This window comes from Trachemys scripta, chromosome 7 (assembly GCF_013100865.1).
Source record: "Trachemys scripta elegans isolate TJP31775 chromosome 7, CAS_Tse_1.0, whole genome shotgun sequence".
In the NCBI taxonomy this organism is placed as follows: domain Eukaryota; kingdom Metazoa; phylum Chordata; order Testudines; family Emydidae; genus Trachemys; species Trachemys scripta.
Window position 1 is genome coordinate 83,015,216 of NC_048304.1, and position 72,089 is coordinate 83,087,304.

At 42.1% G+C, this 72,089-nt stretch overlaps 1 protein-coding gene across 1 annotated transcript; it reads left to right on the top strand.

Moving 5' to 3' along the window:
* The first annotated feature begins 2,438 nt into the window (after positions 1 to 2,438).
* On the top strand, positions 2,439 to 46,383 carry HKDC1 (hexokinase domain containing 1). Its single transcript, XM_034777319.1, has 18 exons — positions 2,439 to 2,683; positions 12,834 to 12,996; positions 18,176 to 18,324; positions 18,415 to 18,534; positions 19,764 to 19,859; positions 20,788 to 20,887; positions 24,018 to 24,201; positions 28,411 to 28,566; positions 29,770 to 30,003; positions 30,885 to 31,189; positions 31,837 to 31,985; positions 32,072 to 32,191; positions 33,644 to 33,739; positions 33,818 to 33,917; positions 35,698 to 35,881; positions 36,716 to 36,871; positions 41,944 to 42,177; positions 45,617 to 46,383. Exons 1-18 carry the CDS (start codon positions 2,546 to 2,548, stop codon positions 45,759 to 45,761), a joined length of 2,829 nt encoding a protein of 942 aa, XP_034633210.1. The 5' UTR covers positions 2,439 to 2,545; the 3' UTR covers positions 45,762 to 46,383.
* Positions 46,384 to 72,089: the final 25,706 nt, after the last annotated feature.

A 72,089-nucleotide genomic window follows, 5' to 3' on the forward strand; every position in this document is an offset into this window, starting at 1 on the left:
GTGTCTTGCACCCTGATTGGGTAATACTAGCCGTGACTGCAGTAGAAATAATAAATAATAAGTAATAATTATAATGGATACTGAATGACTGGGGAGACCTAGGCTTTCATTTGTATAGAGCTTTCTTTGGTCTTAAATGTAAAATGTATGCTAGTGAGACTGCGTGTCCTTACCTCAGGTACTCGACAGCTACACTCTTCCTCTCCAGTAGCCTGAGCTCCTACCTCAACTACCTATTCCTGGCATTTTACCACCTTTTCTCTATACTCTACCAAAGAGAGAGAGAGCACTGGAATCCACATTCTCCATGCTATGGTTTACATCAGCATTGCCACCAGGGGAAACTGGGTTAATACGTACCCTTAGCGCATGTTTAAACTTTCCCATGATTCCCTGGGGAAATGACATCCCACTGAAGGGAGAGTCTCACGGAAGGCATTTGAGTGCTGAGATGACACTGTGGGATGAACCCACTCCACCACATTTGAGGGAAGAGGAAGTGGCTATCCCCTACCCTAGCACCAGGCCTCTCCTTCCACCAGAAGCTTTGTCCCAAGGGGGTCTGCTCAGAGGCAGCAGGCTGTAGATGCTGCTGAACATCTCCAGTGAGAAAATCTTAGTCAGCTCCCCACCACAGCAGGGAGTGTGTAGCCTTTAGCACTCTGAGTAAAAGAGGCTGGCAGGCAGCAGAACCATCACCAGCATCTCCTGCCTGTGGAAGGTTGGTGTTAACAGGTGTTTCCCTTGCTGTAGGGGCAGGTGTTGGAATGTTTTCGAGGCATGCACACCGTTGTTAAACGCTCTCCATCCTGGTTATGAGGATCTTATCTGATGGTCTTTGACTGTAAGGTAATTGCATGCTGGATTGGAGATAATCATCCGCTTTAGAACATTCCATAATTCCTCAGGATGTGGCTGCAAAGGGAGTATTACAAAGATATAAAAGTCATGTTGTGATGCTTTACGATCTGAAAGTGGGAGGGAGGGGTTGTAACTGGCTTGTTGGATAAAACACTGCTATATTTAATATGTATGAACAAGCAACAAACCATGATACAGGTAATTGAAGCTGGTATATTCATTTGGGCCTCAGTTGTCATTTGCACTAATGTTACTACACCACTCTGGCCAGAGTAGTGCCGATTTGTCTTATTTTTAATGGCTGTTAGTATGTTGAAAAATCAATTGAATTGAAACAGTAATTTTCCTTCTTTCCTCACCCTCCTACTTATCCAAAGCAAGGATGCACTGAAAGCCTGTGATTGATTGAACTCACTATCAGAATGAAACTGACAAATACCACTTGATTAACAAAATTTGTCTGTTTGGTAATTAAATTCTTTGAGACCCTTTTCATGTGACATTTATTTATATTCCTAATGAGAGAGTGAAAATTAAACCTGTATTAGACACACAATGAGCTTTGGAACAAAGAGGAATGGAGTTTAAAAGGTGATGCTCTCAATTTAATTGGCCAGCCAGGAATGTGACTCAAATGAGAAAAGTACATAATGAGTAAAGAGACAGGTCATCTGTGTGTTGTTAGTACTTACTAAAAGATGAATCTGAGAGAAATGAACCATGATCTCAGGCTGGCAAGGTGTTTAAATTTTATTTTTTTAAGTGAAAGGTCTAGTTTAAAAATACTCTTATTTACAGCATGCTCATCTTTGCATTTCAGTTAGCTTTTCTCTTTTCATCTTGTTTCTAGTATTTATTTGACAAAAACGTTAAAAGTTAGAGATACGGTTAAATTCAGCCCTGACGTCAACAGGTGCCTCTCTCAATGAGAGCTGCACACCTTAAATTATGATTGAATTTGTCTCTGAGTAAGACTGAGTCTAATATTAAAATTGTCCAGCTGCCAAATGGGCCAAATTTTTCCCTTGCATATGCAGTTCTGAGGACATACGTCTTAAATTTTGTCACCACAAGCAGCCAGAGACAACACATAACTGTTGATTGCAGGGGGAGGGGTACAATTTAAAGGTTCTGGTGGTATGGAGCGGGGTTAAGGACAGGGCATATAAGCCCTGGCAGAAATGTGGGGGCAATATACATCTGATTAAGAAACACCGGTTTGTCTCAACAACTGGAATGCTAACCAGATGAAAGAAACATCCTGAATTCCAACAGCTCTGCATAACTTTCTAAGTGATCTAAAGTTCATTGAAGCAGCTTGTGTTTGTCACATTCTTGTGGAAGTCTGTCAAATGCTGCACAAGATGGTGCTGGGTTAAGCAAAGAACATTGCATAGTAACTGGATTGTTAAGTGGTAAAAATTCCTGAATGGGCCAATACACATCATTTTCCCCCCTTCACCTTGGCGGCTAGCCAGATGCTTACTATTAGACAATAAAGTGTGTACCAGGGGAAGGGAGGGACTGGCTGGGGGGGGGTGGGGGGGAGAGAGAGAGACAGAAGTTTAATCATTGAACCAACCAAACTGAATAGATTAAGTCCTGGACTTGATTTCACAGGAGCTCTAATATCTCACTCTGGGAAAATGGCTTTGTTGAAGTATTTTTAACACTTAGCTCGTGAATGAGATCTGCTACTTTGGAATTACTTATTCACAGCAGCTCTGTCACCACTGAGACACCAATAAGCTTCAAGAAAATGTTTGCTGTGCATTTACTAGCTTTTTATTTTACAAAACTAAAAGAAGATCAAATCAAAAAGGTAAGGTCCAAATTTATTTGTTGGTAAGATTGATGTGGGTTACAGGAGAGCAGAGACTATTTTACTGTATGAGCAAAAAAGTGTGGATGCGTTGTAGTATGCTCCTGGCAAAGAGGTGGAGATCAAAGGGTTGGTAAATCTTTGGACTTTAAAACAGTCCTATTTTCCTTTAGTCTTCAGATCTGATAAACTTAGAATAGCTCTAGGAAACAAAACTCTCTACATAGTGAATGTGTAAATAATCTTCAATAAGGGAAGACTACAATGTTAACTCTGAGGCTATTTTTTAAAAATGTGCAAAAACAAAGTGCTTTCCGGCATACTGCTGTAGTGAAGCATAGTATGAGAAACTTGCACTCTTGTTTGGTTGCATTATCACTTTGATTTAGACAATGAGATTGAGGTTTTCAAAACTGAGGAGGGGTCTGAGTCAAAGTTCACTGAAACCAATGAAAAAACACCCATTGTCCTCAGCGGGCTTTGGATTGGGCCCCAGGGCATTTGGCCACACAACTCCTGTTCATTTTAATGGGAAAGATTTTATGTCCAGATCTTCTATCTGGCTTTGAAAATCTCAGCCAAGATGTTTGATTATTGTTAATTAAAACTCAGATTTGTAAACACTGAAGTCCTAGACAGACCAGACTTTAAGCTTTTGATGTGCGAACAAACTAGCTGATGGTGCCCTGCCTTAGGCACACAGCAGATAGCGAAGTCAAGTCTCTTGGCAAAGCGCTGGTATGTGGGCTAATGGCACTGCAGCATAAAACCCTCACACTCTGCACGCTCCTTGAGTTAATCTTCTGCATCTCTGTTAAACCCCTGATTTCCCACCTCCTGACCTAACACCACCTCACCCTCTTGTAGTTGCCACCTGTCTCTGGTGAAGAGGGATCTACACTACACTGCCTTTGGGCCCTGTCATTGTCACTCTCTCTAATGAGCTGGAAGAATGGCTGTTAAGATACATGAGCAAACCAGAAGCAAAAGTAGGCTGTTAAGCAAAGGAGCAAGAGGAAATGAGCCAAGATCCCCATGAGTGACATGAGCCCCACCACTGGGCTAGTCCAGCAATAGAACAAGTTGGATTTCCCTCCCTCCCCCCCTCCAGAAAAATAGAGTGCCTTCTGCTGGTAGGCTTGCTGGGTGCTCTCTCAATGTCCTTCCTTTTAGAAAGAGAGGATGAGTGGACATTGCAATGGGTAACATGCTGCCCCTATCTTAACAAGCAGCCCTAACTCTCAGGTTTTCCCCTCGGTCTGTGATAAACCTCAGTTTGTGTTCCAGCGTTTTTTCATGATCATAACTAAGGAAGCAAGCAACGGCACTTGGAACAGCATGTTTCCTGGAATTGTGTTTAATTTTTTTTCCTGAAAAATACTCTGAGTTTATTGATGTACAATTTTAATGGAAGAGTCAAGCCATTGTTGGGTTTCTGGGAGGGACATTTAAAAAAAAAAAAAGGCAGCCTGCCACTTGCTGCAATCAAAGCCAACCACTTGGAAGTATTTTTATGGAGTCCAGATATAAGCTGTCTCTGGTACGGCTGATTTTTCATTAACCAAAGAAGTGGGGAGACTCCAGAGCCCTCCTCAGCTCATCACTGCTTCAATGACACTTTCACAGGAAAGGCAAGACAATGAACACAAGGGTTGTGTTGGTCCAATGGGATGAGAGGGAGCTGGTTTGATAGAATTTTACTTTCTATAGAGATTTTCCTGATCTTATGAAGGTCCCTATCTTTATAATCAAACCACTTAATGGTATGACCTTTCTTTGGTTGTAAAGCAGTTTAAAGATCACAGGAGGCTTTGCTTGGTCTTTCTGGAATGTTTTGTTTTGAAGGACTCCCTTATCTTAAGTGCAGATGCTCCTAAAGGGTTTATACTTGCCCACAGTCTGCTGCTAAACAAGGGGATTGTCCAAACTGAGCCTGAGAATGCAACTAGAATACACATTAAGCCTAACGAGCACGTACACACACACCTTAATTTGTTTTTTCTAGAGACAGCTGATGATCAGGGGGTGACCTCTGCAAAAGGAGAGATGTAATAACTTTGTGATCACTATTCAGATAGTTCTGTCACAGACTTATCAGCCTCTCTGGAGAAAATTGTGTGTGTGTGTGTGTGTGTGAGAGAGAGGGAGAGAGAGAGAGAGATGGGAGTGCCTTAGAGCCCTTTCCCTTTATCTTAAAATATATTTCAAAAATATAATGCTTTCAGCAATCTCTTGTTTAGATGATAAATTTCTAAATTTATTCCCAGGGTCGTGGCTGCACCTGATAGATTTGCCTGTTTCTTATCTGGGTTTTCATCTATGTGCTTTGGATAATTTTGGCTCATTGGTTTTAAATGGGACTGTGAATGAGTCATTTAGTTTCCAGAAATGATCCATGCAAATATCGATATCTGGCGGTAGAACAGGCCAATCTATCCCCACTCCCATTTAAATGAAACTGCCTCTTGGTGGCTCACCATTACTTTATCACGACTTCCTGTACAAGCACTCCCCAATCTCCACTGTTGAACCCCTTTCATGGCCAATGGCCAGGAAACACCTCAGACACCTAAAGTAGGGCTGCAGTTTAAAAGAGACAGCTCCAAAGATGGAAAAGAAATTAGCCTATGGTTTCCTACTGACCTGCTCCTCTGAGGAGTGGAGCACACTCAGCTCCCATTGGGCCAGTGCTCACAATTCCAGGCATCATTCAGCACCTCACAGCACTAGGTCCTATTTAAATCATATGGTTATGCTGCCGTAGGCAAGGCTGAGATGGCCTTTGGGTACAACCCACCTGTGCTGTAATCAGTGACTTACCTCTGTGGTACAAAAATATGTAACTTAGCAAGGTAAGTTGGAAATGAATTTTAGAAGCTGGAGAGGGTTGGGGGAAGGCTTAGCACACTTGTTGATTGACTGTTCAGAAAAGCCTGGATTTGACTGGGCAAGGAGAGTGAACCTTCACCCTGAAAATGGTGCCTCCCACTGAGAGCCGAGGAACGGTGGAAGTGTCAGCGTGGGAGTGGGCTTGATCCTCTACAGCTTTGCCAAGCCCTTTCTGTGTATAAACAGACTTCTGCTTGTAATACTGTGCCATCACTCTGACAGCTCTGCACAAGTACAGAAACGTGGTGCCAGCACCAGCTTAGCTTACAAACCATCAACCCTGGTAGAACTGGAAGGGACACTACAAAAGAAGGGAATCTATTTAAACAAATGACAGATTCTTCCTTTGCTGTCAGGTTTCAGAGTGGTAGCCGTGTTAGTCTGTATCAGCAAAAAGAACTAGGAGTACTTGTGGCACCTTAGAGACTAACACATTTATTTGAGCATAAGCTTTCGTGGGCTAAAACCCACTTCATCGGATGCATGCAGTAGAAAATACAGTAGGAAGATATATATTACACAGAGAACATGAAAAAATGGGTGTTGCCATACCAACTCTAACAAGACTAATCAATTAACATGGGCTATTATCAGCAGGAGAAAAAAACTTTTGTAGTGATAATCAGGATAGCCCATTTCCAACAGTTGACGAGAAGGTGTGAGTAACAGTAGGAGAAAAATTAGCAAGAGAAATAGTTTTTACTTTGTGTAATGACTCATCCACTCCCAGTCTTTTTATTCAAGCCTAATTTAATGGTGTCCAGTTCGCAAATTAATTCCAATTCTGCAGTTTCTCGTTGGAGTCTGTCTACAACCTATCCTGAATAGGGCCGGCTCCAGCTTTTCTGCCACCTCGAGCGGCAAAAAAAAAAAAAAAAAAAAGACGAGCAGCGGCACTTCGGCAGCAGCTCAATCGTGCCACTTCTTCGGTGGGAACTCGGCAGTGGGTCCCTCATTCCCTCTCTTCCTCTTTCAGCTGCCACCGAAGTGCTGCTGAAGAGGAAGAGAGGGAGCGAAGGACCCGCTGCCGAGTTCCCACCGAAGACCCGGATGTGCTGCCCCAATACCAGACGGAGTGCCGCCCCTTTATATTGGCCGCCCCAAGCACCTGCTGGTGCCTGGAGCCGGCCCTGATCCTGAAGAACGATCTCTCACTCTCACAGATCTTGGGAGACAGGCCAATCCTTGCTTACAGACAGCCCCCCAACCTGAAGCAAATACTCACCAGCAACCACTCACCACACACAAAAAACTACTAACCCAGGAACCTATCCTTGCAACAAAGCCAGTTGCCAACACTGTCCACATATTGATTCAAGGGACACCATCATAGGACCTAATCACATCAGGGACACCATCAGAGGCTCGTTCACCTGCACATCTACCAATGTGATATATGCCATCATGTGCCAGCAATGCCCCTCTTCCATGTACATTGGCCAAACCGGACAGTCTCTACACAAATGAATAAATGGACACAAATCAGACGTCAAGAATTATAACATTTAAAAAAACAGTAGGAGAACATTTCAACCTCCCTGGTCACTTAATTACAGACCTAAAAGTCGCAATTCTCCAACAAAAAAACTTCAAAAACAGACTCCAACAAGAAACTGCAGAACTGGAATTAATTTGCAAACTGGACACCATTAAATTAGGCTTGAATAAAGACTGCGAGTGGATGAGTCATTACACAAAGTAAAAACTATTTCCCCATGCTAATTTTTCCCCTACTGTTACTCACACCTTCTCATCAACTGTTGAAAATGGGCCATCCTGATTACACTGCTCTACAGCCAAAATGTTTCTGAAATAAATGTAGTCAAACTTTACTAATTCTGGGTCATTGAGAATGAAAATGATGCTTAAAATTGTTGATTGGCTCTAGTTTTCAAGATATGCTATTGGGTCAGTATATACGACCCTTGACTTGGGAATGGCGGAGGATAAGCGAGTTATAAAGGGAAGGGATCTCAGTTTAAACCAGAAATGACTAAAATACATCTTTGACTGGATCTATGAATAAATCTATGCCTGGGTTTGGACAGTACTTGCTTTTTAGGCAAAACAATGAATGATGCAATCTGAAGCTGGTATTGCGTCATACATGATATGAATTGCATCATGTTATTCCTAGAAGTCATGGATGATGCAATCATAACGAAGCTTACATCACTCTGCTGAACAAATTGCCCTATATCAGCTCTAGAAATCATACAGTGTCGTGCTCTTTTATTTGTCAGTGTTTGATTTTGCAAAGGGACACATTTCTGTTTAGCCAAAGTGAGCAGAGATGCCTCGTACTTGTGTGAACAGTGCAGATAACTTCTGCTATGTTTGTGGTGAAGTGACTTTTGCATCACAAAAGCGCAGTATAACCACTATGGTTAAGAAAGCCTATCACCTTTATTTTGGCTGCAAAATTGGAGATCAGGACAAGAGGTGGGCCCCACACATATGCTGCAACACTTGTGCAACAGGAAAAGGAAAATCTATGCCTTTTGCAGTGCCAATGATTTGGAGAGCGCCAACAGATCATACCAGCAATTGTTACTTTTGCATGGTGCCTCCAGTTGGGAAAGGTATGTCAAAGAAGAAAACGTGGACTGTGCATTGTTCAAACATTACATCAGCTATACGCCCAGTACCCCACGGAGAAGGACTGCCGGTTCCTGATGCACCAGAATCATTCTCACTTGAGTCAGACGAGGAAGAGGATGAAACTTCTGTTCCTGAACCATCAATGTCACAGGACCCACATTTTCTCCCATCCTCCTCCTCTGAACCACACCTCATAACACAAGGTGAACTGAATGACCTTGTCAGGGATTAGGAACCACCCAAGAGTAAGGCAGGGCTGTTGGGCTCCAGACTACAGCAGTGGAATCTCCTGGCAGGTGATGTTAGGGTTTCCAAACAGAATAGTTTTTTGCCTTTTGTTTCATCATAAATTTTATTTATATAACCCTTTTGCTGATTTTTAAAGTGTTAAATGAACAGGACAGGTGAAATATTATCATGTAAAGCAACCATAAACACATGAAAAGACCTAGGTTTACAATTTATGATTAAAACTCTACTATCTACACAATATACATAGACATAAAATGTAAAATCTTAAATATCTTAGAAATAGTAGCCAATCAGTTGTTTTAATTGTCATATTTGAATTCAGCACATCAAAATACATAATAAATAGCACATTTTATCTCTGAAGCAGACGACGTCTCAAAAATTGTAGACCAGTGTTATCGCTACAAAAGTTTTTTTTCCTCCTGCTGATAATAGCCCACGTTAATTGATTAGTCTTGTTAGAGTTGGTATGGCAACACCCATTTTTTCATGTTCTCTGTGTAATATATATCTTCCTACTGTATTTTCTACTGCATGCATCCCATGAAGTGGGTTTTAGCCCACGAAAGCTTATGCCCAAATAAATTTGTTAGTCTCTAACGTGCCACAAGTACTCCTCATTCTTTTTCCTTTTCTGTGTTAGTCAAACCAGGGTGAGCACCTGGGTAGATACTCATATTTTGATTTGTGTGACTTATTTTAGTTTCTCTTAAGCTGATTCCTAATCAATACAAGTTGATTGGAATGCAGAGGGATGGGGTGCCTAGTCTGGAGGCATGGTGGACATGGGAGTGGGCACTGTGATGAGCAACCGAGGGGGATGAGTGGTATGTAGAGTGAAGGAGGGGAACTGGAATAGGGAGCTGAGTGGTGTTGGAACACTAACTGGGGCTAGAGTGGCCAGATGTGGGGTGGGGCAGAGGGATGAGGGCAAATGGAGCAGGAGAGGGGCATAAGCACCTGTAACCACTAGAACACACTCCCGTCAGAATCTGGAATAGTATCAAGGGTTTGTGAGTCAGCATTCTTCTGCAGTCAGCAAAAATCTATGAACTCCACTGGCGAAGCGTGTGGCTCATCTTCTAGTGAGTTGCCCACACAAAGGATGCCAACCTACTACTGCTTTCAGTTACTCTGTTAGGACAGGTGGTAGAGATCTGTGCAGTGGTTCTAATGATTCTAACCCTGCTAAAGATCCATGTGGGTGTCAATATGATGTATAGAGTTTTAATTGTGTTCACATACTATTTTTTCCACAGGATCCTGTTCTCATTCAGTGAACAGGATGGCTGGGGCTCTGGGAGTGAATTAGCGATGTGTAGTGAATGAAGCTGTTGTCTGTAGGACCCCTGCCTCATTTGTTGCAGAAATTGCAAAAGGTGTCTAGTGGATGAGACAGAACAGTGGAGGGAGACAGGGGCCTGTGTCATGGTTAAGGCTGTTGAATGCCACACCAGAAAATAGAATTCTATCCCTGTCTGTGCCACCGAGTTCCTGTGTTATGCTGGGCAAGTTATTTAAACCAAGCTCTTCACAGATGGCCAATAACTGCGTATGCACCTCGTTTTCTGGGTGCCTGACTTGAGACAATCAGGTCTGATTTGCTGAACATTCACAGCTGAAACTGAAGTCAATGGGAGCTGTGCTCCGAACATAGTACTATAAAATTCTTAAAGTCAGGCCATAGGCATCTCCTATTGGGGCACCTGAAATTAGTATACTCTTGACCTTAATCTCACCTGAGTTTCCCATCTGTAAAATAGGGACTGGTAATGCTTCCCCACACAAGAGTTAAGTGAAGATAGATTTATTAATATTTGCGAGACAAGGTGGGTGAGGTAATATATTTTATTGGACCAACTTCTGTTGGTGAGAGAGACAAGCTTTCAGGCCACGCAGAGCTCCTCTTCATGTCTGGGAAAGGTACTCCGAAGGTCAGAGCGGAATGCAAGGTGGAACAGGTTGTTTAGCATAAGTAGTTAGCCACATTTTATGGGACCTTTCAAGGTAGAGTGGCCTCTTAACACCTCTGCAGTCTTGGGACAAGAAGAAGGGGTTAGTGGGTTATGGATTGTTGTAATAACCCATAATTCCAGTGTCTCTGCTCAGTCCATGATTTTTAGTGTCTAGCAGTTATGAATTTAAGCTCCCAGGCTCATCTTTTGAAAGTGAAATGTTTTCACAAAGTGATCACTCTGTCTGAACTATCAGTCCTTGTTCTGAAAGGAAACCTGCACAACACTGTAGCATTTCAAGTGTAGACACGCTATAAGTGAGTAGCGTCGATTCTTTGCACTGAATGAAGCAGGGGACCATGGGGAATGAATAAAGTATGTGATCATGTAATTAAAGATGGCTGAATTAAAGTCACACGGACAATCTTAATTTTACCATTTCCTAATTTCTGAGTGCTTGACTTTGCAGCCTGAATGTTCTGTTTATGTATTACATAGAAAGAACTACATTAAGTGTACAAGGAAAGTCAATAGAAGGATGGATTGAGATGACATTTATAGATGCATCCTTTCAAATGATCAAAGGATAATCTTCCTTCTCTGAAAACTGAGATATGTAAAATGGTATAAATGTGAAAGTAAGAACAATTACAGTTGTAACATTCACAACTGCAAATGTGTGTGTGTGTGTGTGTGTGTGTGTGTACACACAAACATCAGATGGATTACCTATATTTGGCCTTCTTGAACTCTAAACCTTGCTCTAAACAATGTAGAAATATTTTAATGTGGTCAAAACAATAAATGTGATGACTAAACAACACAAAGGCCATCAGTACAGCACACATAAGAAAATATGTATTATAATTCAGCAGACCAGAGATAAATTAAAATACACATAGTAAAAATTTCTCCTAATTTTTAAAGTCCTATGTTAATTAAAATTTAAGGCTGATTTTTTTAAAAGCCACAAACTTTCCCCTTACATACTTGGTAAGGATTTGATCACACCACTCAAGTAGCAAATATAGGCAAAAGATATAGGTGTGCTTGGCTTGATGTGAGCAGCTACAGGAGACCAGGTAAGCATTTAAAAAGGGTGGTGCTGGTGATAGGGAGAGATGGGGATTTTGCAAAGTTGGGTACAGAGGACTAGCTAATAGCACCAGTAACACCTAATTTTTCTGAAAGATTCACAAATCTATTCAAGTGTAAGTAATTTTTGACTACTGTTTGTGACTCATGAATTGGTGAATCAATTGGTCCTGGGTGGGGAGAGTTAAGTTCTCACAAAGTCCTGGTCTCCGCTTAAAATGTAGGTCAACCTAACTACGGTGCTCAGTGAAAAATCCATACCCATGAGCTTCTGGTGTAGGGGCAACTAGGTCAATGGGAAGAATGCTTCCATCAATCTAGTTGTTGTTGTTCAGGGAGGTGGTGTTCCTGCAGCAACAGAAAAACGTCTTCTGTTGCTGCAGATGGCGTCTACGATACAGTGTTATGCCAGCATTGCTATAACGCTGTAGCTATGCCTCTGTAGTCCCTGTAATGTAGACATGGCTAAAGTCTTTATTCCTGTTCAGTTCTTTGATGCCCAAACACATGTATATAGGAGGACAAAAATTGCACAAAACACCTGATTTCTGGTTAGAGCAGTGTAACTCCAAGACTTGGGATCTTCCATTGAACAGGCCAGACCTTTTCTGATGGACAAATAACTAATATTTTTTCTGACGGTATTTTACTAATACTGCGTTAAACTTCTTTACAAATAGATTTTATAGGTTGAAGCATTTCTTATATAGGCCATCCTCCTTCTGACACTGAAGTCAATGGAAATTTAGCTATTGGTTTCAATGGGGCAGGACCAGGCTAACCCTATGTCATATGACTATAGCTAATGTCACAGAAAATCGAATCAGAGGATCAGGGTAAATAACCATTTTACATGTATGTCGGGTGCTTAACTTCAAAGCACTTTATAAACATTTAACTATTTCTCTGACCTCTGAAAGTTAGGTACATACAATCATCTCCATTTTACAGATGTACATTGAGGCAGAGTAGTGAAGTGAGTTGCCCAAGGTCATTCAGAAGTCAGTGGCAGATTTGGGATTAGAATGTAAGAGTTCCTAGTCCTAAACTCTGTGCTCAAGACACTGCACCAAACCCTTGTGATTAGTGGTTGTATATAGGAAGCATTTTCTGTGTAACTGGACACTAATGATGGTGGGAGCATCGGAGAAATCCTGCTCTAGTGACTTCTAGTAGAGATAAATCATCCCTTATGTACTTTATTGTAAACTCTTTGGGGCAGGGACTATCGTGTGTGTGTGTGTGTGTGTGTGTGTGTGTGTGTGTGTAAAATACCTAGCACAATAGGGTCCTGATCCGAGGCCAGGGTCCCTAGGTGTTATCTCATCATAAATAATATTCTGAATGTCCTGATTCAGGTTGACAGGTTCCTTTATCACATGCGTCTTTCTGATGATGTATTACTTGACGTGATGACGCGCTTCCAAGCAGAGATGGTGAAGGGCCTGGAAAGAGATGCACACCCAACAGCTGCCGTAAAAATGCTGCCAACATTTGTACGGTCGATTCCTGATGGGTCTGGTGAGTGATCCTGGTGCATTATTACTTTTTCTTTGGTTTAAGGAATTCATGGATTACAACAAAGTATGTCCAGGGATCTTAAATTTGGAATTTGGAGATCTGTAACAGTCTCAACTTGTGTGGATGGGTGGGAGCCATTCCAGAGTATCCCCTTGTGCCCTAGGGTGGCCCTGCAGGTTCTATGTCCTCAGTTCCCTCTTGGTTCTTTGCAATGGTTAATAACTCTTGACTCTTAAGACCAGAATCTTTACAATAAGATTCCCTTCTGTGGGATCTTATTTATTCAGTCTTTTATCAACTACAGCTCCTTTGGCCCACAGTCCTAGCCCTTTGTCTCACTAGTTTGGAGTCCCACATCCCTCCTCCCAGGGGCATTTGTGATATTCCAAGAGAGATTCCACTCCTTGACACAGGAGTCCTGGGGCCCAGTGGCTTTCGGTCCTTCTCAAGCTCTCTCCAGTCTTTCCTGGGCTCCTTTCTGGGTGCTCCTGCTCTCCAGTGAGCATCAGTTCTCAGAGCTTGCTTCCTCATCTGGTGTCTTCTCTCTCCCACCAGCCAGGCCTCTTCCTTTTTATCTCAGAGGCCTAATTGGGCCCATTTTCTCTACCTTGGGAGGTGATTTAACTGTCACAGTTGGGGCTGAAGTCTCTCTCCCCTTGAAGGGTCAACTACGCTGTGACAAGCTGCTCCTTGCTCCAAGCACAACTCAGCTCAGCTGTTGAGTGAGCTGTGCAGGTACAGTCCAACAGTCCCTTGGTTTCCAGGGGATGTTAACGCTCAGTTGCAGCACAGCAGGGAGAGTAGAAGATTGGGGATTAATATTAACTTGCTAAATGGCCTTCTACAGTAGTTGTCATTCATGGAGAAGATAATTGTGTCTCATTAACAAAAATGTTAAACACACCTAATATTTTTCTGGTACAATGTGCCATCAGATGACATGAATATATACAATGCCTTTGTGAGGGTGTGTTTTGCTTTTATCAGGACAACACTCAGCTAGCTCTAAAAACCTTCATCTTACTGAATACAAAAATACTAATCTAGTCTTAGCCACTGACATGAAGCAATGCTCAAACCAACATCGGACCTGTGATTAAATAGGATGAGGGGACCCTCTACAGTCCAGTAACATCAATGCAATTTGGAGACAATATGAAGTTTTCATTTTTAGGATGTGTATAACTTTAGGCAAATGGATGTTTTTCCTCTTGAGTTGGATATACAAGAGGAAAAATATTTAAATTCATGGAAGCCAGAATGGTGCAGTATGATGAGGCCCGGACCCTGTGAGGGGCTACATGCAGAACTCAATAGAGCTCAGAGTGGACACAGGAGATGGAGTGAACCCCATTGCAGGACTGGAGCCTTCATCTTAAACCCCAGCTATTGTATTGAAGTTCTAATAACTCCCTCTCCCCCCTGGATCCATGATTTCTTGACATAGCTACTTAGCCCTTCTGCAGTTTGGTTCCCGACAGTGACTTCTGTACCTCTGTTTATCTCTAAAATTACATGTTTCCACAATGTGAAAATTACAGAACACAGAAGGAGCATTCCCCTACACAGTCTATATAATCTGTCAGGAAAGTGCTCATTAGATTTGATGGAATTAATCTTCATTTCCAACAACAGTAATAAATCAACCATGCTCTTGCAAACAAATTGACTGAAGAGGTAAGCTGTGCTTCAGTCCCTAATGAAACATGCAGAATGATGATTGAACTGACCAGGCAAAGGAGACTGAACACACCAAAGCAGCTCTGTTAGTTTGCAGAAGCCAGCCATAGCAGGTTCCCTTTAGCAGACATTGGCTTTGTGATGCTCATGTGGCAGGAGAGGGCTAGCTGCTGCCTTGTGGAGCAGGAGAGCATAGGTTTGGGTTCACTCAACTTCATGGTGATCTACCAAACCCTTAGCTTCTGTGTACCCCCTGCCACACACAATATTTAAAGGGCTGCATCTTCAAATCAGAGTTTATTATGGAAAATTTCAAACTCTACCTAAATTTCTGAGAGCTGATTTTCAGTTTTCTACACAGTTTCAGCTGCCTGCTACCTATTAATACTAATTGGATTTGGGTAGCTAAAGCCCTACCCAATCAGTTAAATGTCTCCCTCTCGCACATCCTGATGAGACTCCTGGTGGTTTGTGTCATGATTGGCTGCTATTTGTTTTATCCAGCATGCATATTAAAGCTTTTTATTTTCCAATAAGTACTGTAATGGGCTTAACGAAAGGCGAAGTCTCTCCCCTGAACAAGCATACTTCTCAGCCTGCCAAGGCCCAAATGCAGCACTCCAGGTCTGACATAGTCCCTCGTGGCCAGGGGTGCCTCTGTGGCATCTGCTAATAATTTCTCCCTCAAAGGACTCCTGACATAGACTCCCCATACTTTTTCTGAGGTCAAAATACCCCTCCCTGGGGTCTGGGTTTATTAGTTATTTACGCAGAAATTCAAATCCCACAAACAAACAGTTCTATTCCTACTCCCAGGCCTCCCTGGCTGGAAAGCTTTCACACTCTTCCTTGCCAGCTCAGGGTCTCTCCTGAATTAGCAGGTGACTTCCAGCTCTTTCCTGGTTGGAGTCTTAGGGTATGTCTAACCTGCGGCTGGTCCAGGTCAGCTGACTCGGGCTACACGGGGCATGGGCTGTGGGGTTGTTTAATTGTGGTGTAGATGTTTAGGCTTGAGCTGGAGCTCTGGGACCCTGTGGGGGAGGGGGAGAGGAGTCCCAGAACCCTGGTGCCAGTCTGTGACTGAATGGCTGCCCCGAGAGCCTGAGGCAGCTGACCTGGGCCAGCCACAGGTGTTTAATTGCTGTGTAGACATACCCTTAGTCCGGAATCCCAGGACTCCGCTGGAACCTGCTCACTCCTAGCAAAGTCTGTTCTCTCTGAGCATGTCCCTCTATGCAGCTTCCAGTTGCTCTTTATAATGGAATTCCCTGAGCCCTCTCATGTGGGGCTCACCCTTGAATCAGGACTGGCTTAGCCCAGGCTCTCTAACCCGAGAGTAAGCCACCCAGTTACAGATCCAAAATGGGGGACACAAATTATTCATGCAAGAAATTTAAAATGATGTGGGGCTGTATCCCTTTCATGTGAATAACCCTTCTTCCTGTCTCCTCAGTTCCATGGCTCTTTGTTTCTGATGATTGATGATTTTCAACAATAAAAGTGGAGATAGCAAATTTGTAGGGAACATAGATAACTGTGGGATTAAGATCAGTGCTGCTCCTTGAAATGAGGGACATTTGAGGGGTCTTGTACACTAGTGTATGTACATAACCCTTTGAGGTCACCCTGCTGGAAATTAGAGCTCGCTCTGTATCCCAACACCAAAACAGAAAAATAAATCATGGAGTAAGTCCTGTTATCCCTTGGCCTTTCATAGCTTTAAAATGACACTCAGCCCATCCTGAAATTCTGAAGTCGCTTCAGAGGATATCTGATTTCAGCAATTGTCTCATTTACTGTTTCAAAACTTCTCTTGTCTCAAGGCCAACTCTAGGCAGTTTCTCCTGGCAGATAACAGTCCCTCTCTCTCTGGTGTCAAGGACTTGTTGATATGTCACATTGTGAGGTACCTTACTGTTAAATTATGTCTTGCGTAACGCCATTTTTGCACTCTCCCCGAATTCTCCATTGAGTACTGGAAAAGAGCAGTTTTCTCTGCAGACCAAACTTCCGGCAGATTTTGAGTAACTGGAATTTGTTTAAATTTTCACTTGTGCTGTTATAATTAACTTTCAGAATATCTGCACCTTGAGCTTCACTCTTTGAAATAGTTCTCATTTAATAGCACGCCATTCATTTTAGTCATTCAGCTCTTAATTTTCTGAGTAGTGTCATAGTTTACTGACAAATCCAGTTTATCTCCTTTCCTTCATTATATCAGCCCATAGAATTACTGAGGTATATTTCTGACTTGCTTTTCAAGGTCAGAGCCAATAAAATCTCAGTCTGGCATGGAGTTTAGGTCACATATGACTACACAAACTCCTGTGGATAAGGGTGTGAGAGTGAGAGAAGGGGGGACAAATAGGGTTTTTTAATTTTAAATTTAAATTTTTGATGAAAAATGTCTACGGTGTGAATTTTGACAAGCTCTAGCTGTATGATGGTTTCATGATAAGGCCAAACTCCTCCAAAACAACTTACTTTAAAATAAATAATACTTTAAAAATTCATTTTTTGTTGAAGTTTCATATGTGAAGGTTCTGGGCAGAGGGGAATTCTTGGAGAAAATTTGTTAGTGGGATAGAGTGGTGCAGGCAATGCTGTTTGGGGAAGATGACTCCCCTTTAGTGGGTATGTCTACACTGCAGCTGGGAGCAAGCCTCCAGCCCTGGTAGATAGACTCATACTGGTGGGACCTGAGCTAGTGCACTAAAAACAGCAGCTCAGGCTCTGAAGCCAAGGGGGTCGAGTGAGCTTGAAAGTCTGAGCTGCAGCCTTCACTGCAACGTCCAGACTGTTATTTTTAGTGCTCTAGCTTGAGCCCCCCCTAACAGGAGTCTGTCTGCCTGGGCTGGGAGGTTTGCTCCCAGCTGCAGAGTAGACATATCCAATATGACCTATGCAGTTTCAGTCTGCTAGGGGAGGGACTGCACTGGCCCCTCACCTACCTGATCAGGTCTTTCTGCTGCTATCCAGAACAATGGAGCTAAGGAAGGGAAAGGAGAATAAACAAAAGCAAGGGAGACAGTTAATATATAACAACATTAAATGCTGAATGTCAAACTATTACACAAGCAATTTTTCCTCAATCCCCTTTGTGGAATATATCAGCTTGCATCAAATTCAAGGAGAGAACATTATCCCACCCCTACACTCGACATGAGGGCCCCAATTCAGGAAGGTACTTAACCATGTGTCCAAGTTGAAGCACGTGTGTAGTTCTGTTGATTTTTTTCAATAGGACTACATTTCCAGTATGACCTACAACTATTCATACCACACAGTACAATAGTCCTTATTTTCATTGCAGAGTCTAGTGAAGTGCTAAAGAATTCACCACTCCGATTCCTTTAACTACTGGCAACAATTCTGCTCCAAATGATTGATGATGTACATTCGTTATCCCAAGCACTTACCTTAAATATGTCTTCAGGTCATGCTTCACATTACTGTGTACTGCTGTAGTAGGAAGTAACCTTTATTGTTTTTATTGCAGAAAAGGGGGATTTTCTTGCTCTAGATCTTGGTGGCTCCAAGTTTCGAGTCTTAAAAGTGAAAGTGTCTGAAGATGGGAAGCAGAATGTTCAAATGGAGAGCCAGTTCTACCCAACCCCAAAGGAGATCACACATGGGAATGGAACAGAAGTATGTGGTGCATTTTCGTCTATGGAATGGCTTTCTGTGTTGAATATAATTGATGCTATTGACCTGTCCTGTTCTTTCTCTATTATACAGCTGTTCGATTATGTCGCTGACTGTCTGGCAGATTTCATGGAGACCAAAAATATAAAACATAAGAAATTCCCTCTTGGGTTTACATTTTCTTTTCCTTGCATACAGACTAAATTAGACGAGGTGAGATTTAAAAAATATTACTGGTAGCTATGTCGTAGTAATAGTAGAACTCAGAGAGAATTTTTGAAAGGATTATTAACATATGGCAGTGTAGGAAAAAGTAATCTTTGTGTGGCTTTCTGAGGAAGAAAAATATTCATAAGTTTCATATTACTCTTCACACTCTGCATAGTGTTATAAACCTACAAGAGGAAGAGGTGGGAATCACAATTATGTGCTGAAGTAGATCTCAAGGATGAGTTATCATATTTCAGTGCAACTGAAGCAATAAACTAAAACTCTTCTTTTATATGTCAATACAGGATTTAAATAATGATCGACTCAGCTGATAGAAAATACTATATGGATTTCAAAAAATTTATTTCTGTGCTATAAAGCAGGTTTATATTTTAATCCCTCTTGTTTGGGATATTTATAGTAGATTTGAAAAACCGGGGGCACATGATTGAAATAATCAGATAGCATACGGGGGATGGGAACAGAAGCTGCACTGACTGCCTTATTTGATTGCCTGTTTTTTGCTACCTCTCTTAAAATAATAAGTTAGTGTATTAGGCCCTGACATTGCAAAGGCTATGCACATGTTTCACTTTAAGTATGTGAGTAGGCCCATTGAGGTCTATAGGACTACCCATGCTTAAAGCAAAGCACGTGCATAATTGTAAACAGTATTAGGGTCTTATTTTGACCACTTCTGTAGTATTTTTGGTGGTGGCTATAGCTGACAAGGCTGCTTGTATGAAAAGACCTTTACTCCACATCCCAGTGGATTGCCAATGGATGATTCCGCTACTTCTGCTCAAATTCTTAGGCCTTGGCTACACTTGCGGATTCACAGCGCTGCCGCGGCAGAGCTGTGAAGCGCAAGTGTAGTCGCGCCGCCAGCGCTGCGAGAGCTCTCTCGCAGCGCTGCAAGTACTCCACCTCTCCGAGGGGAATAGCTTGCAGTGCTGCGAGCGAGCGTGCAGCGCTGCAGGCGCTGATTACACTGGCGCTTTACAGCGCTGCACTCGCTGCGCTTGGGGGGGGGGTGTGTTTTTTCACACCCCTGAGCGCAGCAAGTGCAGCGCTGTGAATTGCCAGTGTAGCCAAGGCCTTACACATGTAGTAGTGGCAGTGAAATTCTCCAAAAGCCAATGATAGAATATACTCTATTCTCTACTGCCTCTGTAGTTATCAGTGCTAAACTTTATTTTTAAATTTGTAACATAGATTGAATATTTTTAAAGGGTGTGCTGCTTTCCTGGACAAAGTACTTTAAGGTACGAGGAGTGCAGGAGACAGATGTGATCAGCTCTCTGCGCCATGCCCTCAGGAAGCATAAGGCAAGTTTTATAGTGAAGAAGACTTAATAATAAATAGAATAAAATCATTTAATCATATAGAAATAAATAGCCTATTTTTGATAATGAAGGATAGCTTTTATAGTCTTAAAGGATAGTTTATTTGTGCTTGACTTTGCTGTGCTTGCAATAAAAAGTATTAACTATTGGATGATTGATTACATTTTAAAATTAGTAATGAAATATAATTAAAACTTAATTTTTAGCATTATCCTTTACGTATTCAGTGGCACTTTAAAAAGCTAGTTTCCTTTACACCTTCTCTATCCCTTGTAACATTTACAAAATATGAAAAAAAAAAAATTGTGTGTTTGACCTCCTTTTAGCATATACTATATTTCACTGTTTCTAACATGGCAAAAAACCCAGTTCTGCTTTTCATTTGTTCTCTGTCTATGTATTGGTGTCACTGACATCAGCAAGAATCTGTGCAGCTCTGACGCAAATGTTTGTTACTTAGGGCCTGAGTCTGGTGCACTTACTTAGGTTGAGTAGCTCTTTACTCCCTCAAATTCCCTTTGGCTTCAGTGCAGCTATGCAAGAAATAAGGTGCTACTTCACATGAGTAAGGATATCTGAATCTGGCTCTTAGTGGCTTGCATGGTGATCTTTGGTGCCATCGCATCAAAATTGGAGCTTTTGTTTTTCTTTAATTTCTTGACTAAGGACTGGTGGATTGGAGGGAATGGGAGAACAACTGAAGATTCTAGCCTTGATTCAGCATAGCACTTATTCATGTGCTTAAGTCCATCTTTACTAGGCAGATGCTTAAATCCCATTGAAGTAAATTAATCTTAGTCACATAGACTAACTTTTAGAGGGCCCAATTTAACAATGTTGTCTCTAAACACTTAACTATAAGGAAGGGTGTAAATATTTTTCTATTCACTAGCGGTCTTTATTTTCTTAGGATGTGGATGTAGATGTTTTAGCACTGGTAAATGATACAGTGGGAACAATGATGACCTGTGGATATGATGATCAGCGCTGTGAAGTTGGCATCATAATAGGTAATTTTATTTTATTAAAGCAGGGTTGAAAAAGCAGGCTTATGATTTTAGCAAATCTAGGGGATGGAGGCATTTTCAACTTCACAATTCAAAAATAAACTATTTGAAAATGAAAAACATAAAAGATTGGATTTTCAAGCACTTGTCCCTCACTTTTGGATATAAAGTGGAATGTAAACATTTAAGTGACCTGCACATCCAAAAAATTGCAAATGCAAAAATAGTGGCTTGGTTAAAGTTGGCTTGAAAAAATTTAGTTCCAAATCAGTAAAATCTTGCAGGGGCAAGATTAGAAAGGCAAAGGCACAAAATGAGCTCAAACTAGCTATGGGAATAAAAGGAAACAAGAAGACTTTTTATCAATACATTAGAAGCAAGAGGAAGACCAAAGACAGGGTAGGCCCACTGCTTAGTGAAGAGGGAGAAACAGTAACAGGAAACTTGGAAATGGCAGAGATGCTTAATGACTTCTTTGTTTCGGTCTTCACCGAGAAGTCTGAAGGAATGCCTAACATAGTGAATACTAATGGGAAGGGGGTAGGTTTAGCGGATAAAATAAAAAAAGAACAAGTTAAAAATCACTTAGAAAAGTTAGATGCCTGCAAGTCACCCGGGCCTGATGAAATGCATCCTAGAATACTCAAGGAGCTAATAGAGGAGGTATCTGAGCCTCTAGCTATTATCTTTGGAAAGTCATGGGAGACGGGAGAGATTCCAGAAGACTGGAAAAGGGCAAATATAGTACCCATCTATAAAAAGGGAAATAAAAACAACCCAGGAAACTACAGACCAGTTAGTTTAACTTCTGTGCCAGGGAAGATAATGGAGCAAGTAATTAAGGAAATCATCTGCAAACACTTGGAAGGTGGTAAGGTGATAGGGAACAGCCAGCATGGATTTGTGAAAAACAAATCATGTCAAACCAATCTGATAGCTTTCTTTGATAGGATAACGAGCCTTGTGGATAAGGGTGAAGCGGTGGATGTGGTATACCTAGACTTTAGTAAGGCATTTGATACGGTCTCGCATGATATTCTTATCGATAAACTAGGCAAATACAATTTAGATGGGGCTACTATAAGGTGGGTGCATAACTGGCTGGATAACCGTACTCAGAGAGTTGTTATTAATGGTTCCCAATCCTGCTGGAAAGGCGTAACGAGTGGGGTACCGCAGGGGTCTGTTTTGGGACCGGCTCTGTTCAATATCTTCATCAACGACTTAGATATTGGCATAGAAAGTACGCTTATTAAGTTTGCGGATGATACCAAACTGGGAGGGATTGCAACTACTTTGGAGGACAGGGTCATAATTCAAAATGATCTGGACAAATTGGAGAAATGGTCTGAGTTAAATAGGATGAAGTTTAACAAAGACAAATGCAAAGTGCTCCACTTAGGAAGGAAAAATCAATTTCACACATACAGAATGGGAAAAGACTGTCTAGGAAGGAGTACGGCAGAAAGGGATCTAGGGGTTATAGTGGACCACAAGCTAAATATGAGTCAACAGTGTGATGCTGTTGCAAAAAAAGTAAACATGATTCTGGGATGCATTAACAGGTGTGTTGTGAGCAAGACACGAGAAGTCATTCTTCCGCTCTACTCTGCTCTGGTTAGGCCTCAGCTGGAGTATTGTGTCCAGTTCTGGGCGCCGCATTTTAAAAAAGATGTGGAGAAATTGGAAAGGGTCCAAAGAAGAGCAACAAGAATGATTAAAGGTCTTGAGAACATGACCTATGAAGGAAGGCTGAAAGAACTGGGTTTGTTTAGTTTGGAAAAGAGAAGACTGAGAGGGGACATGATAGCAGTTTTCAGGTATCTAAAAGGGTGTCATAAGGAGGAGGGAGAGAACTTGTTCACCTTAGCCTCTAAGGATAGAACCAGAAACAATGGGTTTAAACTGCAGCAAGGGAGGTCTAGGTTGGACATTAGGAAAACGTTCCTAACTGTCAGGGTGGTTAAACACTGGAACAAATTGCCTAGGGAGGTTGTGGAATCTCCGTCTCTGGAGATATTTAAGAGTAGGTTAGATAAATGTCTATTAGGGATGGTCTAGGCAGTATTTGGTCCTGCCATGCGGGCAGGGGACTGGACTCGATGACCTCTCGAGGTCCCTTCCAGTCCTATAATCTATGAATCTATGAATCTATGAAAAATGAGTGTTGTCATCTTATATACAAATTTATATTTTAAAAAGAAGTTACTTGTCTTGTTTTATTTTACCTGGGACCTTTTACAAATGATCACTTCCTGAATGCTTCTACTTACTCTTATTCTTACACAGATGCCTGTCTGTCTGTCTTTCTCCCTTCCTGGTCTTTCTTCTAGTGACTTCTGCCTAACCTTGGGACAATTCAATAAATCCTAAAATTTTACCTCTGTATGTACATATTTAGTTCTGTTAAGAAAAAATAAAGACAAGAAGACATTGGCAAGTCCTGAGACATTTGAGAGCTCTTGGGGTCAGACCCACAGTGAACAGCTGTTATTATTATTATTTTTTTTTTTTGCCAGCTGTTCGCAAAATATTTCACTACAGTTAGTATTTTCAAGCCTTTTGATGACTGCAACAATCATGCTTAAAAATGACATTGTTTATAGTTTATACTGTCAGGAAGTGAGAGGTCCATAATGGTTAAGGAATTTCCTGTTCATATACAGATATATCATCAAATAATAAAGGAGGCTATTGTTTTGTTTCTATCCAATTCTTTCAAGAGATTCTGACCTACAAAATAAATGTTTCTGCTAATGCTGTAGAAGATCCAGGTATTTTTGTCCAGAGAAGGAAAATCTCCTCTCACCGTTCCCAACAAGAATCATATACTCTCTTCATAACATGTCCGCTTCACATTTTCCCAATTTTAAAGTGTCATATATGAGTGAATATGAAATAGCACAAATATTTTGAATGACTCAACCCTTGTATTCATTTCATTTCATTCATTCACTATTTCCTTGATATTCAATGGTTATTTAACAGGTTTCAGATACAGAAGGTTTTGTATAGCTTAACATGTGACTTAATGAAAGTACATTTTCCGGTAAAGAAAATATTGAATCTAATTCTAAAATGTATTTTCAATTAATTCTTCATGTGTAAATTTTTTTCTTTCTGATACACTCAGGAACTGGCACGAATGCCTGCTACATGGAAGAAATGAGTAACATTGATCTGGTGGAAGGTGATGAGGGGAGGATGTGCATTAACACTGAGTGGGGAGCCTTTGGAGACGATGGGTCACTGGATGATCTCAGGACTGAGTTTGACAGGGAGATTGACTTGGGATCTATCAATCCTGGAAAACAACTGTAAGTATTGTTCCTCCTTCACTTACTAACATGAGGCTTTCTGTGACAGTCTCCACATTTTGAGTCTGTTTACCGAGCGTACATTGAGCTATAGAGCCCTTGGGAATGGAAGTAGGGTTAGGTGAACTAGTTCAGCCATGATGGAAGCTGGTTCAAGCCTCCATCCATCCACACCCAAAGTGTTCCTGGGACTGGTTCAGTTAAGATCCCCTTCCTGTCTGTAACCTACCGGTTGATGGTGGGATCTCTTACATGGCTGTGCCTCACTGCTGCTGTAAGCCTTCATTGGCCGGGGCACCCCAAACTGCACAGTGTGACCTGGAAGCCACAGACCTCATGCATTCTGGATCATTTTCTGCAACTCCGTTTTCTTTTATTTCAGATGGAAGGGTCCTGTTGGAGACTCTGGGTGAAATCCTGGCCCCACCGAAGTCAATAGGAATTTTGCCATTGACTTGACTTCAGTGGAGTCAGGATTTCACCTTCTATCCCCACAAAGCAACCAGTAATGGTACATTATTATTAGTCAGTAATTCTGTTGTCATTTTGTGATGGAGTAAAATGAGGAAGTGAGGCTGATTTGTTATCATTTTTCTTCATGAGAGTATCTGTCATGTGTTCTTAAATTACTTGCATGTTAATGAGGGACCACAGGATCGAGGTGGGGATAGCTCCTCAGCAGTGACAGAATTTGGAATATTAGTGTAACCTCAGCCCACTCATTCACTATGAATGCCAAGAGTTCCTATGCAAGGTCAGTCATTGAAAACTGCTTCTCTGTGACACAATATCTTCTAAAGTGTTCTCTGCATACCACCCTGTAGGTGCTCAAAAGAGGAGTCCCCAATGCATATAGATGAAACCTGTGTTAAAAGTGTATTTCATCCAAGCTCCTCCCAATGGCTGGGTTGCAGGCAAATATATTAATACATTGCTTAAGAAGCATTAACATAGGCATACCTGCTTTGTCCTTGTGTCACAGAAAGTAAATGCACACCCAGGTTTAACTGCTACTATTTGAAAGGCTGGTAATCTGATGTTTTTCCCTCACATTATTCTTTTAATTACAGAAATGTATCATTTTATCACAGTGAGATTCCTGCAGTATTACTTGTTAGAGCCTTTGGAATGAAATGCATCATGTTTAATATGGCTTCAATGACTGTTAATAATCAGTTTAAAATGTTATACCAATAGAATAAAAACCAGCAGGATCTTATTAAGAGGGATAAGGCAAAGTTGCCACATTTATTGTAAATATAATGGTAAAGCAAAAGATAAAAGTAAACAATGTTGTTTGACTACTTATTCCTATCACTACTTATTCCTCTCACACACACACACACACACACACACACACACACACACACACACACACACACACACACACACATATTCATTTACACAATCATTCATTTAAGTTCTGTATAGGTGTTATAGTTACCAGCCTAGAAGTTGCTCATGCCAAGTTACTGGCCAGGTATCTTGGTCATGAGGATGGAGCCGAGTCTGTGTCAGGTGCACCTGATGCTTCTGGAGGCTGGCAGCAGAACCAGAGACTCAAAGTCCTCAGGCTTGAGAGCCCATTCTTATAGGAATTAATTCCTATGTTAGTCTATGGGAGCTGTTTCATTCTGCTGTTGCTGACTCAATCAGCAGATGGCACATTCCTGGGCACATTCCTGGTGGCTCCAAGCTGTCCAAAGTTTGTGTTTCTCATCCTTCCAGGTGATGGGGTGGATCCCAGTTTACCCTCTGGGGGTTGTCTGGTCATCCACTTGACACATTCTTCGGCCGATGGGTACTCCCTTTCTAGGCTGGCACCTCCCTAACCATTCATGTATATCAAGCATTCATCAGCATACATTCCATATCTTAACCATATTTTAATTTACTGTCTCCACCACTTTCGGGGTGTGTGCTAATTCATTTGAGATTCCCGGCCCTTTAATCACAGAGGGTGGGGGGGTCTGTCCTAGGAGCTGTTGCTATTACAATGAAGTGAAAGTCACTTAACGGCTTATAGTGTTTGTTTACATTGTATCAATTACTTCAAGAACAAAGTCAATTAACTTGTTTGTAAGTTTTACATAGTAATAAAGTATCTTTCACAGGATAGATACAATCAATGGTTTCTACAGACAGTAGCTTACAAGTTTTAACAGAAGACCCAAGAGATTTTTGTACTTGGTGAAACTGTTGGATTTTAAAGTGTGGGAGACAAATTATGAGGGGGTCACTGTCACTTGGGGGAATCACTGTTAGTATCTTCTTTAATATCCCTACAAAAATACAGAGAGTTGCTGGTACCTACTTTTATGTAGGCTTAATTACATTTTACTTTTTAAACATATAGCAATTCTGGTGATCTGTAGAAAGAATTAGATTCACTTAGGTACCTTGGTGTTTTTGTCTATATAAGAATATAAGAACATAAGAATGGCCACACTGGGTCAGACCAATGATCCATCTAGCCCAGTATCCTGTCTTCTTACAATGGCCAGTGCCAGATGCTTCAGAGGGAATGAACAGAACAGGGCAATTACTGAGTGATCCATTCTCTGTTGTCCAGTATGAGCTTCTGGTAAGTGGAGATTTAGGGACACCTTGAGCATGGGGTTCCATCCCTGGCCATCTTGGGTAATAGCTTTGGATGGACTTTATTTTTCATTAACATATCTAATGCAGATTTGAACTCAGTTACAGTTTTGTCAACAAATTCCCCAGGTTGACTGTGTGTTGTTTAAAGAAGTACTTCCTTATGTCTGTTTTAAACCTGCTGCCTATTAATGTCATCAGGTGTTTCTTAGTTCTTGCGTTATGTAAAGGAGTAAATAGCACTTACCTATTCACTTTGTTCACACAATTCATGATTTCATAGACCTCTATCATAGAATTGTAGGACTGGAAGGGACCTTGAGATGTCATCTAATCCAGTCCCTGCACTCATGGCAGGACTAAGTATTATCATATTCTCCCCCTTCTTCTATTTTTAAGCTGAACGGTCCCAGACTTTTTAATCTCTCCTCATATGGAAGCTTTTCCAGACTCCAAATCATTTTTGTTTCCCTTCTCTGTATTATTTACAATTCTAATATATCTTTTTGAGATGGGGTGACCAGAACTGCACACCGTATTCAAGGCAGAGCTGAAAGTAAGCCGGTACGCTGTACCGGACCAGCTTCTCCAGGCGGCAATTTAAAGGGCCTGGGGCTCCTAGCAGTGGCTGGAGCCCCAGGCCCTTTAAATTGCTGCCGGAGCCCCGCGGCCAGAGCCCCTGGGTAGCAGAGGTGGCTGGGACCCTTGGGGCTCCTTCGGCAATTTAAAGGGCCCGGGGCTCCGGCCGCTGCTACCACCCCAGGGCTCTGGCAGTGGGGCTCAGGTGGTGATTTAAAGGGTTTGGGGCTCTGGCTGCCGCTACCATCCCGGGCCCTTTAAATTGCAGCCAGAGCCCTGCTGCCGGAGTCGGCAGAGATTTAAAGGGCCCGGGGTGGTAGCGGCGGCTGGAGCCCCAGGCCCTTTAAATCGCTGCCTGAGCCCTGCTGCTGGAGCCCCGGGGTAGCGGTGGCAGCCGGGACCCCTGGGGCTCTTTCGGCAATTTAAAGGGCCCAGGACTCTGCTACCGTAGCCACCTCTGCAGCTGGTAGCTCCAGCAGTGATTTAAAGGGCCCAGGGCTCCCAGCCGCCACTACTGCAGCCAGAGCTTGGGGCCCTTTAAATCTCGATTTAAAGAGCCAGGGGCTCTAAAGGTCCCACACCTTCTGGTTGAGGCCACTCTCCTTCCAGTTTAGATCCTGCCCCCTGCTCAGGACTCTGGCGTACTGGTAAGTCTTTTAAATTACCTTCATGCCTGATTCAAGGTGTGAGTGTACCATGGATTTATATAGTGGGGGAGGGCATTGGCTTGCTAAACCCAGCGTTGTGAGTTCAATCCTTGAGGGGGCCATTTAGGGAACTGGGGTAAAAATCTGTCTGGGGATTGGTTCTGCTTTGAGCAAGGGGTTGGACTAGATGACCTCCTGAGGTCCCTTCCAACCCTGATATTCTATCATTATATTTTCTGTTATCTATCCCTTTCCTAATGGTTCCTAATGTTCTGTTAGCTTTTTTGACTGCCACTGCACACTGAGCAGATATCTTGAGAGACCTATCCATGATGACGCCTAGGTATCTTTCTTGAGTGTAACCATTGCTTGTATTCACTAACAGGTTTGAGAAGATGATTAGTGGATTGTATTTAGGAGAACTTGTAAGACTCATTCTTCTAAAAATGGCAAAGAAAGGGCTGCTCTTCAATGGCAAGATATCAACAGCTCTCCGTACTAAGGACAAGATTGAGACAAAACATGTAGCTGCTATGGAAAAGTAAGAGCTTTAAAAACACTCCTCAGTAATCACTTTTTAGCCTTTCCATAAGTGCAACTAGTCATCTTCCATGCTATTATAATATGTAAATATTTGAAATTGATTGTTGAGATTAATCCTGTATTGATGATCAAATTTCTGCTCAAATCAATTCAGTGCTAGAATCAATGGGAGAATCTAGTAGACCAAACTGGTCTTTTAATAGGTAATAAAGTAATACAGAGGCAAACACACACTGAACTATTAAAATGTATTATCGTATGTAACAAATGGAGAGACCTGACCATGTGTAGGGTGACCAGATGTCCCAATTTTATAGGGACAGTCCTGATTTTTGGATCTTTTTCTTATATAGGCTCCTATTACCCCATATCCCCTGTCCCGATTTTTCACACTTGCTGTCTGGTCACCCTAACCATGTGTGTAGATCCACCGAGTTGTTTTCAGTGTTTCAGAAGAGTGGAAGGCTTTATGTATTCATACTTGTTATTATGTTTGGGTTTATAAGGCTGGATAAAAGCATTATGGATCTGCAGACAGCCCATGTTATTGATGACTGTCTGTAGTGTTTGAAAACTCTGTTTCTGGTGCTTTGGTTTTAAACATGGGCCATATTCCAGCCACAAAATGGACCCTGACTTTATTATGTTCTTTAAGGGAAAAGCAAGAAATGCACACTTATCTTTAAAACAGCATTTTGTCTTGAATATTAGCATGTAGTGCTCCAGTTCTACTTCTAATAATAATCTAAAACCTGAGAAAGCGGACAAGGGTGAAAATGATACAGAAAAGGAGCAGCCTGTTTAACATTTGTTAAACATAACTCGTCCTCCCCTGTTTATTCAAGGGTCAAGTCAACTCTGATTAAACTTAATGGGAATCTTTTCATTGACTTTCATTGGAGCTGTATCAGGCCTTCTGAGACTTTCTAATTCTATTTGGTTGGACAACCTGATTCATGGCAAGAAACCTTAAAAAATGAAAAATGAACAGGAGAAGCTATCAACCTGTAATCAGCCAGCTCACTGCAGATTGGAAGCAAATCATCTGTGGACAACTGGTAATCTATGAAGCACGTAGAACCAGTGCTCTCAGGAAATTGCCTAATCTCTTGTGACCTAAATCTGTGTTGCTTTCTGTTAGTCACATCCAGACACAATTATTCTAGTATAGGTTAATGTATGTTTCTTTGTTTGGTGTTAGACATAAAAAAGGTCTCCAAAACACTAAGGAGATACTGATGGAACTGGGCCTGACTCCTTCTGAAGAAGATTGCATTGCTGTTCAGCATGTCTGCACCATCATTTCATTTCGCTCCGCAAATCTCTGTGCTGCTGCCTTAGCAGCAATACTGACCCGTCTGAGAGAAAATAAAAAACTTATACGACTGAGAACTACTGTTGGAATAGATGGAACTCTGTATAAAACACACCCTCAGTAAGTAAGCTGCCTAGGTGCTATATTATTTTGTCTGGGTTATTTAGCAAAGGTTATGAACATTAGATCGGGGGAGGGGACAGACATTCACCCATGTCTTGTGTACCATTCACCTTTCTAAGACCATACTTGAATGTGAACTCTATAAAGATAAAAGATTTTTTTGGAAAATAAACAAATAAAAACAGCTCCTTTAGCAAACAATCAACACAATACATTTTATTATGATCTATCACATGGAATTTTCAAATTAATTTTTTTTCCTAATTCATTTCTCTATTTTGAACCCTTGGTTTATTAGCTGTAGCACCATTCCTTCTTAACTAGAGGTGTACCTGAGTTGAGAAGTTTGGTTCCAGAATCTAATCTAAATCAAGCTTACCCAAATTCTAGAGTGTTCAGAGTCGGCACATTATGGAAAGAGGGGCCTGAATTCAAAGCTTGGATCTGAATCTACACCTACCTTCCACAAAATTGAGAAGGTGGCAAGTTGTAACTGGTCTGGTTAAGGCCTATCTTTACACCCTCCCCAATATGTCATATAGGGGCCTCCCTTCTCCCCAGGATCTTCTTTCCACTTGAATTCGCCAATGTAGCAAGACTTTAAGGTGTAATTTCATTATAGCCTATTTGTATGGATTTGATCATGGGAGATGTTGCCAATAATTCCTTCTCACCTACAGTAATAACTGAAGCTGCCAATAACCAGAAAAGAAGAGTTGCACACTCATTCCCCCTCTTAATTTCTGAGGTTGCATTTGGTAATTCTCCTTTTGTACTTATGAAGTTTTGTGTGTTTATTACAGATGTGTATGGTTTTGTACATGTATATTATACACACAATATTTTGCAAGGGTCTAAGGCAATGATTTTTCTTCCAGATATCCTAAACGCCTGCATAAGGTTGTGAGAAGGCTGGTCCCAAACTGTGATGTCCGATTTCTTCTCTCTGAAAGTGGCAGTGCGAAGGGAGCAGCCATGGTAACTGCAGTTGCATGCAGACTGGTATCTCAGCGCAAACAAATTGATGATATTCTAGCATCATTTGAACTTTCCAAGGAGAATCTTATAGAAGTGAAAAATAAAATGAGGGAAGAATTGGAATATGGACTGAAGAAAGAAACACATGCGACTGCCACAGTGAAAATGTTACCAACTTATGTTTGTGGAACACCGGATGGAACAGGTAAGGGTCTTTGCAAGGCACACAAAAATGTAAGGTTACATAGTAGATATGGTTGGAAATTTTCCTCCAGAATTTTCTGTTGGAAATTGCCAGTTCGTCAGTTTCAATGTCTCGTGAAATGCTCCTGACTCCTTGGCAGTTCAGTCTCCCAGGGCTTCCAAGCTCCCGGCTACTTAACAGCCTTGACAGAGTCCCTGGTTCTGTGGCAGGCTACCAGGCAGGCTGCCTTGCAGGTGGGTTTCCAGGCTCTCCTAGCTCTTTGGCAGCCTGGTAGCCCTCAGAGTCCTGGCTCCCAGGCTCCCTGAACTGCTGAGCTCCCCACTGGGCTGGCTGCTGGGGCTCCCGGAAGCTCAGGAAGCCTTGGAAACATTTTTAAAAGGTTGAAACAAAATAATTTTTTTTTCTAAACAAATTTTTGGAATTCCCATTCTTCAGAAATGTTGATCTTTTATTTTCTGTTCCCTTTCGGAACACCTTTTAAACTTGGGAATTTTCTGCAGGATGGGAATTAGAGTTCCCAGTCAGCTCTTACCCAGTATTTATGGTGTGCTGTAATGGCTCCCGTAGCTTGCATGTTCTGACTAGGCAGATGTACTATGTCTAACTGTTGAGAAGCACTGAAAAAAATATTTGTTTTTCTGCTACAGAAAAAGGAAAATTCCTTGCACTTGATCTTGGGGGAACAAATTTCAGAGTTCTGCTTGTGAAAATTCGAAGTGGGAGAAGAAAATCTGTGAGAATGTACAATAAAATCTTTGCCATTCCTTTGGAAATTATGCAAGGAACAGGGGAAGAGGTAATGTCCAAACTGGTTATTATTTTTGCCACATTATTGTCCATTAAATGTGTGCTGGTTTTTACACACGGCTTCTGTTCTTCCAGCTCTTTGATCACATTGTCCAGTGCATAGCAGACTTTTTGGAGTACATGGGAATAAAAGGTGCACGTCTCCCTTTGGGCTTCACATTCTCTTTCCCCTGCAGGCAAGCTAGCATTGATAAGGTAAGGACTGGAACACAAAACAGTGTTGAATAGCTACAATAGGTCTGATTCCTATTAGAAAATTGCTGGATCATTTTGATGGATTTTTTTAACTAGTCTCTGTTCAGTCATTTAACGCAGAAACCCTTCATTTTAAATCCAGCATTTAAAATTTTATATTTTTTACAAGCAAGGATTTACAAGGTTTTAAATAAGATTCAGGGCAGATCCTTAGACTTATGAATTGCCTCACATAAAATAGAGATGAAAAAAACACCATAAACACACACAGATATTCTAAGTATATATACTGTCAGATTTTGCCACCCTTACTTATACTAAATATTGGCTTATTCAGCCAGTTGGCTACTTACAGAGCAAGAAGAGGACGCCACGATGACTACTAAATGATCTTGTATGTTTTTAATGGGTCAGAAATCTCTTGCTCTTTAGGGCGTGGGGCCCTCTTAGGCGAGGGGCCCGATTTGGGGGAATCGGCCTAAAGCCGGCCCTGCTGGGAGGAAGTTTGGGTGCGGGCTCTGGGCTGCGGCAGGGGTGCGGTAGAGGTCAGGGGGGCAGCGCTTACCTTGGGCAGTGCAGCTCTGAAAGCGACCAGCACACCCCGCTGGCAGCGGTTTCTAGGCGGGGGACAGGAGTCTCTGTGCACTGCTTCCGTAGCTCCCATTGGCTGCAGTTCCCAGCCAATGGGAGCTGCGGAGTTGGTGCTCGGGGCGGGGGCAACGCGTGGAGACTCTCCCTCACACCCCATCCCTGGGGCCGCAGGGACATTCTGGCTGCTTTCGGTAGCAGCACAGAGGGAGGGAGGATGCGCGGGCAGGGAGCTGCCTTAGCCCTGCTGCACTGTTGCTGGTACATCTCTGCGCGCCCCTTGGGGGGAGGGGGGCAGCGGGACTCTGTGCACTGCCTGGGGCAGGGGCAGCGTGCGGAGCTGCCTCCTCCCCGCCAGGGGCACGCAGAGATGTTGCCAGCAGCTGGCCGTTTCCGGGAGCAGTGTGGGGCCACCAGCCATGGAATGCAGGCAGCTTGCGTGCCTGAGCCCTGCTGTGCCGCCGGCCGGGACTCGGGCAGGTTGTCAGATGAGATTTGTCCTGCATTTTGGGCCCCCCTGTCACTGGGGGCTCCGTGCCACCCCACTGTTTGTTACATGGTAAATCCGCCTTTGCAAGTGGAGTCAGCACAGTGGAAGTTGGGTTTTACACGGGCCAAAAACGTATTATACATAAAAAACTACATTAAAAGAACATTATTAAGTTTGCAAAAGTCAAGCACTCAAATGTTAGGAAATGCCAGAACGAAGGTTACCTGTGCAACCTTAATTCAGCCCCCTTGCGCAAGTGATACAGTCATTAATTACATGCTTACATAGTACTTTTTCCACAGGACCCTGCCCCATTCAGTGCACAGGATTCACATCCAACTACATTTGTCATTTTTGTTGCTGTTCTGTTACAGGGAGCACTTGTGGAGTGGACAAAAGGTTTCAAGGCAACAGACTGTGAAGGAGAGGATGTTGTTGATATGCTAAGAGAGGCCATTAAACGCAGAAATGTAAGGAATTCTATTCCTATCTATTTGGTTTGTTAAAACAGCTGCACCCCTTTCTAAATAATATGATTTCCATTGCAGGAGTTTGACTTGGATATTGTAGCAGTGGTAAATGACACCGTTGGCACAATGATGACATGTGGCTATGAGGATCCAAATTGTGAAATTGGCTTTATTGCAGGTAAAATACTAGTCAAATTACTTGTTTAAAATGAAAGCAAAATATTTAAATGATCAGTTGATTTGTGATAGAAAAAAATCTTACCACTGAGACAGATAAAGTCTGTCATAAGAACTATTAATGTCTGGAGAACTTGTGCTACCTTGATAGCTCCGTGGTAATGATCTGCACCAGGATGTAGGAGAATGGGATTAACTAATATTCAGTCACTGGACTGACAGCGAGTTATGTTTCACAACCTACAAACAGATAAACTGGATACAAACATTAAATATTTTCTGCTGGAAAGCTTTAAAATAAGACTACTTTATTTCTTAGAAATCAGGACACAGGAAAAACCCCAAATGGAGGGAAACAAAATAGGCTGATCACTAAAACAGAGCACAGCTCACCCCACCTTACTCTAGCTTTCTGCAAACTGACTCTGCGAGGTATAGATTGATCACACACTTTCCTACAAAGTCTCTAGCCTGCAAGCTGGACCAGGATTTAAAGTGACAGCTTGTAATTTTTATTGTTTCCAATACACCACCCTGGGGCTATGAATATAGCTGGGGGAAAGGCTGTGGCATGTTCTGGATGAAGTTTCATCTCTTCCTCTAGTGCTACAATTTAAGGCTGTGTCCACACTGCCACTTTCAACGCTAAAACTTTAGTCATTCAGGGGTGTGAAAAAACTCCCCCCTGAGTGACAAAAGTTTTAGCGCTGAAAAGTGCCAGTATAGACAGTGCCGGCTCCCAGTGATAAAGCTACCCCTCGTTCTGGATGGGTTGGTTTTTTTTTAAATTGCCAGGAGAGCTCTCCTCCAGCGATAGAGCGTGACTACATTGCCCATGTCTGCCAGGGCCGCACTGTAACATGGGCAGTGTAGACACACCCTTATTGGCCAATCTGTAAGCCTTACGTGTGGTGAGGACAGGGAAGGGTGTTTAAAGCAGAATATAATGAGGGAATCCTTGGAGACTGTGGCTAATATTGTAGGAAGATGATTAGTGCTTAATTTGTAATGAAAGAGGTGCGATGGCTCAAGCAATTAGGTGCCAGGGCTCAAGCAATTGATTTACTTTCATAACTGCCGTGGCAAGCCAGAGATGCCAGGGCCCAGCCCTGGCACAAATTAAGCACTGAAGATGATGCTCTGCCCGCTCAACTATTTCTAGATTCAGATGTTATGTTCTTTTGGAGAATGTGTTCACATGCAGAGATGAGCTGTGAATCTGGTGTATCCTCTGAACAAAAGGACTCAGGGTCCATTGTAGGTAGGCAGATAAAGATGCCTGGCCAGTGTGTAGCAACACTGAACAAGCAAATATGACATGTAGATGCATGAACATGGGATAAAACAAAGTATGGTTGAGCCAAATAACTTTTACAGTAGCATGAGTTGTCTGGCCTGCAAAATGTGATGCAAATATCAATTGGGTAGTATTCAGTCACCTGACTCTGTGCCTTCCTACCCCATCTCCTTTTCTCCAGTGAGATTCCCATGAGGGCATTGCAGTAATAGGAAATCTCCAGTACTCTTAATTTCTATGGCATATTCTGTGGAAAACCTACCTCAGTTCTGAATGTTTGTATTTCAATGATGTAGAAGATACTATCAGAAAGGCCACTTGTTGACACTGATTTCTATTAAGATCTTGGGATATCTTTGTAATACAGATCTGGTTCAGGAGAGTGACATTTAAATATTTCACAGTGTAGACACCATGATTTCCTTCTATGCATTTCAGCTACTCTTTAACTAGATGTGACGGAAGCCCTTTTGCTTTCTCCCAGGAACTGGCAGCAACGTGTGCTATATGGAAGAGATGAAGAATATTGAAATTGTGGAAGGGACTGAAGGGAAAATGTGCATTAACACGGAATGGGGAGGATTTGGTGACAATGGGTGCATTGATAGTATCAGAACAAAATATGATAAAGAAGTGGATGAGGGTTCATTAAATCCTGGGAAACAGAGGTAAAACTGATTTTATTGTTTTTAAATGATGAATAGGTTACTGCAACGTTCCTGAACCTGAACTGCTTTTTTTATTTATTTATTTTTTTAAACAAGTAATTTGCAAGGAGATTTTGGTATCGTAATTCATTTGCCAAACTATAAATCATGGAGATTGCCTATGTTCTTTATATCTGGACTAAATTATTTCTCTGTCCCCACATCAACATTGCCAAAACAGGTGATTTGCAAAACAGAACACCTTTTAAGACACATATGCAAAACATAAGCATGACTGTGTTGTCCTGTCATCCTTTTATTTTACTGTTCCACTTGGCTTGACGCTAGGATAAAATACTCAACTGTGAATACTTTCCAAATAAGATTAATTGTGAAAGTTTTGTATTAAAAATGAACTTCAAAATAAATCCTGCAAAAAATGAGTTGAGGAGTCTGAGTTTGGTTTTGCAAGGCCAGACCTGATCTGGATCTAAGTGTCAATTTATATCAGCCACCAAAGTTAAAGGTGGGGGAAGCTGGGTAAAATGTTAGAGTTAATCTAAAACTGGAACTTCAATCAATGCATTATACTTAATATTTTGTGTGTTCTTTCTAATTTCTTCATCTTCCTTAGAACATGAAATATTCTAACTAGTGTTTGCATTTGAAGTAATTGTAAGATAATGTGTTGTTTTTTTTTACAGCCAAGCAGCAGTGAGTTTAGGGTAGTGGAATTACCCAAGTTTTTAATATTTTTAGGGGGTGGTTATAGTATGTACTACCCATGGTATTAAACAGAATTAATTCCATCTTTTAATTATTTGTAATTATTTATTAATATTTTTTGTAAAATAGGTATGAAAAAATGACCAGTGGAATGTATTTGGGTGAAATAGTGAGGCAAATTTTGATTGACTTAACCAACCATGGACTTCTGTTCAGAGGTCAGATTTCGGAATCGCTCAGGACAAGAGGAATATTTGAAACAAAATTCCTGTCTCATATTGAAAGGTAAAGTAATTCATTAGAATGGGATGGTTTCTGTCTTAGAATCATAGAATATCAGGGTTGGCAGGGACCTCAGGAGGTCATCTAGTCCAACCCCCTGCTCAAAGCAGGACCAATTCCCAACTAAATCATCCCAGCCAGGGCTTTGTCAAGCCTGACCTTAAAAACCTCTAAGGAAGGAGATTCCACCACCTCCCTAGGTAACCCATTCCAGTGCTTCACCACCCTCCTAGTGAAAAAGTTTTTCTTAATATCCAACCTAAACCTCCCCAACTGGAACTTGAGACCATTATTCCTTGTTCTGTCATCAGGTACCACTGAGAACAGTCTATATCCATCCTCTTTGGAATCCCCTTTCAGGTAGTTGAAAGGAGCTATCAAATCCACCAAAAATTCTTCTCTTCTGCAGACTAAACAATCCCAGTTCCCTCAGCCTCTCCTCATAAGTCATGTGCTCCAGACCCCTAATCATTTTTGTTGCCCTCTGCTGGACTCTTTCCAATTTTTCCACATTCTTCTTGTAGTGTGGGACCCAAAACTGGACACAGTACTCCAGATGAGGCCTCACTGATGTCGAATAGAGGGGAACGATCACGTCCCTCGATCTGCTGGCAATGCCCCTACTTATACAGCCCAAAATGCTGTTAGCCTTCTTGGCAACAAGGGCACACTGTTGACTTATATCCAGCTTCTCGTCCACTGTAACCCTTAGGTCCTTTTCTGCAGAACTGCTTCCTAGCCATTCGGTCGCTAGTCTGTTAACAGTGCATAGGATTCTTCTGTCCTATGTGCAGGACTCTGCACTTGTCCTTGTTGAACCTCATCAGGTTTTTTTTGGCCCAATCCTCTAATTTGTCTAGGTTCCTCTGTATACTGTCCCTACCCTCCAGCGTATCTACCACTCCTCCCAGTTTAGTGTCATCTGCAAACTTGCTGAGAGTGCAGTCCACGCCATCCTCCAGATCATTAATGAAGATATTCAGATGTTCAGTGATTTAGATAATGGCACAGAGAGTACACTTACAAAGTTTGTGGATGATACCAAGCTGCGAGGGTTTGCAAGTGCTTTGGAGGATAGGATTAAAATTCAGAATGATCTGGAGCAATGATCTGAAGTAAGTAGGATGAAATTCAATAAGGACAAATGCAAAGGACTCCATTTAGGAAGGAGCAATCAGTTGCACACATACAAAATTGGAAATGACTGCATAGGAAGCAGTACTGCGGAAAAGGATCTGCGGGTCATAGTGGACCACAAGCTAAATATGAGTCAACAGTGTAAAACTGTTGCCCACCCACACCCCAAAAAAGCAGCAAACATCATTCTGGGATGTATTAGCAGGAGTGTTGTAAGCAAGACATGAGAAGTAATTCTTCCACTGTACTCCTCAGCTGGAGTATTGTGTCCAGTTCTGGGTGCCACATTTCAGGAAAGATGTGGACAAATTGGAGCATGTCCAGAGGACAGCAACAAATATGACTAAGGTCTAGAAAACGTGACCTACGAGGGAAGATTGAAAAATTGGGTTTGTTTAGTATGGAGAGGAGAAGACTGAAAGGGAATATAACAGTTTTCAAGTACATAAAAGGTTGTTACAAGGAGGAGGAGGTAAATTGTTCTTAACCTCTGAGGACAGGACAAGAAGCAATGAGCTTAAATTGCAGCAAGGGAGGTTTAGGTTGGACATTAGGAAAAATTTCCTGTCAAGGTGGTTAAGCACTGGAATAAATTGCCTATGGAGGTTGTGGAATCTTCATCACTGGAGATTTTTAAGAGCAGGTTAGACAAACACCTGTCAGGAATGGTCTGAATAATACTTAGTCCTGCCATGAGTGCAGGGGACTGAACTAGATGGCCTCTCCAGGTCCCTTCCAGTCCTATGATTCTGAGATTCCCCCATAAAAGGGGGGGGGGGGGGGGGGGTGAAGTTGCATAATTATTCTGTAATTGTTAGGAGTGATTATCCCCGTTTTTACCCAACCGTGTCATCTTAAAAATCCTACCACCATGCACAGCCCTTTATCTCATTCACAGTGTTTGCTGAGGCACTCAAGTGTTACTACCTTTACAAAAAGAGTATTAATAATGGATTATAAAAAAGAACTGTGCTCTGAATGTACATGTGCATGCATGTATGTGGGTGCTTGTCCATGATCTTCAGAGTAAAATCACTTTTTGATCCTGAAGGAAAAGATGCTAAAAAAATAGGGTGGCTGACTTGTAACCCATTGGTGGTTGATTTTCAAAGGCAGAAATGGCAGTGAGGTGCCTAATTCCTACTGATTTCACTGCTCTACAGTCAAAATGCTTCTGAAATAAATGTAGTCAGACTTTACTAATTCTGGGTCACTGAGAACGAAAATGATGCTTAAAATTGTTGATTGGCTCTAGTTTTCAAAATATGCTATTGGGTCAGTATATACGACCCTTGACTTGGGAATGGCAGAGGATAAGAAAGTTATAAAGGGAAGGGATCTCAGTTTAAACCAGAAATGACTAAAATACATCTTTGACTGGATCTATGAATAAATCTATGACTGGGTTTGGACAGTACTTGCTTTTTAGGCAAAACAATGAATGATGCAATCTGAAGCTGGTATTGCGTCATACATGATATGAATTGCATCATGTTATTCCTAGAAATCATGGATGATGCAATCATAACGAAGCTTACATCACTCTGCTGAACAAATTGCCCTATATCAGCTCTAGATTTTGATTTTGCACAGGGACACATTTCTGTTTAGCCAAAGTGAGCAGAGATGCCTCGTACTTGTGTGAACAGTGCAGATAACTTCTACTATGTTTGTGGTGAAGTGACTTTTGGATCACAAAAGCGCAGTATAACCACTATGGTTAAGAAAGCCTATCACCTTTATTTTGGCTGCAAAATTGGAGATCAGGACAAGAGATGGGCCCCACACATATGCTGCAACACTTGTGCAACAAATCTTCGCCAGTGGTTGAACAGGAAAAGGAAATCTATGCCTTTTGCAGTGCCAATGATTTGGAGAGCGCCAACAGATCATACCAGCAATTGTTACTTCTGCATGGTGCCTCCAGTTGGGAAAGGTGTGTCAAAGAAGAAAAAGTGGACTGTGCATTGTCCAAACATTCCATTAGCTATACGCCCAGTACCCCATGGAGAAGGAGTGCCGGTTCCTGATGCACCAGAATCATTCTCACTTGAGTCAGACGAGGAAGAGGATGAAACTTCTGGTCCTGAACCATCAATGTCACAGGATCCACATTTTCTCCCATCCTCCTCCTCTGAACCACACCTCACAACACAAAGTGAACTGAATGACCTTGTCAGGGATTTGGAACTACCCAGGAGTAAGGCAGAGCTGTTGGGCTCCAGACTACAGCAGTGGAATCTCCTGACAGGTGATGTTAGGGTTTCCATGTTCCGTGACCGTCAAAAGGATCTTGTCCCATTCTTCTTCATGGAAGGTGATCTTGTAGCCTGCAACAACATCGATGGTGTGATGGCAGCCCTCCACATCGTTCACGATCCAGATGAGTGGAGATTGTTCATTGATTCATCGAAGACGAGTCTTAACTTAAACTTAAAACGAGCTGTTTTACTGCATAATGGCAATGTTTTGCCATTAATTCCAGTTGGTCATGCAGTCCATATGAAGGAAACCTATGACAACATGAAACAACTTTTGAGGTGCATAAACTATGACCAACATCAGTGGCAGCTCTGTGGCGATTTGAAGGTTGTTGCTCTCTTGCTTGGTCTGCAGACTGGATACACAAAGTACTGCTGTTTTCTCTGGGAATGGGATAGTCGTGCAAGAGATTCCCATTACATCAAGAAAGATTGGCCACTCGGACAGTCATTGGAGTCTGGGAGGAAAAGTGTTCAGCATCCACCACTTGTTGAATCAAGGAAGATTTTGTTACCACCCTTACACATCAAGCTGGGTCTGATGAAGAACTTTGTCAAGGCCATTGACAAAACACAAGCAGCTTTCAAGTACCTCCGTGGAAAATTTCCAAGGTTAAGTGAAGCTAAGATAAAGGAAGGTGTCTTTGTTGGTCCTCAGATTCGTGAACTTCTTTGAGAGGATGCATTTGACCATGCACTGCGTGGCAAGGAAAAGACAGCATGGAAAGCCTTCCTTTTAGTGGAAATAAATTTTCTCGGAAACAACAAGGCAGACAACTACAGGTTGTTGGTGGAAAACTTCCTCAAGGCATACAAAAGCCTTGGTTGCAACTTGTCACTAAAGATACATTTTTTGCACTCTCATCTAGATTTTTTTCCACCGAACTGCGGAGCAGTGAGCGACGAGCACGGCGAGTGATTTCACCAGGACATTGCAACAATGGAGAAACGCTATCAGGGCAAATGGAGCCCATCAAGGCTTGCAGACTATTGCTGGACAGTGACAAGAGATGCTCCATTTAATGAATACAAGAGACAAGCCAAGAAGCGCTGAGTAGACACTGAATAGGACTAAACTATGTACAGAATAGTTTTTTGCCTTTTGTTTCATCATAAATTTTATTTATATAACCCATTTGCTGATTTTTAAAGTGTTACATGAACAGGACAGGTGAAATATTATCATGTAAAGCAACCATAAACACATGAAAAGACCTACGTTTACAATTTATGATTAAAACTCTATCTACACAATATACCTAGACATAAACTGTAAAAACTTAAATATCTTAGAAACAGTAGCCAATCAGTTGTTTTAATTGTCATATTTGAATTCAGCACATCAAAATACATAATAAATAGCACATTTTATCTCTGAAGCAGACGATTTCTCAAAAATTGTAGACCAGTGTTTTCAGTGAGAGGTGCCCAACAGCTATTTGTGCCTTTGAAAAACTACCTCATTCCTCTTAAGTGGTATTCATCGCAATCACAGAAGGGCTCAAGATGCAAAATTTGGATTTGGATTCCAATCAGAACCTCCCTCCCAATTAAGGGTGTTTGGGCTTTTCTCCAGAGCTAATCTCTAACAATCTGGTTCATTTGTAAGACTAAAAATCCAAAAGTATACACAGTATCTCCTAACCAAAAGTTGCTGTTGTGTTTGTATGAACACAGTGACCAGCTAGCCCTTCTCCAGGTTAGAAGAATTCTGCAGCAGCTTGGATTGGACAGCACTTGTGATGACAGCATTATCGTAAAGGAGGTGTGTGGTGCTGTTTCAAAGAGAGCAGCCCAGCTATGTGGAGCAGGACTAGCTGCTATCGTAGAGAAGAAGAGAGAAAACAGAAATCTAGAGCACTTGAAAATCACTGTTGGAGTGGATGGAACTTTATACAAACTACACCCGCAGTGAGTACTTTGTTCCTCCTTTGCTTTAGTGTTGACTTAAGAGTCCATTAAGAAAACAAACAAAACTGTGTTCAGTAGTCTGTTTAGATTATAGAAAATGAAAGATTATCCTCAAGAAATGAATGTGTATCCCTGCAGTTGACTTATTAATTTGGGCTAAGGATTGAAAATTGCCAAGAGAGAGGCTCAAAGCCAGGGCCGGCTCTAAGTTTTTTGCTGCCCCAAGCAAAAAAAATTTTGGCTGCCCCCTCCCCCCACTGCACCCTCCTGCCGCCCCAGCCCTGGGTCACTGGTAACTCACTCCCCGGGCTGGTCATTCAGCAGGAATTTTAGATGTGCACAGAACACAGACAGGATTGGTTCCCATATGGTTACAGAACTGCAGTAAAGTGGAACAATTTTCAGCTTGTGTGATTGAAGTCTATCTGGATGCGCCTTTATTATTCTTTTGTTCCATTCTTTGTTTCTATGGGGAATTTGCTAATGCAATATCACTTTCTTCCTTTTAAACAAATAAAACTAAAACTTAATAATAATAATAAAAAAGGCAATGGCTGTTGAAAATAGCAATTCCAGTCCTACTAACCACTGGGAAGCATTTCTTGCTCAATTTATTCTACTTTTTCCTACAGCAAGTTACAGTGGATCAGTATGTTTGATTTGGGAGAAATGAAGTAACAGCTGCCCAAATTGAGCTTGAGCACTCCTGAATTTTGAGGGTGTTCAAATCTGGAAGGCAGGTGCTACATTCCCTTTCTGAATATTAGCTAAATCTGGAAAAGAAAAGTCAATTTCTGCTTCCATGGCTCAAAAGTGTAAATCCTCTTACGTGCCTGATACTGTATCTAAAGCTGCCCAGTCTAGTAGAGCCTCCCCTCCCTTACTTTTCATTTTAAATTCTAGTGGGATCCACGTACCTGCCTTGCTAGGCTTCAGATAGAGAGGTGCAATGTCCATTTAGTCCACCCAATTCTTTCTTTGGGGGAGAGCCCAGGGCTGGTGCGGCAGGAGGTGCAGGTGCGGGGGTGGGGAGGGAAAGAGCCCAGGCTGGGGTGGCAGGAGGTTCAGGTGGGGGCCAGAGCTGGGGCGGCAGGCAGTGCGGGTGTCGGGGGGGGGGGTGAGCCCAGGGCTGGGGTGGGGGGGGGTGGGGGGGGGGAGAGAACCCAGGGCTGGGGTGGCAGGAGGTGCAGGTGCGGGGGAAGAGCCCAGGCTGGGCGGCAGGAGGTGCAGGTGGGGGCCAGAGCTGGGATGGCAGGAGATGCGGGTGTGTGTGGGGGAGAAGATCCCTGGGCTGGGGTGGCAGGAGATGCGGGTGGGGGGAAGAGCCCAGGGCTGGGGTGGCAGGAGGTGCGGGTGGGGGGGGGGGAAGAGCCCAGGGCTGGGGTGGCAGGAGGTGCGGGTGGGGGCCAGAGTTGGGGCAGCAGGGGGTGTGGGCGGGGGAGAGTGCAGGGCTGGGGCAACACAGGGGTGTGGCGGGAGCCCAGGGCTGAGGTGGGGGGCGGCAAAAAACCTAGAGCTGGCTCTGTTCCTACCATTTACAGCAAGCTGCAGCATGAGGTTTCAGTTTTACACTCCTTCCCCCTCCCTTTCCTGTTAATTGCGGCCAAGGGAATGCTGGGAAATGTAGTTCTTTCCCTGCTCCAGGGCTGGCTCTATAGGCAGGGAGCTAACCAAGGAACTACAGCTCCCAGGGCTCCCTGTTGGTTCTCAGCTCTCATGCTGGATTCTTGCACCCCTGCAAATTTGCCGCCCCAAGCACCTGCTTGCTTTGCTGGTGCCTAGAACTGGCCCTGCTCAAAGCAGTGCCTTCTTGTACTTTATTAGATCAAAGGAGCCTGACTGAAGAAAGGGAAACTTGCTGCTGAGGTTGTAATGATTGATTCTGAGTTAAACAGAAGAGCTAGTTTCCAATGTTTTAGCTTCCACAGCAAGCAAGCAATGAAGGTTTATCTTTTTAGTTAAATACATTTAGAAACTACCTAAACTCTTTTTATACAGTATAAATGGTAAGTCAACTCTATTCTTGTGCCAAGCCAACAGCTGCATCTGTCAAAGACTGTGTACCTTTCTGGTTCATTTAGCACATATATTATCCTTAACATTTCCTTTTTTATGGCCTTTTTGGATGCTTAAAATGTATTAAAATTCCAGTTAGGGGGAGAAACCCGCCTCCCCTCCCCCCAAAATCTCAGTCAAAAGGAAATCTTCATGCTGGAAACCTGTAACGGAAGAAGTTTCTAATGGTTCTAAATGAATCTTTGGCATTTTGGACCTTTAATATTTTTGGTGATGGCTTTGTCCAAATTTTTGCCAGAGAGGTGGCCTTGTTCAAATGGAAGATTATGTTAGTTGCTGAGGTTACATCCATGTTCCATGAATGAGGTCTAACGAGGGTAGAGGAAGGTGTAGAATTTGCTGCCAAAGTAGCCGCATCAGAAGACCCACTTTGCAGAAGGAAGACTGCGTATCATCCTCAATAGTTTTTAAAATATGAGGTTTCTCTGCTATCTTCAGTTCATGATGGTAGGAAAGATAGGAAAACCGAAAATGAAAACTGTGACCAAGATGGGGAAGTGCCACTTTTTTTGTTTGCAGTTAAAATGTTTCCAGATTACATTAACTTTTCACACATTTTATAGAGAGGAATTTATAGTTGCCATCTCCCAACTGACCAACTTAGGCTATGGAAATGTTTCCATAGATTTAACTACTTTCTTTTGGCATCTCTTCTTCCCTTCTTTTCTCTTCTGAATCACCTGCAGTACAAATTCCTGCATTAGCTCCTGATGGGACTTCATCATCAGAACCCCTTGGCACCTAAAAAGCTCCATGTTCACTATTGCACCACTTGGAACAGGCAAAGTGAAATTCCCATAAAGTACAATGGGTGAGATGGCAAAGAGCTGGCTAGACTAGTGGCTCCACAGAAGGCCTCAGTGCTTCTTTATATGAAAGGAATTTGGAACCCAGTGTTGCCTGCTGCTGTATGCTAGAGAGAGAACCATCATTAAGTGACATATGGTTCTCTCTGAGGAAATGGGTCCTCTTCTCTCACAATCTCACAAGATGGAAGAACTTGTTTCTGTTTTCTGTTGTAGGAGGCAGAACATACTGAAGGGACGGGGAGGGGAGAACCAATGGAGGATGTTGATTGATGTGCTGTCTTATTTGTTTGGCCCCTTGCTTCCTAGAGGTGAAACAAACCTTTTTTTAGTCTGGGTTAGTGAAGAAAGGATGTGAACAACATGGATACACTCAGGATCCTGTATACCTGGGGGTACATTATGGTGGTCGTGTATGATAATCATTAGCATAAAATCAGCAAACTAAAAATTTCAGAATACACTACATTAAATAAGTGGTGATTTAAATAATTTATAAACAAGTAGAAATGATCACTCCATTTACACATTGTAACATGTTTTTGTTTTACTTTTAGTTTTTCTGGGATTTTACGGGAAACAGTGAAAGAAATGGCACCTCAGTGTGATGTGACTTTCATGCTGTCTGAAGATGGAAGTGGAAAGGGAGCTGCCCTAATTACTGCTGTGGCAAAAAGATTGCATAATGTTGGAGAAAATTAAAAACAAAGACAAATATTTAAGTACAGCTTTACAAGTGCATTAGAGATTTGCTCAGTGACTATACAAAATAACTTGGGTGGAGACCAACAAGAAATACCCACTATTAGCCAGCAGCTAGACTAGAACCGCCACCAGTGCAGAACAAGTCAAATCTTTGACCCACCATAACTTGGGTGGAGGTTGGGGTGTCCTGATGCTAGTTAGCACTGTGTTCTGGGATACCACAATAGACTCATTGCTGCAACAAGACCGAATGCCATACATAGTGATATACAGCAGGTCACATAAATGTAATTTCCCCCCCCCCAATCAGCTTTTGAAGTGCTTAATTGATCTCCTGCCCCACTAATGTTATCCTGTGAGTTTGTCACCCAGTTTTTCAGGGTTTTAGGGTTTTTTAGCCTTAGCTTGGTCTGCCTCAGTGGGTATCGAGATTCTGGTACTGTACATCTCTAGTGGGTATATTTGTTCATTTTTGTTTTTTAAAATAGATATACAAATTGGAATAAATTAATTAACTTTGTCCAATGAAACATTATGTTCAATGAAACATGTATTACTACTAGGGCTGTCAAGTGATTTAAAAAATTAATCTCGATTAGTCGCATGATTGAAAAAATTAATTGAAAGATTAAAAAAATAATCAGACTGTTAACCAATAATAGAATACCATTTATTTAAATATTTGATTGTTTTCTACATTTCAAATATATTGATTTCAATTACAATGCAGAATACTAAGTGTACAGTGTTCAATTTATATTTATTTTTGATTACAAAAGTGCTATGCGAATGCCTGTTCTCACTTTCAGGTGACGTAAATAAGAAGTGGGCAGCATTATTTCTCGTAAATGTAAACAAACTTGTTTTTCTTAGCGATTGGCTGAACAAGAAGTAGGACTGAGTGGACATGTAGGCTCTAAAGTTTTACATTATTTTGTTTGAGTGCAGTTATGTAACAAAAAAAAAGTTACATTTGTAAGTTGCACTTTCACGATAAAGAGATTGCACTTCAGTATTTGTATGAGGTGAATTAAAAATACTATTTCTTTTGTTTATCATTTTTACAGTGCAAATATTTGTAATAAAAATAATATAAAGTGAGCACTGTATACTTTGTATTTGAAATCAATATATTTGAAAATGTAGAAAAACATCAAAAAATATTTAATATTTAATACATTTCAATTTGGGCCTTTTTCTTATATAGAATTTGTATTCTATTGTTTAACAGCGCAATTAAAATTGCGATTAATCGCTATTAATGTTTTAATCACAATCTTTTGAGTTAATTGCGTGAGTTAACTGCAAGTAATGGACAGCCCTAATTACTACATTTTTTACTGTCTTGGTTCCAGACTAGTTGTAATACAGTGCACCCCACATACGGTGGACATTATTAGAAAGTGGATGTACTGTAGAAAAATCAGCTGCAGCGCATAGGAGAGTGTACTCTCAGCTGTTTCTTGGTCTCAGGTTCTTTCATGGCCTGGGGCCCTTATTTATAGCCTCTACCTGGGAATCAGATCCAATCACAAAATGCTGTCTTGCTGGATTGGCCAATTCCCAGCACCTGCCTGCTGGGCTTCTCTTCAGAACATGGCTGACTGCTCCCTGTAAGGTGATCAGATAGCAAGTGTGAAAAATTGGGACAGGGGTGGAGGGTAATAGATGCTTACATAAGAAAAAGGCCCAAATATCTGGACTGTCCCTATAAAATTGGGACATCTGGTCACCCTAGCTCCCTGCCCCCCAACCTTTAAAGGGACAGACCACCCCATTACACCTCTTTTTTAATCTCCGTGTCCCAGGAATGTTTTCTAGAATGAGGCCACATTAATTTCTCTAGTTCTTGTTTTCCTTCTTGTCTTTCCTCCCAATCAATTTTTAAAAATCAGATTGTTTCCATGTTGTGGAAATGTTTCTCTTTCCATCTTTCTTAGTCCCCTGGCTGCTGATCTGCATGTCTCCAATCATGCTAAATTAATTCTTGTGGGAACAGCATGTTTTGTTGCTCACTCCAAAAGTGACTCTTCAATGACATGGGATGAGCAGCAGACACACAGGCTGATGTGAACTTTTTAAACCTATCGGTAGTACTTGAGCTCAGCAGGCGGGCAGTTGATAAAGATGGTTTATTAATGGGCAAGGGCCAACGAGCGGGGGATGAAACAGGAATGCCTGTTTTATATTTATCAGTGGGACATGGACAGTAAAATAGGCTGAGATTTATAGACATCTTGAAAATAGTCAATACCCTTGGGTGTGACTTAAAAAAAATCACACTCTTATTTAATGGATTGCTGAATGAAATGAAATAATATGTAGCACAAAGAATCAAAATGGCAAACCTCTGGTTTCCAATCTCAGCTGCTTCCATACCCTCTCAATCCTCTGTTCACATATGTTCCTGTGTACTTGTGTTGGGAGCACAGCAAGACACAGCATTTGTGCTGACAGCAGGATGCCTGTAGCAGACATACTCTAGGGGCTTGGATGCATCCATAACTATTGTGTACTGTCTTAAATAGTTGGCTTCATGTTAACAATAATATAAAAACTGAAATAAGACTGAAAATTTAAGCCTAGCAACAATGAATCACATTTTTTAAGATACATTCACTTTATATTGTTTATTTTTTAAAAGCTGGTCAATAGCATCTTTCACTGTGACATATTGCAATTACCGAATGCATGAAAAAAATAAAACAAATTAATGAAATTGAAAATGATTTTCACTTGCTGAAGAGCTAATATATCATTTTTGTTTCTGGGCTAGCTGGAGAAGGTAAATGCATATTTAATATTTAAGAACAGACTACTCACGCAATCATATTACAAACAGAAGCGTATGCATCACATGCATATTTTCATGATCTCTTACAAGTAGTTTAATAATTTTACATTTATTTTCATTATACCTTTCTTCAGATTTAACAATACCACTTGATCAGATTTTCCCATGAAATACTGCCTCTTCAGAGAAAATTACTTTTAGTAAGTAAAATAAGTAGGTACTATTTGGAACCAACTTTTTCAAAGCAATGAGCAGTGTAAATCATGTGGTGATGAGCATCTTAGAAAAACATTAGATAGGGTGAGTGGGTTTCTTCTTTCAAAGCTATAGGTACTAATTCAAACATACTGTATAGTACTCCCTACTGAAAAAAGGTGGGCAGTTGGAAACTAGTGACCTGCATCAAATCTTTTTTATATACATTCAAATGTTGCTACAGGAATAATGACATGATCCCTGCATAGCCAATTTTAACTTCAATAGCAATCCCACAACATCAGCTGACTCAAAAGTATCCTGGCTATATATGAGGATGAATATTTGATTTGTATTAGTTTTGTATAGGAATACTAGCAATTGTCAGGCCATAATGTTAGCGTGAATATTTAAAAACAAGTAGGTATTAACTGGGGAAAATAGAAATGGTCAATGCTGCCACATCCTGAGTCCACACCCAACGCGGGATCAGAGGAATTAAAATGACTGCGGCCTTTAGGGAAAGAATTGCAATGTTCCCCTGACAATGCTGGGACCTGATAGCTCCTCTATTGGGTCCTGCTAAACTCTCGTACAAACGGACTTAAACTCGTATTTATGTCCCAGAGTGAAGAATGCTCTTGTGAGAAGTGCAGTGTGTTCTGGACTATCGGTACTGGGGAAACCCCAAAGTGCAGAGGAATCTGAATGGAGCTGTGGGACTCAGTGGAAAAGCTACTGGCTCCCACTGGAGGGAGATGGGTCTTGGCCGGCTCCCACTGTCATTGTGAAGAGGGGGGATTCATTATAATCTCCTCAGAGAGGGGAGATATATAGGGGAGTCTAGTGGTATATGATACATTCCTAGGTTTAAAGAATCACTTTTAGAGATCCCCTATTTTATTTATACAACTGTTGGTTTGATTTCTATTAAAATATGTAGGATTTTCCTGTAAAATTATAGGTAATATTCATTTATTTAAAAAAAACCTAACAGTCCCTTTAATCCATTAAAGATGATGATAGAGATGTGTGTACCGGCAATGGGCATATTACTTTGTTGGGAAGTAGGAGCCTAAGGGTTGATCTACACAGTTTGAGTCCCAATTTAACAAAATCAATATAGTCAAACTGGTGCAAAACCTTTATATGGACACTCTTATTTTAGATTAGAAAAGTCCTATTTCACTCTTTTTTGTATATAAATAAGCCCTTAGAAACTGGAGCTGAGTAGCGTACACCTCAGCTGCAGTGTGTTTTTCCTGTAATATGTTAGGCCAACAATATGAAATTTTTGTGGCTTCATTTTACACTTAGTGTAGGTGTTGCGGAATCCGACCATGTGATCACAAAATGCTGCTCACACAGTAAATGGAAATCATTGTCTAAAGATATCTCAAAATGACAAGGACACTGTTCTAGTCCACATTTAGTCTAACCTTCATTTAAGCAGCAGGGACACAGTGAATCCAAACACTGCCCACACAGATATGATAAAACGTCAGCAGAAGAATGATATGTCATAGCAGCAGGGGAGGTTCTGATTTTTGAAGGTGGGTAGGGAAATAACAAGGTTCTGCTGTGCAGTCTCTCGCTCTCTCTATCTTTCTCTAAAGAGATGAGGATTGGCAACTATTGGGCTATGGAAAGGCGAGGCGAGGTACTTCACAGTGATTTCCTAAAGAGCCTGCTAGCTACAGCTTTTAGGATCTATACACTTCATTACTTTCAGCTTACTCTAAAATAAGATAAATTCTTCTATAACCAGCTAACAATATGGTACATTGTTTCTGATAATGCCAACTTAAAACGTGAAAGGAATGTTGCAAACTTGCAGTCTCACATGTACATGTTTTAAGAAGCTGAACTAGTCTCTAAGGTGCCACAAGTACTCCTGTTCTTCTTTTTGTAAAATCCTTTACACAGCACACACAGCAATACAGTCTTTTGCTTTAGCTGGGATTTAAAATAAGAAAACTTCAGATGAATATCTGTTACCCAGTACACAGTACATTGAAAAAGTATGCAAATTAATTATGTATATAATTAGCATATAAACTCTTGCAGCAGTTTTGCAATAAAGTGAGTTACTTCAAGTTGTGTCTGTGTTTTGTGCTTCCTTCATTCTGTTTTTTTACCATTCAATATCTTTGTGGGGTTTTTTTGCTTCAGGTTCTTTAGTGTATCTTCCCTCTGATTAATGTAGTTTGCATACTTTTTGAAATTGCCACTTTTTTTTCTTGGCGACAGGAGAGCTGACAATTGTAGGCTTGATGCAAAAATTACTGGGCGAGGTTCTATGGCTTGTGAAGGAGGTCAGACAAGATGAGCATCATAACTTCTTCTGGTCTCCAAACCTATGACTCTGTTAAAGAATGGTCTCAAAGATACCTTCCTCTCCCATTTCCCCCCTTCTCCTTGCTATTTATCCTGCCTTGCATGAATGGATGTACACTGGCTACCAGAAGGTTGTTACATTTGCTTCTGATTTAGAATCTAGAGTAAGCGGGTGTAATAGTTCACTACTGAGATGTTTCCCTTGGTAACTCTGACAAACCAGTGTTCAGAAGTAAATATAGGATCACTTCTAAATCCTTTAGAAATCCCTGATTATAGCAAATTACTGAATATATCATCTTGGGAGCTCAGTTTTATATAGGATTAGAATAATTGTATAAAGAAGCGTAGGGCCAAAATGTAGGGGTCCTCAAAACTTAATACAAGAAGAAATGTTTTCATGATGTTTCTTTAGATTTCAGTGAAAATACATGTTCCTGGGGGATTTAAACATTCCCCTGTGGTGTTAGGAACCCAAACACAATGGCAGTGAGAGAGACAAAGTTCTCACTTCCTGTTCCTGCGAAGGTGTCTCCTCCAGCGAGTTCTCTGGATGTGATGGTGGAAGAGTGAGTCTGTTTGGAAACCGATGCAGAAGTTACTGTGCACAGATTGGTGGATCTCGTGGTGATATCAGCTGATATTATGAGCTTTGTTCCTGTGGTGCCTGGGGGTTGGTGCCTGTAGGCTGGAGATACGGGGAAGCTGACGTGGGAAGTGTACTGGGAGTGGGGAAGGATTTGGGGTGAAGGGACAGATAATAGGTGTAGGTACTGAAAAGGGGGAAATTTGCTTTGCAGCTGCTGGCTATTGGGGAGCAACTGCCAACAGGAGCCTGTGGTATGAAGGTGGTGAAACTATGTCCCCTTATTCTGGGAAGTGGTTTGCAAAGCATGTCCACCATTTCAAACTCTGTATGGGGTCCTGAGGAGGGGCAGGAATGCAATGGAGCTCTGCCACAGTTGGGTTGTATCAGAAATTTAGGGGTAAAAGGCAGTTTAGCAGCAATACCTCTAGTGTCCCCTTCCTCTGTAAGTGGACGGGGGGTAATGCTGCGGTCTCCTCTGTTGCAGGGCTCCATTCACTTTAAGGGCCTCCACCCAGGGGAATATTAAAGGTATGAGTCTACCAGAGGGAAAAGTAGCTCAAAAGAAGCATTTTTTAGAATCTGAAGTGGGGTCTTCTGATTAGGGAGCACAAAATCCAGCTGTGAGTGAGCAATGAAGGAATAAATGACAGTAAGGAAAGAATTGAGCGGTCTGTTTCCAGACATGCGTCTCTTGAGGGGCTGCTTAGGAAGAAAACTTGTGCAGCCGTCAGTCCGTTAAGACCAGGCTTCTGGGGAAGATTCCTTGCAATGGAAACCTTATCCTAGGATGCCTTGGCAAAGATACGTGATTCAACTGCACTATGCAGGGGACACATGCAAATGTCTCACTAGGGATGTTGTTGCTGGAACTCTGTTAAAATATTTTAGGACTGTCTCCTGCACAACTGTAATCTGTGATACACCTGCCAGGTAGCAGAGAATTCAATGTCTGCTTTTACTCTTGTGGTGAAGTGGTATTTTTCTGGGAGCAGTTTGGAATTAGGGATTGGGATGATATAATAGCTGTTTCTTTATTCCAACCTTCCATTAAGCCTGTGACTATTTTTTTCATCTGGGTGGGATTACTGTAGGTATTACAGACAGCCATGCACTGGTTTTACCTGCAGCTCTACAGAACATTGGTGCAGCTGTGGTATGAGGAAGGGCACATACTATGGGTCTAATGCACACAAGACTGAAGAGACTTCATTAGATGCAAGATATGTGGCGGAAAAGTGGATGTGCTCATAGGCAGTGCCCAGAGGTGTGACACAGTAGGGAAAGACATTCCCAACCTCTTAAGGAATCTTCCTCCTTTCCTGAGCTGGGGGGTCAAAGGATTCCACACAGCACTGCAATGACGGATGAAAGCCCCATTTTGAGTGGCAGAGCCTCTCTACTTTTAGGGGGAAGGACCTTGACCTGTACTGATACAGGATTGAGTAGGGTGAGGAAATGGGAACCATTGAGAGCCAGGACAATAGAGATGGGGATATGAGCACTGGTAATGTGGGGGAGAATACTGGAAATGGGGAAGCAGAAACTATGGAAGGGACATCCACAGAAACAGCTGGTTATGCAGGAATCCCAGTTACCAGGAGAGACTGGCAGGCTATGGGTACAGCAGATGCTCTCGCTGGGGAGCAGGTTTTGATGTGCTCAGCTTCAGGAATGGAAAAATTTCTTGCAGTCAGACAGGGAAAAAGAGAATCCAAGGAGACTGCTGGGGTTACAGTAACTGGGGGTAGCCTACCAACTGTCTAAAACATGCAGCATTTTCATAATTCAAATGGATAACAGGTTCTCTGTATTAGGCATTGTTGCAGATCAAGGGGAGCAGGAAGAGAAGCCTGTGCTTGTAACATGCCCACATTCATTGTGGGAAAAGAACCAGGAGTTACTGAGCTTAAGCAACTTCTGAAAGAACTATCAGAGTTGGGATCAGGATCTGGGGACTCAGGAGGCCCCCAGTTGACAGACATGAACTAGCTAACAAGGAAAAATGGCTAAAGGAAAGAGTCGAGAGAGAGAGAGGGGTCAGTCAGGGGGGTTAGTAGCAGCGAGAAGGTGGTCCACTAAATGGGGATTGCAAGTACCTGTGACAATTTGGACCTGAGCTTTTGTATAAATGAGACTGAAAACTGCAACTTGGAACGTGAACTCTCTTAGGATGTGTGCTGGAAACAAATGATCCTTTCGTTTTTGGAGGGGCAGGATTTGGATCTAGTGGGAACCCAGGAAACAAGACTCTGTTCCAGGTATGACGTGGGAGCTCAGAGGAATTAGAGGAGAGGCCCACCTTTTTGGTCCACAGGGCCTGATACTTATATGGAGTAGAGGTACTGTTTTATATTTATGCAGCATCGGTGCAGAGGGTGGTAGAACTGCAGCTGGGGAGGTGTGTTTTTGTTGATTTCTGTTATTTGGGTTTGAGGTATCATTGTTTCACCATCTCTGACCCACAACATCAGAAGCAGGGGAAAGGTCTTTTTATAGAAGTTCCTACTATTTTTAATGATGTCTCGGCAGTTGTGTTTATGGGGATTTTAATTGTTTAGCTGCAGTGACTGACAGCAAAGCAACCTAGAGGGGTTACAAGCTGATGAAACTTACAAACTGTGTGTGTTGTTGGGTTAAAAATGTTTTTGGGCATCCTCATTTAAGAAGAAGGGGGCAGTTACATTTTTTAGAGGGTACTCTGGATGGGTGATTGGACAAGGTGTATGTGAAAGCAACTGAACAATGTGCAGTGCACCCTGTAAAGTTATTTGACCTCTGCTTGGTCCGAGCTGAACTTGGGGAGGATGGAGCAACAATCTTTGGTCATGGTTATTGGAAACTAAATACTTGCTTAGTTAATAATGCAGTGACAGAAAGTTAGGAAGAGTTCAATAGTTTTACCCATCACACAGATAGAAGGTCCACCAAGGGTGCACACACTCAGCCTTCTGGCTCCCTAGCTGACACTTCTCTTGGAGGAACACATGCGTCTCTCTTTTTCTACTGACCAAGATAGTTTCAGGCTGCATGGTTCCCTGCCTACACTGTGAAGTCCCCAGCAATCAGACTGCCTAAGCAGGCCTGCTTTGCTTTTCTCCTCAGAGGCTATAAACATGTGATTGCCCAAAGTTCTAAGGTATCACACAGCCTTTTCTAAGTAAGCACATTTATTCTTAAGGGGAAAGCATTACAGAGAAAATGTATTAGAATAATACAAAACCATACACACATGCCAATAAATTCACCAGAGATCACCCCAACTCCAACAAGGGCTCTGGCAGAAATCAGTCCTTCAAACCTAACCAAGAGGGTTTTCTGTGGTTACAAATTCATAACCACTTTGGCTCAGAACAAGCACCCCTATGAATCTTTGAGTGTCTTTTTTTTTATACAGTTTGGACGTCTGATCTTGTCCTCATAACAAACAAAGAAAGCAAACGAAGGTCCTCTTCTCAGGGCAAAGCTTTAAAAGGCTGAGGTCTTGCATAATTGGAGGGGCTATACTTGCATATACCTTCCCTCTAGAGATTTCCTGGGAAACCCACCCAACTTTAAAAGCTCATCCTTATCTGACACATTGTTTCAAATAGTCCTTTGAACTCATAACACTTCCCAGGGTTTACATTAGTCATGTCTTCTCCCTGGAGATGTTACATACAATTCCACAAATAATATATAAACATTAACATTTTTAATTTAATGAACTCCTAAAATACTTAAACTTAATTCAGTAAAGATTAACTTAATTCAATAAGGGTTGTCCAGGATATTGCAGAAAATTGCCATACCTGACACAGATGTTTAAGAAGGAAGTGATTTAGCACTGAAGGAGAAAGCTGGAATCAGCTAACTTTGCAAAGGACTTCAGGGCAAAGGGCAACCTCCTCTGATATATTTGCAAAATGCAAGAGGAAAATACTGTAATGGGATATGGTGGGATTACAGAAACCTAGCACTGAGCAGGTCCACTGATGCATGTTAAGGATAGTTCACAAATATTACAGGGAGGTTTTTCAGAGACAAACCATTCCTTCTTTCCAGCAGCAGCAGTTTTTGGATGGCATCACAGGTTTTCCAACAGTGGCAAATTAGGAACAGAACTCACTTGTGAGACCAGTAGAGGAAATGGCGGTTTGTGCAGCTATCTTGTCACTGAAGATGGAAACTTCCTCAAGAGTGGTCAGTTCGGCAGTTGAATTTTATCAGAGGCTTATTGTCATAACTATAAAGGGAAGGGTAACAGCCCTCCTGTGTACAATACTATAAAATCCCTCCTGGCCAGAAACACCAAAATCCTTTTATCTGTAAAGGGTTAAGAAACTCAGGTAACCTGGCTGACACCTGACCCAAAGGACCAATAAGGGGACAAGATACTTGTGCTCTTTGTTTTGGGGATTGTTTGCTCTTGGGACTAAGAGGGACCAGACATCAATCCATGCTCTCCAAATCTTTCTGAACAAGTCTCTCATATTTCAAACTTGTAAGTAACAGCCAGGCAAGGCGTGTTAGGTTTATCTTTGTTTTCTCAACTTGTAAATGTTCCTTTTGCTAGAGGGTTTACCTCAGTTTGCTGTAACTTTGAACCTAAGGCTAGAGGGGATTCCTCTGGGCTCTTTGAATATGATTACCCTGTAAAGTTATTTTCCACCCTGATTTTACAGAGATGATTTTTACCTTTTTCTTTAATTAAAAGCCTTCTTTTTAAGAACCTGATTGATTTTTTCCTTGATTTAAGATCCAAGGGGGTTGGATCTGGACTCATCAGGAATTGGTGGGGGGAAAGTAGGGGGAATGGTTAATTTCTCCTTGTTTTAAGATCCAAGGGTTTGGATCGGTGTTCACCAGGAAATTGGTGGAGAAGTCTCTCAAGGCTACCCAGAGAAGGGTTATAGTACTTGGGAGGGAGATATTCTGGAGGTGGGGGAGGTAGATAGAGTTTCCCAAATAACTCATAAATAATTTGGGTGGTGGCAGCAAAAGCAGATCTAAGCTGGTAGTTAAGCTTAGAGATTTTCATGCAGGTCGCCACATCTGTACCCTAGAGTTCAGAATGGGGAAGGAAACTTGACACTGATGGATCTCCTCTCTGTGATGCTCTCATGCTTTCAGTGATGCCTTGACTAGAGGCACATTGAGATCTTCCTTTTATGAAGGTCTTCTGATTTTTTTTTTAAAAAGGTTATTTGGAAGATATCAGGAATTGGAGGTCTATTGCCCTTTTGAATATGGATTACAAAATTTTGGCTTCCATTCTAGCTATTTGGGGAAAATAGCAGGGAAATTATTGCAACCCACTCCGTCTAATGCTGTTAAAGGTCACGTAGTGGCAGATGCTTTGTGTCATTTGTGGGAAGTATTTGAAACTGAGCAATGGGGCAAACGACAGTCTTATGTTTTGGCCTTGGATCAGGTCAAAGCTTTTGATATAGTGAACCTATCTTGCTTATGGTTGGTCCTGTCTCAATATGGTATTCCCCCACAGTTTATTAACTGGCCACATCCCTTTAGTAAATGGGTGGAGGGGAAAGGCTATACAGATCCATTCTGGGGTAAGGCAAAGTTGTCCCCTGAGACTATTTTGTATTGTTTTTCTTTGAACCCTTTACTGTGGGCAGTGTATGTTAACGGGATTTCAGAGCTTAAGTGTGAGGATTAAGAGGGAGAGGAATTTCACTCTGTCAATGAAAATTTTTGCCCATGAGACTGATGTCACAGTGCTAGTGGGCAGTACAAAAGACAGAGACATATTTTTTGACACTTTACATAATTATTCAGCTACAGCTGGAGTAATTATTAACATGAAGAAGATCATGTCTTTGTGGGCTGTGGTGCTCTCTTTTACTCTTCCAGGAGTTGCAAATTGTGACACTCCCTCCTGGGATTATAGATATTTTCTGACTAACCTTTGGCAGTGATTCAGTAGCCAAGTTGATGGGAGAAGCGGTTTTCACCTGCCTGGTTAAGGTGATGAGGTGGAAGGGACGGACCCTGACCTTGTCAGAGAGGGTGATGTTAATTTAAACATTTCCATTACCCTTTTACATTTAGGTGGCATATATGTATCCTTCCCCTGGAAAACTGTTGGTCAAATTAACAGGATTATTTTTTTTCAGATGCTCTGGGGCAATAAATATAACTTAGTGAAGTATCATCTACCTGCCAGTTAAAGATGGGGTTTGAGTATGGTATGCCCTAAAGCTTTCTTGATGGTGTTTTTGTTTTTTAATTTTCATACAGTTCGTGCAACTAAGGGTAGGGATGGCCACTCATTTTCCAGAATTGCTGGGAAATGTCACAGGGAAAGAAATCAGGAAAAGGAGATGCAGTCCCGAAAGGCGGGTTCCCTCCCCTTCCCCCCCTGCAACAGCCCAGCAGCCTCTCTCTTACATACAACTTGCTTTAAAGAGCATTTCCCCTTGGAAGTATCTGAATTATCTTATTAAATGCACGGCCTTTCTTCACCTCCCCCTCCTCTCTGCCCACTTCCTATCCTCCCTGTCTCTATCCCGCTCCTTTGAATTTTGCTTCTATTATCTTATTTTAACATTTTTTTAAGATAGTTGGGTTTTTATAAATAAGTGTTGGTTTGTTTGTAAATTGTGTAATACAAATAATTGATTTGTATATCAACCATTCATCTTCTGTATAACTAAATGTTTCAAGTATAGCTGAGGCTCAGGCAGCAAATGGTTTAATATATTATATGATGAGAAATTTATGCATAGTTTGTTTTTATATATATATAAACTATGCATATATATATATTGGGACCTGGGCTTTTCTTCAGGGCATCCACCTTGTCCTGAAGGGGCTGGACTCAGGCGTTTCCCAAGAGACAGCCAAGGTACTTAGTTTCTTGAATGCCAAATTTATATTTTGAGGGCTTTGCTGAGAGTCTAGCTTCCCCTAGCAACTGTAGTACAGCGAACATGTGGCCCACGTGTGACTGCCAGCCTGTGCTGAAAATAACCACATCGTCGTGGGACGCCACTGCAACAGGGCCGGCGCAACCCATTAGGCGACCTAAGCGGTCGCCTAGGGTGCTACAATTTGGAGGGCGGCGACCGCGGTGGTATTTTGGTGGTTGGACCTTCTGCCACCTCTGGGGGGGGGGGCGGCATTTCAGGGCAGGACCTTCCTCTGCCTAGGGCGGCAGAAAAGCTGGTGGCGCTCCTGCACTGCAAACTGACAATGATGGCAAAGCATGTGGCCCAGGAGGTGCTGGAAGCTGGCTGTGGCTCTGTGCAAGCCAGAAGACATGGTAGTGACCTGAAAGAGCCCCAGGGGAGTGGAAAATTCTGTTTTCATAGATTCATAGATTATAGGACTGGAAGGGACCTCGAGAGGTCATCGAGTCCAGTCCCCTGCCCGCATGGCAGGACCAAATACTGTCTAGACCATCCCTGATAGACATTTATCTAACCTACTCTTAAATATCTCCAGAGACGGAGATTCCACAACCTCCCTAGGCAATTTGTTCCAGTGTTTAACCACCCTGACAGTTAGGAACTTTTTCCTAATGTCCAACCTAGACCTCCCTTGCTGCAGTTTAAACCCATTGTTCCTGGTTCTATCCTTAGAGGCTAAGGTGAACAAGTTCTCTCCCTCCTCCTCATGACACCCTTTTAGATACCTGAAAACTGCTATCATGTCCCCTCTCAGTCTTCTCTTTTCCAAACTAAACAAACCCAGTTCTTTCAGCCTTCCTTCATAGGTCATGTTCTCAAGACCTTTAATCATTCTTGTTGCTCTTCTTTGGACCCTTTCCAATTTCTCGACATCTTTTTTAAAATGCGGTGCCCAGAACTGGACACAATACTCCAGCTGAGGCCTAACCAGAGCAGAGTAGAGCGGAAGAATGACTTCTCGTGTCTTGCTCACAACACACCTGTTAATGCATCCCAGAATCATGTTTGCTTTTTTTGCAACAGCATCACACTGTTGACTCATATTTAGCTTGTGGTCCACTATAACCCCTAGATCCCTTTCTGCCGTACTCCTTCCTAGACAGTCTTTTCCCATTCTGTATGTGTGAAATTGATTTTTCCTTCCTAAGTGGAGCACTTTGCATTTGTCTTTATTAAACTTCATCCTGTTTAACACAGACCATTTCTCCAATTTGTCCAGATCATTTTGAATTATGACCCTGTCCTCCAAAGTAGTTGCAATCCCTCCCAGTTTGGTATCATCCGCAAACTTAATAAGCGTACTTTCTATGCCAATATCTAAGTCGTTGATGAAGATATTGAACAGAGCCGGTCCCAAAACAGACCCCTGCGGTACCCCACTCGTTACACCTTTCCAGCAGGATTGGGAACCATTAATAACAACTCTCTGAGTACGGTTATCCAGCCAGTTATGCACCCACCTTATAGTAGCCCCATCTAATTTGTATTTGCCTAGTTTATCGATAAGAATATCATGCGAGACCGTATCAAATGCCTTACTAAAGTCTAGGTATACCACATCCACCGCTTCACCCTTATCCACAAGGCTCGTTATCCTATCAAAGAAAGCTATCAGATTGGTTTGACATGATTTGTTCTTCACAAATCCATGCTGGCTGTTCCCTATCACCTTACCACCTTCCAAGTGTTTGCAGATGATTTCCTTAATTACTTGCTCCATTATCTTCCCTGGCACAGAAGTTAAACTAACTGGTCTGTAGTTACCTGGGTTGTTTTTATTTCCCTTTTTATAGATGGGCACTATATTTGCCCTTTTCCAGTCTTCTGGAATCTCTCCCGTCTCCCATGACTTTCCAAAGATAATAGCTAGAGGCTCAGATACCTCCTCTATTAGCTCCTTGAGTATTCTAGGATGCATTTCATCAGGCCCGGGTGACTTGCAGGCATCTAACTTTTCTAAGTGATTTTTAACTTGTTCTTTTTTTATTTTATCCGCTAAACCTACCCCCTTCCCATTAGCATTCACTATGTTAGGCATTCCTTCAGACTTCTCGGTGAAGACCGAAACAAAGAAGTCATTAAGCATCTCTGCCATTTCCAAGTTTCCTGTTACTGTTTCTCCCTCTTCACTAAGCAGTGGACCTACCCTGTCTTTGGTCTTCCTCTTGCTTCTAATGTATTGATAAAAAGTCTTCTTGTTTCCTTTTATTCCCGTAGCTAGTTTGAGCTCATTTTGTGCCTTTGCCTTTCTAATCTTGCCCCTGCATTCCTGTGTTGTTTGCCTATATTCATCCTTTGTAATCTGTCCTAGTTTCCATTTTTTATATGACTCCTTTTTATTTTTTAGATCGTGCAAGATCTCGTGGTTAAGCCAAGGTGGTCTTTTGCCACATTTTCTATCTTTCCTAACCAGCGGAATAGCTTGCTTTTGGGCCCTTAATAGTGTCCCTTTGAAAAACTGCCAACTCTCCTCAGTTGTTTTTCCCCTCAGTCTTGATTCCCATGGGACTTTACCCATCAGCTCTCTGAGCTTCCCAAAATCTGCCTTCCTGAAATCCATTGTCTCTATTTTGCTGTTCTCCCTTCTACCCTTCCTTAGAATTGCAAACTCTATGATTTCATGATCACTTTCACCCAGGCTGCCTTCTACTTTCACATTCTCAACGAGTTCCTCCCTATTTGTTAAAATCAAGTCTAGAACAGCTTCCCCCCTAGTAGCTTTTTCAACCTTCTGAAATAAAAAGTTGTCCCCAATGCAGTCCAAGAATTTGTTGGATAGTCTGTGCCCCGCTGTGTTATTCTCCCAACATATATCCGGATAGTTGAAGTCCCCCATCACCACCAAATCTTGGGCTTTGGATGATTTTGTTAGTTGCTTGAAAAAAGCCTCATCCACTTCTTCCACCTGGTTAGGTGGCCTGTAGTAGACTCCTAGCAGGACATCTCCCTTGTTTTTTGCCCCTTTAAGCCTAACCCAGAGACTCTCAACACTTCCGTCTCCTATGTCCATCTCTACCTCAGTCCAAGTGTGTACATTTTTAATATATAAGGCAACACCTCCTCCCTTTTTCCCCTGTCTATCCTTCCTGAGCAAGCTGTACCCATCCACACCAACATTCCAATCATGTGTATTATCCCACCAAGTTTCAGTGATGCCAACAATGTCATAGTTGTATTTATTTATTAGCACTTCCAGTTCTTCCTGCTTATTCCCCATACTTCTCGCATTTGTATATACGCATCTAAGATACTGGTTTGATCTTTCCTCCCGGTTTTGTCCTGACTCTCCTTTCTCTCTGCCAATATAGCCCACACTCCCTCTCGTTTCCGACCCATCTCCCCGGTCTCCATGTTCCCCACTTACCTGTGGGCTTTGCTCACCTGTCCCCGTCGAACCTAGTTTAAAGCCCTCCTCACTAGGTTAGCCAGTCTGTGTCCGAATAGGGTCTTTCCTCTCCTCGAAAGGTGAACGCCATCTCTGCCTAGCAGTCCTTCCTCGAATAGCATCCCGTGGTCTAGGAAGCCAAAGCCCTCCTGGCGACACCATCTTCGCAGCCAGGCATTCACCTCCATGATGCATCTGTCTCTGCCCGGGCCCCTACCTTTGACAGGAAGAATTGAAGAGAATACCACCTGCGCTCCAAACTCCTTCACCCGTACTCCCAGAGCCCTGTAGTCACTCTTGATCTGCTCAGTGTCACACCGCGCAGTATCATTTGTGCCCACATGGATGAGTAGCATGGGGTAGTAGTCAGAGGGCTGGATAATCCTCGACAATGCCTCCGTAACGTCTCGGATACGGGCCCCCGGCAGGCAGCATACCTCCCGAGATGAGATGTCAGGGCGACAGATGGGCGCCTCCGTCCCCCTCAGCAGAGAGTCCCCGACCACCACTACCCTACGTTTCCTATTTGCAGTGGTGGCAGCAGACCCTCCAGCCTTAGGGGTACGAGGCTTCTCCTCCTTTACTGTAGGGAGTGATTCCTTCTTTCCTGTGTCAAGAAGAGCATAACGGTTACCTATAACCACGGCAGGAGGGTTCGGAGCAAGGGTGGAGCACTGCCTGCTGCCAGAAGTAACCAGCTGCCAGTGTCCACCCTGAGCCATCTCCTCCTCCACCAGTGGTGTATCAGCAGTCCTGTGTACTGGGACAGCTACCTCAGCTGTCTCCACATGGACACTGTCGAGGAATTGCTCATGGATACGGATGCTCCTCAACCTAGCCACCTCCTCCTGTAGCTCTCCCACCTGCTGCCTGAGAGATTCCACCAGCAGGCACCTCTCACATTGGATGGTCCCCCCAGCCTGGATATCAGTAAGTGGAAATTGCAAGTTACAGTCTTTGCAAAACCACACCAGGATCTGGGTAGAGGCATCCATGCTTAGGCACTCTGTCTGGCTACAGGCACAGGTGGAGGAGACAGTAGCAGTGCTGGCACAGGTGTTGCGGGTCTTCCTAACCATCGTAAGCCTCCCTCTGTCAAACTCCCGTCTGCAGCCCCCTGTCAGCTGAAAGGGTTGTTTAAGCGAAAAGTTATGAATGTAGTTGCTTTATAGGTATTAAGGGGAATCAAGAGAAAACAGATGGAACCGGCAAGGGACCCTCGCCCCCTTCCTGCTCCCCTTCCAAACTCCCTTGCGAAACTCCCTGTTAGCAGCCCCTGGTCGCAAAGCTCCCTGGTCGCTTGTGCGCTGCTTTATAAAGCCCTGGCCTGTATGAATGCCCCTCAAGTCTCGCATAAGGGGTATTTGCTAGTGCCCTTTTGTCAAGTCTAAGGCTGTGATATACCTGGCCTTTTCTAGATGATCCAGAAACTAATCTAGCTATGGCAATGGGTAGGTGTTGAACTGGGATAACAATATAGAACCTCCAGAAATCCATGTAGAACTGGATAGTGTTGAGTTCCAACATTGCTTGTACCTCCCGCTTCACCGAGCTACTCACGGATTTGATAGGTCTTGTTGTAAGGGAAGAGACCAGAAGTTCAGACCTCCAGGGGATGCCTAGAGAGGCTCCCATGATCAGATGGAGGCAGAACCAGAGAGAGATGGTCATCTGACACCTACAAGGAAGGCCAATCAGAGTCCAGCTGGCCAGATAAAAAGGGCTGGCTGTTTCTACTAGGACCCAGTTGTGGGTGAAGCCAGGACACGGAAGAAAGGCTCTCCTTGCCCTAATCCATGTAACCTGACCTGGTCTGGGGCCTAATCTTGATAATGCTGGCCAGGGGTCTCTATGAAGGACTAAGTACATATTATGGACTTTATCACCCAGGTAGCTATTTTGAGTTGAAGTTCAGTTTGTTTTCTGTTAACCCCAGAAGAGGTCTGGGCTGAGAGCTGGCCTGGCTGGAGGGCTGGGCAGTGCTGACAGCTGTGGAACCAGGACACGAAGGGGCACTACAAGAAGAGTCCCTGCAATGCCGCATTCTCACAGAAGGTGGTGCTCTGGTGGTGAGTGCACACTATAACACAGGTATGGTCCAGTCCTTGGTGCCATGGTGATCAGTATCTTAGACGTACTCAGATAAATGGAGAGCAGTGAAATGGACTGTTGTGAATGTAATGTAAAATGTAAACAAGCACCATAAGTTGTGAAAAGCATATTCAGTTTAAAAAACCAATAGTCTAAGTTTTAATTATTGACATGGATAGGGAACTCTTTCCATTTAGATGTGGCTTTAATCTGGAATATGTGCCTTTAAGATCACACCTCACATTTTCAGTTTGTGATTCATGCTGTGTGGCACCCAACCCCACTTCTGCATTCCAAAGCTGTGGCAGAACAATGAGAGGGCCTGGCACATGCTGTCTGCAGCATGCAGTACAAAACTAGCTCACTGAGCCACTTACGTTTTATGAACTGTCACATACCTTTAATAAAACAACTGCAGAAGAATAAGGTACGCCAGCAAAGATATGGCTTTTCTACAACTACAGAGCTATCAGTGGAAAATGGGTACATCCTAAAGACAAAATGGGATTTGAAGCAAAGATGTAGAATGGCCATCATTTTGAATTAATGGAATGAATCCTGCGGCCACTTATAATACTTTAAAAACTTAATTTTTGCTTTAAATGTTCTATTGTCTTGCTGTTTATAAATCTTATGGGAATTGCTCAAATAGACTTTTTAAACAGAAATGACGGTTTTTAAAACTTCTAAAATGGCCCGAAGGGTGGCTGTGAGTAGTGTCAATATGTGTGAGAGAAATGCTACAAGATTGTGAGCCCTCTGTATATTATTTGTGAATGTGTTCTTCTGGATTCCCTCCTTTTCCCTCCATTTTATTTCTCACTTCCACCTCAGCCTGTGATGGGGCTACACTGTCTCTCAGGAAATATACAGATACTGAAACGTGCAACAAATAGATTATGGAGCGGGTAGGAGCACAGTTATGAAGTAAAAATATTAGAACGAATAGGGGAACTTATAGTTTGACTGCCAGATCTTTTCTAAAGTAGATACCCCAGTGATGAAGATGGTGTAAATGCCTAGGTAGAAAGACTTTTGACTAGATTTCCTATACAAATAATACATGGAGACCTGGAATTCTGGGATGTTTTCCCGCCTTTTTATTTATATATTTATTTTGCATCTTAATGGAATGGCAAACAAAAGGAGACAAGAACTTAAAAAACCACTGACTACTGTATTTGCAATCTTGTTCTTTCACGCCTGGTTATGAATATAAAAAGAATAGAAACTTCATATTTTTGAAAGAAGAGGATTAAAAAAAATCCGAAACTTAAATTAGAAAGAAACTGACTGGACAAGGATTTAAATAAAAGCTTTTTTCCTTTTTTGCAAGGGAGGATGGATACTATTTGGAAAAGGAGTAGAAGATGAGTGGGGAGAATTGTAACACTAGGGCCTGATTTTCCCTCTCAGTTATACCACTGTACATCAGGTATAACAACTGAAATCAATGGAGCTACACTGGTGCAAAGGGGTGGAGAACTGGGCCCCTTCAATAAAAGGAATAGAGAAAGAGGCAAAATACGAGGAAGATAAATTAAAAACATTGAAGCGCTGTGATCAAGGATGCAACTGACCTAATTGTTTATTGGAAGTGCTGGGGAGATGGGAAGTTGCTGCTCCACTCTGTCCCTGTACTCTGTCCTTTCCCTTGTGTAAGTTCTCTTATCATTGGTTAGCTCCCGATGGGTGGTTCTCTTGTTAAGAAGATGAAAAGTGGTGTTCTCCTTGAGGGCCAGATTCTCCACGGCCCCTTGCAGCTTGTGTAGTCATTGACACCTGTGCAAACTGAGTATAAAAGGCTACTACTGGTGCAAGTGAATGGAGAATTCTGATCACTTAGCATTTTACATGTAATCTACTTAGGTGTAAAGGACACAGAAAATGAAAGGTAGTGGGGAAGCAGGACCACAAAGTCTCCCCCCCTTTGATGTGCATTGTGTAGCTCTCTGCCCACCGTCTGTATTGTCTCTGCTCTAAGCCCGCCTCCAGACGTGAGGTGCAGTGATGCCAGCCTCAAGTGTATAAAAAATCACGATACAGGTCCCCAAAATCATGAGATTTCAAAAAATAATAAAGATTGGGTTCTATTTACCTTCTGGCTTTGGAGCCTTTAGGACTCATGTTTTCAAGCTTTTTCTCTGTAATTAGAGGGCTAAAGCTTAGGTTTTTTAAAATGAAAACTAACGTTTTCAAGTAACCAAAGGTCTCCTGGAGGTGGGGCTTTAAGAAAAATCTCAGACATTGAGCGACACAGCATCACACTGTCTAGTGGCTCAGCTGTGGGCCTACAGCTGATGTTTACAGGGCAGTCTAGGAGAAGGACATCAGATCTTCAGATCTGCTGCAAGAAAAAAATAGGTGGGCCAACCATCCCTCAGGACCATAGCAAAGGAGACAGCCTGGAGAAGTAAAGGAAATGGGACCAGAGGGAGTGTCTGTTTTCCTGGGCAAATAAGTCTCATTTCTGCCCATTCACAGCCTAGCCTGTCAAGCTTGCTATCAATTCAGGTTTCACACAAGTGCTCACTCGGCAGGGATGAAGTCTCCTCCTCCTCCTCCCTGCTTAATGGCAGCCTGCTGGGCCCAAAGACTCTGTGTCCTCTGTGGTTGAGCGTAAATCAGTAGAGCACTGGCAGCAGCATCTGGACCATGAATTACCTGTCAGGTATCACTCAGCTAATGTGACTATTGACTATTCACACTGCCTTTGCTCTGCCTTTTATCCTAGCCCATGTGACTCACCAGCAGATCTGTGAGGAGTGAGGAAGTTTGCTCTCTAGTTCCTACGCTCAGCTCAGTGGGTAGAGGCTGAGCTTAGAGCTGTTGAACAGTCAGTCAAAGCTTGCCACCTCCACCCCTTCTCCTCCTCACTGTCCCAATGCAGACTCTGAGAGTGCAACAGAGGGAAGAGGCATGAAGTGAAGAGGAGGAGGAGGAGGTGGTTCACACCAGTTTGGTTCAGGCTTTCTCGCTCGCTTGTTTCCTGGCCTTGAAGGGGCATCTGCTGCCACCATATATTCCAACCTCCCAGGAACCGGTCATCATGGTAGGAAGAAGCAGACAGACAATGTGGGGGAGAAAGAACCAGTAAGCGAGAGAGTAGAGGTGAAGAGGGGAGAGAGAGAGGCAGGAGAGAAAACACTGATGATAAAATAAGAGAGGGTGGAAGTGTGGCTAATGAAAGCTCTGGTAGTCAGGAATTCAGGAGTCTATTTCCAGCTCTGTGTGTGATATCTTGGATAGGTCATGGCCACCTCACCCTGGTTGTGGTCATATAAAGTATGGTAAGAAAGAAAATTATGGTGCTTGGAACTTAAGTGGTTAATTAAGCAGATAAATCACATGACTGACAATTTGATCAAGGGATGGAGCTTGCTGGGGAAAATATGAGAAAAGCTCACAGAGAAAGCTTTAGAAAGCTTAATTGGATTTATGATTAAAAGAAGGTAAACAAGGAAGGTGCTGATCCTATAGGTGCCTCATCAAAACTTCAATGAGGAAGGTTAAGGACAGTGATGTTAGAACTGTAGCTGATTGTGGAAAATGAATGGGATAAATAGTGACATGAGAAAGAAATTATTTAAATGCCTGAAGGGCACATGTGCTGCAGGTAGTAAAGCTGCAAGAAATTAACTTAAACCAAAAAGAGCTTAGGAAGCTAAAAATCAAATGGGAGAGAGAAGTGATTTTATAATGTAGCCAAGTTTAAGTCATGGGCTTGATAAGGATTCGTGAGTTGTATTGTAATCACACACTGAGGAGTACAGTAATGCTTTGGCTTTTCCTACTCAACTTTTAAATGAAGCATCTGTGATTAGTGCAGGCATGATTCTGTTTGTACTGACTGAATTTTAAAGATTTTATTATATATTCAGAAACTGTGGTCTAGAAACTTTTCTATTGCTTTCAAGTTTGTGTTTTCAGTGCAAGGGAGCAGCATTGTATCTCTAAAGCCCAGTCTGTTAGTCTGAAATTTAAATAACTGCATGGTCATTACATTTTAGACAAAAAGGAATTGACTCTAAAACCAGCTGATACGTTATCATGATTAGAGCAATAGCAATGCCTTCATTCATCACAATGAAGTTACATTGTTGGAGAACATAATTCACATTTTTTATTGAAAGATTAAAAAGAATTTGTTTGCAGCTTTCAAACAAAGAACTTTTAATTCAACAAACTACAGCAGGAATAAGCAGTAAGTAGCATTTTTACCCAACAGGTGTTTAGCTCTTTAACTACGGCTTGCTGCCAATAGAGAAATATGAAAAATGTAATAGCTCAATATGCTGTCCAGTCGAGCATGTCCCAAGCTGACAAACATCAGAAAGCTGATGGGGAGAAACTTTGAATGTAAAGAAACAGGGGAAATATTTAATGTTAGCCATTCTTTTAGAAGAAGTCTTGGCTTTCAGCATTCAGTTTGACATTGCTGTAATAGATATGTCAAGGTATGATGTTTCTGAGGATGTCTTTGCTAAAGAGCTTTCAGGACACCTGTCAATTTAAGTGTGTACTAAAGTATCTAGGTTCCTTTTTTATTTTGTTCCTGGGATAATTTTATAGTACACTGGAGTATGGAACGAAATGGTATTGGTAGTTAAAGGTGGTATTTAGGGATGGTTTGAAGTGTGTGTGTGTGTGTGTGTTCATTCAAATATTCTGAATACAAGCAGGGCATCCCAAAAACTGAACTCCTGTCTTCCTTCAGTCGAATGATAAACTTAGGTATAGAGAAGTTTCTGACTAATTAAATGAGTCTTGTATTCTGCTTCTGCTAGTGGCCTATGCTTGTGTCATTTTCTGTGTGTCTGTTACAAATCTCAGTCTTAACCCCTCAGATAAAATCAGGGGAGTGTGAAACTGGTATTTCCAGACCAAAATGAGAGTTTCCAGCCCCAAGAAACACAACAGTAGGGTTTATTACACAGACCAGATCAAAGAGTCATTGAGTCAGGGATCCATTTTCAGAAGGAGGTGAAAATCCCATATAATGTACTTGGATTTTTGGTGCTGGCCATCCTTACTTGAAGGAGTATTTGTAAAACTGTTACATTACATTGCTATACATGGGGGAAGGAGATCTTTTCTGACTCTTGGCATGATCAGCCAACAATCTGAAACCTGCAATTTGATTACCTTTATCTTAGTATGAATATATCACTTTTTATATATGTTTATTTTAAAAACAGCAATGGAAAGAGATTGATATTGATGCTGGATGATATCATAACTTTAGGGGTCTTCTGGCTTTAAAAAGCCAGGTCTTTTGGAGAACAATAGTTCTTCTCCAGCATTGTTAAAACATGGTTACATCTTATACTGTAGACTGGATCTAAGTATGTTTAACGGTGTTCCCAAACTGTGCTGCAGCTCTGCTCTGTCCCAGGCTAAGGCATAGTTAAGGACTGTGGTTAAACTGTTAGTCCTTGTACCTGGCACACTTCAAGGCAGAACTATGTTTTAACCATGTTGGGGGACAAAGATGTTTAAGTGGGTACCCAACTCAGTGGGTGTTATAGTCAGGCCCAACAGGAGAGTTTTTACTCATTTCAGCCTTAACTATGTTACTGTTGCACATGTTACTCTTTTTGCAGAGCAGGATTGTCTCCAATTAATAGGAGCACCTCAGCCATTAACTTTACTGAGGTGTTTAATTCCAGCGTGTAGATAGTGACATTATTATTAAACAGGGTAGCATTAAAAACAAACAAACAACCAAACAACAACAAAAATCAAGTCACTTCTGAAAAGAATATTCTGTTACGCATCTCACCTTTCACTTTTCTGGCATAGGCTTTTCCTTCTTTCTCCAAAATCAGACTGCTTAGGAGCTTGTTTTCTCCTGGTTGTTCCTTCTTTTTATTTCCCAGACTCCCTTCCCCTGTTGTAGCTGCATTGTGGCCCTTTGTTCCCAGGATGCAGGACTGACGGCAGGGACAAACAAACCAGTTTAGATTAAATAAGAACCCTTTCACCTACCCAGATTCTGGGATTCAAAAATATTTTTCTCCCATTCTACTTCATTTTTATATGTCAAGGATCTGGCTGGCACTGAAAGTGTGAAAACACTAAGCACAAGGCTCTTCCTGCTTCTGTTTGGGCTGGAAATACCAGAAGCCTCGTAGGAGGGAGAGAAGAGAGAGCGAAAAAAAGCCTATTGTTGTGTGATTTACATCTGAAATCTGCAGATCCACTGGGTTCCGATAAGCACCCAAACTTCTGAGGACTTTATTGAAGCTGGACTTTGAGTCTTTTGACCTTCACCTGTTATCAATAGGACCAAAGCCACTTTAAATGCAGCTTGACTGTCCTACCAGTGAATTCAGTCGAGTGACAAAACTAGCGCTTTGCTACTGGAAACTCTGCATATACCTTTTCAATGCCCAACTACTGTCTGGAAAGTAAATAACTTGGTAATGAGTGCAGTGTAAAAACCTTGATAGAGTGACTATAAGTCCACATATAATCTTCGATCTCTTGATTTGTTGTTTGATGTTGTATTATGTGAATTATGCATATTTAGGCATAAATGTTAATAAGACACACACACAGCATGTTGAATTGAGGCATAAATCTCCATTTTCTTGACTTTTTAACTCTCACTACTGTGCTAACTCTCCAATCACCCGGTTTAGCCCTGTGTTAATCTGCAGTGGAATATTGTGCTCCAGTCTGGTTCTATTCGTCTCATATCAAATTGGTTGACACACAACTGCACTCAACCATGCGCATTGTAACTGGGATGATTTGACCCACACCAGTACTGTGGCTCCCTGGGTTAAGCAACAACTCTCCTCTACACATTTGTCCTGCGGATGCTACAGGCAGAATGCTTGAGAAGATATGGGTAAATTCGAGCCTGCCACTGTACACAGACCACCCAAGAATGCGCTTGTTGTTAAGCCATTGTGGGCCCACTTGCCCTGCCCAGATTTCTCTGCAATGTTGGTGTGGCATGAAGAATGGTCTGCAGCTGACATCACAGAATCACAGAAATGTAGGGCTAGAAGGGACCTCAAGAGGTCATCAAGTCCAGCCTCATGCACCCAGACAGGATCAAATAAGCCTAGACCATCTCTGATGGATGTTTTTCCAACCTGATTTTAAAAACTTCCGAGGATGGGGATTCCACAACCACCTTTGTAAGCCAATTCCAGAGCTTCACTACCTGTATAGTTAGAAAGTTTTCCTACTGTCTAACCTAAATCTGCAGATTACACCCATGTCCTGCCTTCAGTAGACATGGAGAACAATTGAACATCATCCTCTTTATAACAGCCCTTAACATATTTGGGTCCTCTTCTTTTCTCAAAACTAAACATGCCCATTTTTTTTTTAACTTTTCCCCATAGCTCAGGTTTTCTAAACCTTTTATCATTTTTGTTGGACTCTTGCTAATTTATCCACAAATTTATCCACATTTATCTTTCCTAAAGTGTGTGCCCAGAATTGGACACAGTATTCCACCTGAGACCTCACCAGTGCTGAGTAGAGCCAGACAGTATCTCCCTTGGTCCCCAATTTATGGTTCTGCATCTTCCTCCATTCCAATGCTCTGCTCTCCTGCACGCGCGTCTCTCTCTCTCTCCTCTGCCTATGAGCTATGTATAAATGTCCAGGAATCCAATGTTTGCTGTAATCAAGGTGCATTTCTGTCCTTGGTAACAATAGTAGCTGTTGAGCCAGGACATGCTGACCAGCACCAGCCAGACCCTCCACTTCCAGGGCACCGAGATCCAATGCAGCCCAGTTCTGGGAAGTAAGAGCGTGGTTGTCAGAACTGACCCTGTTCAATCATAGAATCATAGAATATCAGGGTTGGAAGGGACCTCAGGAGGTCATCTAGTCCAACCTCCTGCTCAAAGCAGGACCAATTCCCAACTAAATCATCCCAGCCAGGGCTTTGTCAAGCCAGGCCTTAAAAACCTCCAAGGAAGGAGATTCCACCACCTCCCTGGGTAACGCATTCCAGTGCTTCACCATCCTCCTAGTGAAATTGTGTTTCCTAATATCCAAC

Bases quoted from the DNA above. Each gene is read 5' to 3' on its own strand.
- HKDC1 (XM_034777319.1), top strand. From the start codon at position 2,546: ATGAGATCTGCTACTTTGGAATTACTTATTCACAGCAGCTCTGTCACC. The intron at 35,882-36,715 runs GTAAAACTGATT...TTTGTAAAATAG, and splicing joins TTAAATCCTGGGAAACAGAG to GTATGAAAAAATGACCAGTG. The intron at 36,872-41,943 runs GTAAAGTAATTC...GTATGAACACAG, and splicing joins TTCCTGTCTCATATTGAAAG to TGACCAGCTAGCCCTTCTCC.